The sequence below is a fragment of the Petromyzon marinus genome, unplaced genomic scaffold (assembly GCF_048934315.1).
Source record: "Petromyzon marinus isolate PM22_M1 ecotype Great Lakes invasive population unplaced genomic scaffold, UKy_Petmar_22M1.pri1.0 PM_G_Scaffold_45, whole genome shotgun sequence".
NCBI lineage: Eukaryota > Metazoa > Chordata > Hyperoartia > Petromyzontiformes > Petromyzontidae > Petromyzon > Petromyzon marinus.
In genome coordinates, this window is record NW_027422997.1 from 1,509,543 (window position 1) to 1,581,631 (window position 72,089).

The window sequence follows — 72,089 nt, forward strand, 5'->3', positions numbered from 1 at the left end:
GGTGACGTCACGCTCAAGAGCGCGGTGGACGGGCGAGGGGTGAATACCTTGGTAACATGACGTCACTAGCGAGGTACACCTCCCCCTGGCGTTTCACACCGATGAGGTAATGCAGAGTGGTGACGTCACAGAGTTGGAGTTTAAGTTGATTTAGATTCATTTTCCATTGCTCCCTCCCTTGGGTGTGTGAGCTCAGCAACAACGTGGACATTATTGTGTATACACTGTGTGTGTGTACACTGTGTGTGTACACTGTGTGTGTCACTGTGTGTCACTGTGTGTCGCTGTGTGTCACTGTGTGTGTCACTGTGCCTGGCACAAGCGTCGTGGTGACGTCACCGCCACTTAGTGGCGAATGACGGTTGTTGTTGTGTCACTTTGTGTGTCACTGTGTATACACTGTGTGTGTACATTGTGTGCGTGTACACTGTGTGTGTGCACACTGTGTGTACACTGTGTGTACGCTATGTGTGTATACACTGTGTGTCACTGTGTGTGTGTACACTGTGTGTGTGTACAGTGTGTGTGTACACTGTGTGTGTGTACACTGTGTGTGTGTACACTGTGAATGTACACTGTGTCTACACTGTGTGTGTACACTGTGTGTACACTCTGTGTGTACACTGTTTGTGTCCGCATTGAACCGAACCCCCGGCAAGGCCATCTACTTAATGACGAGAGAAAATTCACATGAAATGTCCTTTTCAATGGAGTCATCCAGATGTAAATTGATACACGCTTTTAATGAAGAAATAAAATCATCTCATTCAAAACACAACACAATTCAAAGATGTTTCATTTTAAAACTTCAAAACGGAGCATGGGGTACTTGCGTGAATGCGTCCTTCGTGTGCAAATCTTGTGACTTTCCTGGCCTGAAGGCCGTCAATGTGTTGGACCCTTATTGGTGCACAGCGTCTCAACAACAGCAGTGGGGTTTGCTTCAACCGATAGGTACGAACATCCAGACGTGAATCAGCGAGGTGCATTTCTAGTCCTAGTTAGACAAAATCTACGTCAACACGTAAGACAAAACTACAATTCGTGTTGTAGAGAATGTACCTCCTCCTATACGTGTAACTTTTAAGTGGTATGCCTTGTAACTGATGAAAGATCCGAGTGTGCTCCCTATTTCAAAGACAATGAGTTGCTCCAGAGGCAGACGCTTCGTGAAACACAAAAGTACCCTTTGACCTGTATCACAAGAACAACGGGTCTCACCTGAGTTCTCTGTACAGGTTACTTCCAAACACACACACACACTTTGTGCTAACATCACTTATTCAATGTGTGACCCTCAGACAAAATGTTACATGCACGAGCACAATCAGACAAGTATTAATTCTAAATCATTGACGGGCATATTAACAAAATTGAATTACTGCAGCGTAATTGACTGCATGACGTTACATCGTATTAACAAGAAGTTATTTTACAAATACGCACCATCTGCTTAACAGTGTATGTACAACGTACTATTGTTGCATCATTCAAAACGAGTAGGCCGTTGCATGCTGGCATCTGGGTCAAAATGTAGCAAATTCTAAACATTACGCTACAAATAATAGAGGGCACTTCGATGGCAACACAAGCAATCGTCATCAGGTGGGACAAGCACAGCAGCAATAAGCAGAAACTACTGGAGTAGGCGCCTACTACTTAAGCAGTTTCTCTTGCTGTGGTTGTCCCACCTGATGACGATTGTTTGGGCTGTGATCTAAACGCCGCGATCTGTTATGTTTCTACCCACGTGGTGACTTTACCGAAATAACTCAACAGTGTGGATTCCTGCAGTCACCAAAGCTTCGAATCAAGATTGCCTACAAACTACACAACTGAGATGATGCATCAATCCACATCCGGCCCCTCTTTCGTCCTCTCTTTGGACCCTCCCCCCGGGCCCTCCCCTCACTTATGCCCCTCCCCCCTCGCTTCCGCCCTTCCCACCCTCCCCCCCTCGCTTCCGGCCCTCCTCTCCCCCGTCACCTCCCTCACCTCCGCCCCCCCCTCGCCCCTCACTTCAGACCCCGCCCCCCCTCACTTCCGGTTCCTCCCTTCTCATTCCCCTCCCTTCCCCCCCTGTTGTGGGCGAGGGGTTCGCACCATGAGCTGGAGAACCAAACAACCCGCAGACTGCCTGCTGCTGGATCTCCTCTCTGTTTCAAAGAACACATTTGAACAAATGTTGACCTCGGGTCTTTGCTCATCTACCGGCTTCACATTCCCTATTGCCCGTACAAAAACCCGGAGGAAGGGCCTTTGCTATTGATGCCCCCAGGGTCTGGAATGCTATTGCCAATAAACTGCAACTTGAATCGCTACCTATGAGATATTCACTCAAAACTGCTCTAGAGGAGTTGTACACCCCTAGCTTGCCACTGCTATTCAGTGGCCTAAAATAAAATAAAATGTTTCGCTCCGGATGACCGCTGCAAAGTATTATCTGTTTTGTGATTTAGCATGCTGATCTTAAAGGTGCATTGAAAAATTTGATACTCCGACCGATGCTCCTGTTGTTTGTGGAGTAACTCATGCAGCCAGCTGTGGCTCTAGGGTTTGGTGTTACATGGTTGTTTATGTAGTTTATTGTTAAAAATTCGGTCACAGTTCCTATGATCACTGTTACATTGCATTTATGGCTTTATTTTGGTGATTTCTAAAAGTTTTTTGGTTTGACCATGTTTTTGTTTATTGTAGTACGGAGTTAGACTGATGGCCTTAATACTCTTTGGTTCTATTCGGTAAAGTCACGTAGGTAAATAATAAAACAACAATTTACCTACGTGACTTTACCGAATAGAACCAAAGAGTATGGATCCTTGCAGTCACGAAAGCTTTAAATCTAGAATTGATGGCCTTAATCTTAGTTTTCTTGTTGTTGTTTGACTTGCATCCCAATGGGATTTTTGCACACAGCGTTGGTGTACGGTGCTATTTCAGGAATATTTTGATGTTTTTTTCCTGGATTTTCTGTTTGCACATGCACAAAGTCACTTTAAGATGTTTTCTTGTTCATGTTTTTTTGTTTGTTTGCATTGCACCCGATTCAAGAGCCGAATGGCTCACAGGGCTATACCATATAAATGAAACTATGAAACTAGGAGAAGGAATGGACTGATGCGGCACAGGAGTATTTGGAGCTGAGTGGACTTGCCGACCAGCGGTGCCAAGCTTGGCCTCTGTGGAGGAGTTTCCTGAAGAACGCTACTGGGCAGTAGAGGCAGTCGCCCTCCCAACAACAGCAGTGGTTGGAGAAGCGACGCTCACAACAACGAGCGTTGCACTGGGCGGATAAAATACAGCGAGTTGGCACAATGGGGAGCACAGGTGGTGAAACAGCCAGTCATCTCGGTCAGTCTGTCCCGTGACCGGCTCGCAGAGAGCCTTCGATACTTCACGTGGCCTCAAAGTGTGCACTTTAAGTGCACCTAACCTGGCACAAGCGCTGTGGTCACGTCACCGCCACTTTATGGCAGTTCTGCATGGGTGCTAAAGAATCAACTAATGTCACCTGCTGGGTCTGTCCCGTGACCTCCTGCACCTAGTCTGGCACAGTGGTGCATCTGCCAGTCATCTCTGTGAGTCAACTAATGTCACCTGCTGGGTCTATCCCGTGACCTCCTGCACCTAGCCTGGCACAGTGGTGCATCTGCCAGTCATCTCGGTCAGTCAACTAATGCCACCTGCTGGGCCTGTCCCGTGACCTCCTGCACCTAGCCTGGCACAGTGGTGCATCTGCCAGTCATCTCGGTGAGTCAACTAATGTGACTTGCTGGCCCTGTCCCATGACCTCCTGCACCTAGCCTGGCACAGTGGTGCATCTGCCAGTCATCTCGATGAGTCAACTAATGTCACCTGCTGGGTCTGTCCCGTGACCTCCTGCACCTAGCCTGGCACAGGTTCCAACGCGTTCTACCCTCCCGTCAATCCCCGCAGCTGCTACCGCTGCTGCTGCACAACAGCGACCTCTCTCAGATCTGCGTCACAGTCTCCCACCATGTGGCCTCGTCTCCTCTTCCCCTAGGTCAGGGGTCGGCAACCTATGGCTCGCGAGCCAGATGTGGCTCTTTTGATGACTGCATCTGGCTCGCAAATAAATCTTAGCTGACATTTCTTTAGTTGTATTCAGTGTTAAAAAAATATTATATGGCTCTCACGGAAATTTATTTTAAAATATGTGGCTTTCATGGCTCTCTCAGCCAAAAAGGTTCCCGACCCCTGCCCTAGGTCGCTGGAGAAACTCTCCATCCCATACAGGAGCTGTGTCCACAGTCCCCCCTCCCCGCCGCCTCCGCTATCACAGAAGGATTTTCTTTGTCCTTCCGCTGGCTAAAAACCTTTCAGAGGCGTCGTTCGGCGCTCAAAAGTATTTTGAAACTTTGACTTTATTTTCACAACTGTGGAACATTACATCTCTTGACCATTTACTGAAACTGGTAATACGATCAGAGGATTAGATATGCAACACCAACCGTGAAATGTTTTTATTAGATAAACTACATTATAAAAAAAAAAACATTAACTTATACAAGTTGTGTTGCAGGCAAGGAAATTGCTGTTATGATGAAGACCATCCGTAAAGAATATAAGTGACGCAATTTTGCTAGAACACCTCGGTCAGACGTTTCAAAATCAATTTACCAACTCAGAAAATCCCTCTAAATATTTTCAGAAAGTTCTTCATAGCATCCTCAGCGTCCTCCGTTTGTTGTACGCTAAAATGTCGAACAACAACGACCAGCATTACAATTAGTGCGTCAATTTTAAAAAACCCTCACAGTAGGCCATATTATTCACCATATAGACTATAGTCACTATACTTATTAACCCAGGAAAACATCGGTCAAAAAATACATCACTCCAATAGGGGGCGCCAATTGCTATGAATACAGTAGAAAGGTTTTTGTTTGGGTTAGATCGCATAAATGTGTCGTTATCCCACCACCACCCAACACAGCCAATTAGTAAGGTTTGTCACGTAAACAAGACGTGCCAATTAGTTCATACTTAAGCCCACCGGTGTGTTGCAGAGTAAATGCACAGATCTGGCCGTCCGCCTGATGATGCTGGTTGTAATCACTGGCGAAACGTCGTGCTCAGATTAAAAATGTTGTGGATTTGCTCTCCGTTACATCAACGTGCTGTACTAGTAAGGTTTTTTTGGAGGGGGGGTTATATCGCGCAAATATAAATGTGTGGTTAAACCCGCCACCACCCGACATAGCTGTGGCTCTAGGGTTTGGTGTTACATGTTATTTATGTAGTTTATTGTTAAAAATTCGGTCACAGTTCCTATGATCACTGTTACATTGCATTTATGGCTTTATTTTGGTGATTTCTAAAAGTTTTTGGGTTTGGTAATGTTTTTGTTTATTGTAGTACGGAGTTAGACTGATGCCCTAATCTAAGTTTTCTTGTTTTTGTTTGACTTGCATCCCACTGGGATTTTTGCACACAGCGTTGGTGTGCAGTGCTATTTCAGGAATATTTTGATGTTTTTTCCTGGATTTTCTGTTTGCACATGCACAAAGTCACTTCAAGATGTTTTCTTGTTCATGTTTTTTGTTTGTTGCGGTTGCACCCGATTCAAGAGCCGAATGGCTCACAGGGCTATACCAAATAATGAAATTATGAAACTATGAAAACTATGACATCTGAACAGAACATGCCAACTCGTTACCTGCACAGCACACCGGGTGTGTTGTGGAGTAAACCCATAACATTTACAAACTGAGTACGACGTTTCGCCAGTAATTACAACCAGCATCATCAGGCGATAGCCAGATTTGTGGAGACAGGAGGACAGAACAAATCTGGCTGTCGCCTGATGATGCTGGTCGCGAACACTGGCGAAACGTCGTACTCAGATTGTTAATGTTGTGGATTTGCTCTGCAACACACCGGCGTGCTGTACTAGTAACGAATTGGCACGTTCTGTTTACGTGACAAACCTTACTAGTTGGCTGTGTCGGGTGGTGGCGGGTTTAACGACACATTTACATTTTTGCGATCTAACCCAAGAAACCCATACCATTGATAAATGCTCAACATTTACAAATTGCATACTGTGATGCTTCGCTGGTAATTACACCCAGCTTCATGACTGGACTTGTGAGGGTTGCTCATGTTTAATATGGGAGGGCGGGTTGTTCTGATCCATTTTCTCTCACGTGCAATTTCCTAAATATTTTTTTTATAGGACACCAACGCGGACGGATTCTTTAAACATGCTTCACGACGATAGAAAGAAGGACAATAACCCGATCTAGAATACGATAAATCCTAACATTTGGAATGTATAAACTATGCCTTGATTCCCTTCCTCACTATTGACACACATTGCACAAGGTCACGAACCGACTGTGGCGGATGGCAATTTCTTGACAACCGAGTACAATCACTGTTTGAAGACTCAATGAACTCCCTGTTACGCACTCGTACGACAGCACCGTCACAAAGTGTTTCACTTCTTACCCCCGTAGGAAATTCAACCTTTCAATATACGGCGTACAATAGTGCAGGACTGTCATTTGCAAATTTGACTCCGGCAAGCAATGGCCAACTCATCTTAAAACAATGCCACGGGCTCTTTTAGCATCCTCTTCGAAGCAGACGGCGTGTCGTACTTAGCAGTTCATTGCCCGGCAGTAATATCCAGGGCAGTCCGCTAGATTCTAACCCCGGGACCTTTACAACAAGCGGGGGAAAAAACCCACTACCGCTGGGGCAGGTACTGTATAAGAACGTTAAATACGATAATACTGCAGTGATGTTTGGGGCCCGTTGTTTAAAGCACCGATTTGTCTCACCTAGTGGAGCTTGGAGAAAAAAACATGCGACTTTTGGAATCACCGTAGGATTTCTCACCGCATGCCACCTGAGATGTAAAAAAAAGAGTAAGCACTTAAACATCGCCCTCCAATCACAATCGTGTCAAAATACAAGATGTCATCGTGGCGGCAGCCGTTGATACCACGAGACTTCTCCAAGCGAGGGAAGAAGAAAGAAGCAAAGAGGGAGTTGTTGTGGTTAGCGCATGCAGAGCGTGGATGAGATTAAACAGTTCGGTAAACCGAGCGCTCAACATGTGTGTAGAGCATCTACATCCTTAGACCTCCTTTGCCAGTACCAAAATATAATAATAGGGTTTTTCCCCTTTTTTCTGGCAACAAAACTGAAACCTTTTTACAAGGATTCATGTCTGCATTAACCACAATACCTGCAGACAAAATGCAAACAAAAAACATACTATGATAATATATGCATTGTCCTTGAAACTGATTGGTCCACACCAAGGGACGGCGGGTCTCGTGATGGGGGGAGGGGCAGTCACGTGCCTACGGGTGGGGGTGGGCGGGTCTCGTGATGGGGGGGAGGGGCAGTCACGTGCCTACTTGTGTGGGGGTGGGGAGTTTGGTGATGTGAGGTGACGAGAAGAAAGTGATTTGAGGTGCGGAGTTGAGGCGAGAGAGAGGAGGTGAGGCGAGAGAGAGGAGGTGAGGCGAGAGAGAGGAGGTGAGGCGAGCGAGAGGAGGTGAGGCAAGGGAGAGGAGGTGAGGCGAGGAAGAGGAGGTGAGGCGAGAAAGAGGAGGTGAGGCGATAGAGAGGAGGTGAAGCGAGAGAGGAGGTGAGGCGAGAGAGAGGAGGTGAGGCAAGGAGAGAGAGGAGGTGAGGCAAGGAGAGAGAGGAGGTGAGGCGAGGAGCGAGGCGTGAGGGGGCTGAAATCCGGCAAGTGGAGGGAGCCACATTGCATTCATGGCTTTTATTTTGGTGATTTCGAAAACGTTTTTTTTGTTTTGGCCATGTTTTTGTTTATTGTAGTACGGAGTTAGACTGATGGCCTTAATCTTAGTTGTCTTGTGGTTGTTGTTGTTGTTATTTGACTTGCATCCCACTGGGATTTTTGCACACAGCGTTGGTGTACGGTGCAATTTCAGGAATATTTTGATGTTTTTTTTCCTGGATTTTTCTGTTTGCACAGTCACAAAGTCACTTTAAGATGTTTTCTTGTTCATGTTTTTTGTTTGTTGCGGTTGCACCCGATTCAAGAGCCGAATGGCTCACAGGACAATACCAACATAAATAAAACTATGAACTATGCTTCGCCGTTCTTACCCTCACGGCGATCACGGCGGCAGCAAGCAGCAGCGGCAAGCAGGGGCGGCACCGCTCCCCCATCGCCATGAGCCTCCTCCACTCAAGCCGCCGGCCGCGTCCGCACCGCCTCGTCCAGGCCCCGGCGTGGCTGGCGCTGCGCGCCACGCTGCGGTGCGATCCCCGCTCGGCCAGGACGCTCCGCGGCTCCGAGCTGATGGAGGCGCTGCGGTTCAAGGCACGGGGGGGCCTCGAGGCACGGGGGGGCCTCGAGGCACGGGGGGGCCCTGAGGCACGAGGGGGCCTCGAGGCACGGGGGGGCCTCGCGGCATGGGGGGGGGGCTCAAGGCACGGGGGGGCCTCAAGGCACGGGGGGGGGCTTACTGACGAGCGCGCCGTGAAGAAAAAACAAAAAAATTGAAAAAAGAATCCTTCTAGAAAAGTAGAGAAGGGGGGGTGGGGGGTTACGTAAAACAAAGCATTAAAAAATCCCCCCAAAAAATCGAGTGCAACTGGGTTAAATGTTAATTAACCAAGTCACCAGGAATGTGTCCGATCTCACGCGATCTCGGAAGCTCAGCACGGTTGAGTCTGGATCGTGCGTCGATCGGTGACCACCATACAAACCGGCTTAGTGCAGGCTGCTGTTATGCTTCATGGTGGGCAGCTCTATCATCTTAATGCTCCTGCTCTCACCATAATCCTCACAACTTACATGGTGGAAAGCCCTCATCCAGTGGTGAATTAATAAAGTGATGTACAAATATAAGACAACGGTCTGATTTGCTCCCCAAAAAGGTAAGATTAAATCCCCATTAGCCTAATAAACTTGAAAAGCAATGTTTAAACAACCAAACTCGTAATTTGTTTTATTGATGGAGAATATTGCTGGGGAGATGCTTTATCGCTAGCCATGCTATCTTAATGTTTTACAGCTGTAATCCTCTTGTTACGTGTGCATTGCATCAATAAATTGAGAAATATTCAGATAATTAGCGCTGTAAATGCCTCGGAGGCCAATTTCATTTACCAAATATAATATCAGGTAAGAATAGGAGGAATAAGAAGTGTGTTTAGTATAGAACATGCATCCATGTTAATGTAAGCCACAGGATGGCAGCAGCATGTATACACTGTTGATTAAAACCTTCCACTTTTATAACGAAAGCTGTTTTATAAGCAGACTTGAAGATAATGTTATAGTAAACGTGTGTATAATATGTTTTTAACATCTCTTTTTGACATTTTTTATTATACAACTAATTCCTAAATGTTACATGTATAATAAAAGGAATTTACTCGCAACACAAGACGATCGCTTGTGTTGCGATGGAAACGTGATATTGTTTTTATTTTCATTATTTTTTCTATCTACGTGGCTTTACCGAAAGACCCAAAGAATATAGAAATTACATTTGGTATGACTTACCCAACCAAGATGGTTCTTGTATCATATGCTAGATGTACTGTAATTGAACATTTGTCTTGGTTTTTGTTTCTGACCGTGCAGATATGCCTGACCGGGTGCCGTCAGGATGCCATGATTAAGATTAATAGAATCTGTCACGAGCATAATTTTAAGTTCTTTGCAGGAGATGTGTTTGGTTATCACAGCTACATGTTTATATTCTTAGCTCTTTCGGTAAAGTCACATTTAAGGGAAACAATAAAATAATAAAAAATATATAAAACAATAAAAAATTATCACGATGTCTGAAATCCTGCGTCCTTTCACTGGAAAAACGACCTCTGCGGTACAAAATTCTACTCACCTGGTATCGACAATCAAGGGTATTTCCCTGTCCCCAGACGACCTGCTTGTCAGTTTTGATGTAGTTTCCTTATTCACCAAGGTTCCTGTACCTGACACCATCGCAATCATTGAAGACTTGGTTCATCAAGGACTAAACACTGAGGTACCCACCCTGGTGAGACACTGTTTAACCAATACATACTTCACTTGGAATGGAACTTTCTACAAACAAACTGAGGGCACCCCAATGGGCTCCCCCCTATCTCCGGTTATAGCTAACATTTTCATGGAGAAATTTGAGACTGACGCCATCCAGACTGTCACTCTGCACCCAACCTTATGGAAGAGGTACGTGGATGACACCTTTGTCATCTGGCCACATGGCCGGCCTGCTCTAGACCAATTCTTCGACCACATCAATTCCATACACCCAGCCATCAGATTTACCATGGAAGTCGAAAAAGATGGCAAGCTACCTTTTTTGATGTCCTAATTAAAAAGAGACCTGATGGTTCAATGAGCCACTCTGTCTACAGGAAAGCTACCCATACGGATGCTTATCTGAAACCGGATTCCCACCACCATCCATCACAGAAGAATTCTCTCATCAAGAGTATCATAGAGCCCAATGCATATCCGACCAGGAACACATAGGCAGTGAACTCAAACACGTACACCAAGCTCTTAAGGCTAATGGTTACTCCGACTATACAATCCGCAAAGCTATCACTCAAACCATGAAGAAGGACCTTCTTGAGGAGCCTTTCAAAACCATCACTTTACCCTACATTGCGGGGATCACAAAAAAGATCTCCAAAATCTTGAATAAACACAAGATCCAGGTCCGTTTCAACACATTACATAAAATCTGTGATCTGGTTCCATCTGTAAAAGATGTGATTCCGGACATACAGTACCCTGGTGTCTACAAACCAAGTTGCCTCTGTGGTAGTAGTTACATTGGAGAAACCAAACGCCATGTCTCGGACCGCATTCGTGAACACAAAGCAGACCTTAAACACGGTTGGACCAACACCTCGGCCGTGGCAGATCATTGTTATAATTCAGTAGGCTCACATGACATTGACTTTTCCAAGACAGGTTCTTTGTAAGCCATCTGGCTACCATGAGAGATTCGTTCATGAGGCTATCCACATATACAAGCACAGAGACAATTTCAACCGAGAAGATAGATTCTGGCTTAGCAATCATTGGAAAGATTTGATAAACCATTTCAGGTCTTAATTGATTGTTCACGCTTACAGTGGCTTTCAGACAGCATACATTAATTTTTCGTCTCCCCCCTCCTCTTTTCAGAACATAGATGGACTAGTCCTTCTAAATAAACTGCCAAATCGCTGCGCGTGGCGCTGACGTTTTTTTAATATAAATAAATGCACCGTTTAAAATAAATTAATGCAAACCGACACACCTGATGACGACCGTTTGTGTTATGGTCGAAACGTGATAATTTTTATTGTTTTATATATATTATTATTTTATTGTTTCCCTTCAATAATAAAATATATATAATATATACTTTATTATTTTTTTGTTTCCCTTCAACGTGACTTTACCGAAAGAGCTAAGAATATGAGTTTATCAATCTCCATGACGACGACGATGATGATGATGATGAGGTTGTCAATCTCCATGACGACGATGATGATGACGAGTTTGTCAATCTCCATGACGACAATGATGATGACGAGTTTGTCAATCTCCATAACGACGATGATGATGACGAGTTTGTCAATCTCCATAACGACGATGATGATGAGTTTGTAAATCTCCATAACGACGATGATGATGACGAGTTTGTAAATCTCCATGACGATGATGATGTTGAGTTTGTAAATCTCCATGACGACGATGATGATGACGAGTTTGTAAATCTCGATGACGACGATGATGATGACGAGTTTGTAAATCTCCATGATGACGATGAGTTTGTAAATCTCCATGATAATGATGACGAGTTTGTTAATCTCCATGACGATGATGATGATGACGAGTTTGTAAATCTCCATGACGACGATGATGATGAGTTTGTAAATCTCCATGACGACGATGATGATGACGAGTTTGTAAATCTCCATGACGATGATGATGATGACGAGTTTGTCAATCTCCATGACGACGATGATGATGAGTTTGTAAATCTCCATGACGATGATGAGTTTGTAAATCTCCATGATGATGATGATGACGATGAGTTTGTCAATCTCCATGACGACGATGATGATGACGAGTTTGTAAATCTCCATAAAGACGACGATGATGATGAATTTGTAAATCTCCATGACGATGATGAGTTTGTAAATCTCCATGATAATGATGCTGAGTTTGTAAATCTCCATGACGATGATGAGTTTGTAAATCTCCATGATGATGATGATGACGATGAGTTTGTCAATCTCCATGACGACGGTGATGATGACGAGTTTGTAAATCTCCATAAAGACGATGATGATGATGAGTTTGTCAATCTCCATGACGATGACGATGAGTTTGTTAATCTCCATGACGACGATAATGATGATGACGAGTTTGTAAATCTCCATGACGACGATGAGTTTGTCAATCTCCATGATAATGATGACGAGTTTGTTAATCTCCATGACGATGATGATGATGACGAGTTTGTTAATCTCCATGACGACGACGATGATGAGTTTGTCAATCTCCATGACGACGATGATGATGATGACGAGTTTGTTAATCTCCATGACGACGGCGATCATGAGTTTGTCAATCTCCATGACGATGATGATGATGATGAGTTTGTTAATCTCCATGACGACGATGATGATGAGTTTGTAAATCTCCATGATGACGATGATGATGAGTTTGTCAATCTCCATGACGACGATGATGATGATGAGTTTGTCAATCTCCATGACGACGATGATGATGACGAGTTTGTTAATCTCCATGACGACGATGATGATGATGATGACGAGTTTGTAAATCTCCATAAAGACGATGATGATGATGAGTTTGTCAATCTCCATGACGATGACGATGAGTTTGTTAATCTCCATGACGACGATAATGATGATGACGAGTTTGTAAATCTCCATGACGACGATAATGATGATGACGAGTTTGTAAATCTCCATGACGACGATGAGTTTGTCAATCTCCATGATAATGATGACGAGTTTGTTAATCTCCATGACGATGATGATGATGAGTTTGTTAATCTCCATGACGACGACGATGATGAGTTTGTCAATCTCCATGACGACAATGATGATGATGACGAGTTTGTTAATCTCCATGACGACGGCGATCATGAGTTTGTCAATCTCCATGACGACGATGATGATGATGACGAGTTTGTTAATCTCCATGACGACGGCGATCATGAGTTTGTCAATCTCCATGACGACGATGATGATGATGAGTTTGTTAATCTCCATGACGACGATGATGATGATGACGAGTTTGTAAATCTCCATGACGACGATGATGATGACGAGTGTTAATCTCCATGACGACGACGATGATGATGACGAGTTTGTAAATCTCCATGACGACGACCTCCAAGCCTCGTGGAGCCTCCAGCAGCCCCCGTTGCCATGGCCACGGGCACAACCACTTGAAGACTTCAACCCGGGGGTGGTGGTCGACATCGGGCGGTGGCTGCGGCTCACGTCGGTGGCAGCGTTCAGTGGCGATCATCTGCGTTGTGTCTGTCATCTGCGTGAGAGAGAGACAGACACGTTCAGATATCTTCCATGGTAGGTTGGCAGTCACCTTTAAGTGCAATAAAAAATAGTTATAATAATTGTAACAACAATGAAAATAGCAATGACAATCATAATATTACTGACAAGGATGATTGTAACGGGGTTACACCCCCACTCCCCCACCACCTCCATTCAACATGGGTTGACCAACGGGTGACCGCCCGATGTTTTGTAAACAAGTTTTACGTTGAGGGGGTTGTTGGTTATTGATCCCCTCGGACGTGGTGAAGGAGTTTAAAGTTCTCTGCTCGACTCGGCAGAATCGGCGTCTTGGGAACGGCGACGTTGAGCTGAGAGCCTTGGGAGGAGCGAGAGAGTCTCTTAGCACGTGGGGGAATATCGTCACCCAAAAAAGTAAGAATCGTTTAAATGTGTCTTTGTGTATGTGCTGGGGATGAAGAGCTTCATAGATTATCGGATTTCCTCCGGTAATAAATGTTCTCATGAAACATCCTTAACCTATAAGTTAAACGTAATTGAAGATTCAGGCTTCGCCTAGTAACAGGTTAGTAGGCCTCAAGCCTTAGGCCTAAAGGTTAAATCTTTAATTTGCTTACCCACCTAAGGTGTTTAATAATTAAATTTTACAGAGATCGTGAGATGGCAAATCTTCAGTCACCCCTTAATCTGTAAGTGCATTTTTAACTAATTAGAGGATTCTCACGCCGAAGGCTTCGCCTAGTAACAGGTTAGTAGGCCTCAAGCCTTAGGCCTAAAGGTTTAATCTTTAATTTACTTACCCACCTAAGGTGTTTAATAATTTAATTATACAGAGATCGTTAGATGGCAAATCTTCAGTCAACCCTTAAACTGTAAGTGCATTTTTTTACTAATTTGAGGATTATTGTATGAAAATGTTGATGTAAATAAAATTTAATTTAATTTTATGCGTAATTATCCAAAGTTATGTTAATGTTTCAAATATGCGCATAAATTATGCTAAGTGGAGATGTGCCGTATTAATTTATGCGAACGCATGCTATTATGCTAATGTATACAGTTATAATTAGGCTTAGCTTCGTTGCCCAGGGTCGTATCATCAATCGGCATCATACAATTAATTGTATGAAGTTATGCAGGTGTGCTGTAAGTATGCCAGATTGAGCTCGGCTTTGTTGTCTAGGTTCGTATTATCGATCGCTATGATACAATTATTCTCGCTTTAACATTTACTGATTATGTATTAGTGTGCTATCTCAGGTCTCCAAATTCAAATCTCACCACAGGATACAGTTCTTATAATTAAGAATTAACTTAGGAAAGAAACACTCAAACACTGCTGTGTTAAGCAATTTTAATTTCTAAACAAAACTTTAACACTCTAATATGCGAATTCTTATGCTTGAAATTGTCAATACAGTACTCCACGAGATGTTCCCCTCATTGATCCATACATTTAACCCTCAATAATCACGTTTGTTAACTGGGTACCAGAACAATTGATTACTTCCTCAGAGTAACACGACCATATACGGCGATAGGGAACAAAACTCCTTAAAAATTCGTGCAACGATATTCATACGAAGGCAATAAAGAAACATGTCCTGAAGGCAAAGTACACGGTAATTAATTCATGAGCAAGATTACGTAATTGCGAAATGTCTTGGAACAAGGGTGTGTGGCAGTACGCCTGCTTCAGCAAATACTCATCAATTGGCTAAGGCTTCATGGATTCATACATTTAACCCTCAATGATCACGTTTGTTTACTAGGTACCGGAACAAACGATTGCTTCATCAGAGTAACACGAGCATATACGGCAAATAGGAATAAAAGTCCTTCTTAGCTCTTTCGGTAAAGTTACGTTGAAGGGCAACAATAAAATAATAAAAAATATATAAAACAATAAAAATTCTCACGACGTTTCGACCATAACACAAACGTCGTGAGAATTTTTATTGTTTTATATATATTTTATTATTTTATTGTTTCCCTTCAACGTGACTTTACCGAAAGAGCTAAGAATATGAATTACTGCAGTCACGAAAGCTTTAAATCAAAAGGAATAAAAGTCCTTAAAAAATTCATGCAACGACATTCACACGAAGGCAATAAAGAAACTTATCCCGAAGGCAAAACAAATATGGCAATGAATCCATGGGCAAGATTACGTAAGTTAACGAAATGTTGAAACCATGGTGTGCAGCAGTAGGCCTGCTTCAGCAAATACTCATTAATTGGCTGAGGTTTCAATACATTCACGGGCCAGATTCTGTGATCAAAGGAAGATTTCAACGCAGTGTTCTCCCTGTGAGTGTGTGAATTCGTAACTTATGTTTTTAAACGTTTAGTTTTCATCAATGAATTCGTTGATAATATTTATGCAAATCAAAAAGAAACATAACTACTAAAAATACTTCTACACGACCGTTTCCCCGTAACCCAATGGCAACCGTGTTCTTCGTTATCAGTTGATACTTGACGCACTTATCATGAGTCTTCTTAGTAATGATTCGTGTATATGTGTTGAGTGAGCATGGTATGGGTTGAGTGGGGATGTGTTGTTGATCAATTATTTGCGTCAAGCAGATGCCAGGTGATGCGTTGCAATGCGTGGCGGCGTGCGTGTCGTACGGATAGCTGGGTTCTCCTTCTCTCACACGGGCGGCCGGAGTTCGGTCCGCAGCCAGTCGGAAGAGTCGGCACGACGCGATGATCCCGTCGTCAGGTAGCACCCACAGCTCATCCGCTGGCAGCTGACACCCTTGCTTGCTGCGCGCCGGCTCCGGCTCTCTGGCGACGAACGATGCTTTCGTTCGTCGATGGATGACGCTGGAATTCTCGTCAGCTTAGCTCGAACTGCAGTGGCTCTTGTGAGTCGACGCCCAGAGCAGAATGATTTTCGAGCGATACTTCTTCGGACGGCGCTGAATTCGCACGGCGTAGCATGTCGCTACTCGGCGAGCCTCACCATCCTGGATGAGTTGCGGAGTCTTCTTCTGCGTCGGCGGTGATCTCCTGCGTCGATGGCTGGCTGTTATCTTCGGTAGCTGGTCATCTTCGGTAGCTGATGATCGCCGTCTTCTGCCGCTGGTAGCTGTGTTGCAATGTATGGCCCGTGTCTCTCTTTTTATGCCAAAATTTTTCTCTACTCGCCTTCTCACAAAGGACCGGAACTTCCTATGATCTCGCTCTGTGTTGTGGGGTGGGGGGGGAGTTGTATGTGTGTCCGTGTGTGTGTCATTTATTAAGCCATCTGTGTCTCTCCCCAAGCCATCTTTTCATCTGTGGAACACAGATGCCCCCCTGCAATACAAGAGTAATTTCCCTCGCTCTGGGCGTTACATTCTTTGCTATGCCGTGCTGCGGGAAGACAAAGACGGTTGGGAGGGTCTTTTCCTATGGGATACAGTGTGTGACCTATTTCGCCTCATATTTTCTGGACAACCCTCGGTTTAATACTGCATAATTATTATTTGGTTAATGTTTCCCAAGATTTGTGATTTAACATTGTAATCACCACATATTTCTTAGGGGTTTTTTTTTATTTCGTCCCCCCGTCTGTATCCGCGGACCCGTGCTGTTATACTAGAGTAATTTTTTGGTGTCCTCAGTTTTAGAGGTATAACTTAGTTTCGGTTAAGCTTCTTGACTGCTGGAATTAATTTCTTTGGTTTTTGTAAAGTCACGTGAATGGCAAGATGTAGTGTAATTTAAGGTGAATAACGTTAGTATCAGTATTATGTACGAGAAGTAATACCCACTATGTAGATTGTAGTCTGTTTTTTTATCGTAGCGAGTGTGTAGATTCCTATAATGTCAACTTATTCTTTAAAGCTTTCGTGACTGCAAGGATTCATCTTCTTTGGTTCTTTCGGTAAAGTCACGTAGAATGAGAATAAAATAATAAATTAATAACATAAAATAACACAATAAAATTCTCACGACGTTTCGGCCACAACACAAGTGGCCTTCATCAGGTGAAGGGACAAGACTGTCTGGAGGACAGCGCTGGAGCGAACACAGCCAAGCTCAGACCGCGACCTTTAAGCTGTGTGAGAAGAAACAGAGCGCCTTGACAAAGGAATTAGCATTTGGTATTACCTTAGAGTCGCGGCTTTAAATCGAAATTTAACCGCCTCTACGGGGAGGGATTCCACATAACCTTAAGATCATTCAACAGACTCCGGGATAAGAAGGCTCAACTAATCGAGTCTCTCACCTTTCTGAAGAGATGCCGCGACTCTAAGGTAATACCAAATGCTAATTCCTTTGTCAAGGCGCTCTGTTTCTTCTCACACAGCTTAAAGGTCGCGGTCTGAGCTTGGCTGTGTTCGCTCCAGCGCTGTCCTCGAGACAGTCTCGTCCCTTCACCTGATGAAGGCCACTTGTGTTGTGGCCGAAACGTCGTGAGAATTTTATTGTGTTATTTTATTTATTTATTATTTTATTCTCATTCTACGTGACTTTACCGAAAGAACCAAAGAAGACTTATTCTTGTTGCTGAGTTTTGTCCTATTTCGTCTGATGTATGTGTGTTTGTTATATTTTATTGTGGTGATGAGATGTCTCATCAAGGCCTGGCTCCTTCCTTCGCGGTCGGGTGTCGCCTTTGTCTATCTCGGTGGGAGTCGTGTTCTCTCCCTTTGTCGTTTTATTGCTACCGCATGTGGCTGGGAGAAAAGGCGGCCGATAGGCTTCCTCTATGGAATCATTTTCTCTCAGTCCCGTGATCAACCCATCTCGCTCCATCTCCTCTGGGTGACCCTTGGCTTAACTCTAATAATCATTATTTGGTTTATGTTTTCCAAGATTCATCTTGAATCTTTAATTTGTTTACCCACCTAAGGTGTTGTTAACAACTTCACTGATTTTGAAATAACAAAAATCTTTTTTTAACACAAAATGTTTTTTGTTATTTTCTTTGAACCTATCTAAGTGACTTTACCGAAAGACCCAAGAATATGCAATGACCTCGTTTAATAATGATAATTATCATGACAGATTAAGAACAATAATGGTAACAATGATAACATTAACAATAATGAACAATAAGGATAACAAGGATAATTTTAACAATTTATGATAATCGTAATGATGATAGCAATGATACGGATACTGATAATACGGATGATCGTGATAAATATATTATAACGAAACAGATAATGACAATGATATGGATACTGATAATACGGATAATCGTGATAAAGATATTATAACGATACAGATAATGACATTGATACGGATACTGATAATACGGACAATCGTGATAAAGATATAACGATATAGATAATGACAATGATACGGATACTGATAATACAGACAATCGTGATAAAAATATTATAACGATACAGATAATGACAATGATACGGATACTGATAATACGGATAATTGTGATAAAGATATTATAACGATACAGATAATGACAATGATACAGATACTGATAATACGGATAATCGTGATAAAGATATAACGATACAGATAATGACAAGGCACCTTAATTACTCTCACGCAGCTTAAAGGTCACGGTCTGAGCGTGGCTGTGTTTCACTCCAGCGCTGTCCTCGAGAAAGTCTGGTCCCTTCACCTGATGAAGGCTGCTTGTGTTGTGGCCGAAACGTCGTGATTTTTGTTGCTTTATTTTTTACCTACATGACTTTACCAAGAGTATGATAATAACTCTTATATTTTATTTTAAACAAACCCCCCCCCCCAGGAAAGAGAATGCCGTGAATGTTGAAGCAATGGATCTCCCAGACGACGTGGAGACTCACCACGTCGGCGGCGGCGCTCACACCCAGCTCCACTTAGCCCAGCGGAGCGTTACCTTGGAAGGGCTTTGTGTGGTGGTGGAGGAGAAAGAGGAGGAGGTGGAGGAGGAAGAGGCGGAGGAAAAGGAGGAGGGACAGCAGGTGGAACGTGACCCGTGGGATGAGTTAGACAAGCTGGAGTGTGCCTCGTGGGATGAGTTCGACAAGCTGGACGATGAGGTGCAGCGTGTCCTGTGTGATGAGTTAGACGAGGTGGGGGAACGTGTCCTGTGGGATGCGTTTGACAAGGTGGGGGAGCCTGTCCCATGTGATGAGTTAGACGAGGTGGGGGAGCGTGTCCCGTGGGATGAGTTAGACGAGGTGGAAGATGAAGTGCAGCGTATCCTGTGGGATGAGTTTGACAAGGTGGGGGAGCGTGTCCCGTGGGATGAGTTTGACACGGTGGAGGAGCGTGTCCTGTGTGATGAGTTAGACAAGGTGGGGGAGTGTGTCCCGTGTGATGAGTTAGACGAGGTGGGGGAGCGTGTCCCATGTGATGAATTAGACGAGGTGGGGGAGCGTGTCCCGTGGGATGAGTTAGACGAGGTGGAAGATGAAGTGCAGCGTATCCTGTGGGATGAGTTTGACAAGGTGGGGGAGCGTGTCTTGTGGGATGAGTTTGACAAGGTGGGGGAGCGTGTCCCGTGTGATGAGTTAGACGAGGTGGGGGAGCGTGTCCCGTGTGATGAGTTAGACGAGGTGGGGGAGCGTGTCCCGTGTGATGAGTTAGACGAGGTGGAGGACGTAGGCTACAAGTGCTCTCCCATGGAGTCGATTGGAGACGAGGCTTTGCCGTGTTCGAACGGAGGGGACCCCTGGGAACGGATCTTTGACGTCGCCTCCGCCGTGACCTCCTCCACCGCCTCCACTTCGACGTCGTCGACACTCGGAGGTCTCCACTCGGAGGCCATCGACGACGCGACCCGAGGGGGCTCCTCCTGGACAGAGTCGGATCTCATTATTTTCAAGCTGATAGAAAACGCCTGGCGTGGCGGCGGCGGGGACGACGACGATAGCCCCGGGGAGGTCGCTGCCGCGTCTCCCTGCGGCCCCGGCGCTCCGGGCGAGCCATTTGAGGACGCTCGGCGGGGCACCTCTTTCCGCGGGGGGGAGGCCCACGCCGAGGAGGAGGCCGGGGTCGGGGCCGGGGTCGGCGGCGCTTGTCGTCTCGCGGCCGCCGCCTCGGGCGCGGGGACGCGAGCGGCGGGCCGACCTCCCCCTCGGCGGAACCTTGGGGGGCCGCGACGGGACGCCGGCCGGGCCTCCACCGCGGAGCTCGCGAGCCGAGGCGGAGCTCCGCCGGTCCACCCTGGCGCGAGCTCGGAGCCGGCGCGGCCTCTCGTCGGCGGCGTCCGTCAAATCGTGCGGAACCCGTGGGGCGCGTTTCTTCCCGTCGGCCCGGCGGGGTGCGCTCTCTCACAATTCGACGACGCGGAGGCCGCCGCCGCCTCCCGCTCGTGGCGCTCGCCCGATGCCGGCCGGCAGCGCCGGCGGCTTTGGGAGGAGTCGTGCCGGGCGGCGCGGGGCCCGCCGCCGCCGGTGCCGGCCGGTCTCCCCCCCGCGCCCCCGAGCCAGCCGGGGACGCACGCCGGAAGGCGGCCTGCGGATGACAGTCCCCGCCGAGGCTCTGGGGAGGTTGCAGCCGAGGCCGCGGAGCCGCCCAAGGAGAGGAAACAGCGAGCCAGGAGCGTCTTCACTCGGCGTATGTGTACACGGTGACGGTAGCGGCCGCAGCGACGGCATCGGTTGTTTTGGCGGTTTCCGTTTGACTCGCGGTGCAAGATGGAGGAGAAGTGAAGCCAATCACCAAGGCAGGGAACTCCTCTACTTACAAACATCACTTCAGATAATCCCCTACTTATGAACGTTACTGCGAGGACTCCCCTACTTACAATCATTACCGCAGATACTCTCTTATGAGCATCGCCAGAGGGATTCTTCTATTTACTATCACTGCTGCAGGGATTCCCTTACATTACCGCAAGACGCCCCTGTTTACAAGCATTACTATAGAGATGCCCCTACTTACGAACATTACTTCAGAGATTCCCATACTTAAGAGCGCTACGACATGGATTCCCCTACCTACGGACATCACAGCATGTACTCTATGTACGAACATTACTACAGGGACTTCCTTACTTATGAACATTCGACTTACGAACTTTCAGAGATGCGAACAAACCTGGTCCGTATGTCCACTTGCAGCTGCTCGTACCGAGAGTCGTAAGTTCAACCGGCGCGCAACAGATGGTGGTGGTGGCATCTACAGCGAGGGAAAAAAAGTATTTGATCCCCTGCTGATTTTGTACGTTTGCCCACTGACAAAGAAATGATCAGTCTATAATTTTAATGCTAGGTTTATTTGAACAGTGAGAGACAGAATAACAACAACAAAATGCAGAAAAACGCATGTCAAAAATGTTAGAAATTGATTTGCATTTTAATGAGGGAAATAAGTATTTGACCCCCTCTCAAGCAGAAAGATTTCTGGCTCCCAGGTGTCTTTTATACAGGTAACGAGCTGAGATTTGGAGCACACCTGTCCACAGAAGCAATCAATCAATCAGATTCCAAACTCTCCACCATGGCCAAGACCAAAGAGCTCTCCAAGGATGTCAGGGACACGATTGCAGACCTACACAAGGCTGGAATGGGCTACAAGACCATTGCCAAGCAGCTTGGTGAGAAGGTGACAACAGTTGGTGTGATTATTCGCAAATTGAAGAAACACAAAAGATCTGTCAATCTCCCTCGGCCTGGGGCTCCATGCAAGATCTCACCTCGTGGAGTTGCAATGATGATGAGAACGGTGAGGAATCATCCAGAATGGGCTACAAGACCTGTGGACAGGTGTGCTCAAACTTTGCAGTCACACCTAAACACATACCAGTTAATGATATAATTGCCCAAGTAGACGTTGCTCTCAGGGGCCTGGGTCACATCGCTGCAGACGTAGCAAGATCTGAAATCGCTGCAACCCTCAAAAACGCTAAGATGCCAGCTAGCAACCTCAGCAAAGATGAGCGTTTTGAATTATATAAATTAAAAAAGAGGAATGATATTGTAGTTCTCTCAGCTGACAAAGGCAATGCTACTGTCATCATGGATAAAATAGAATACAACAACAAAATTAAAGAATTACTCGACGATGGTAGTTATACAAAAATAAAAAGAGATCCCACCAACAGCCTCGTCACACAAACCAACAAAATAATTTCTGATTCAACCGCATTAATTGATCAATCTAAACAGTTTTCGTTGAAACCTTCTGCTGCCAGGCCACCAAGATTATACGGCTTACCAAAAATACATAAAGTTGATACACCTCTTCGTCCCATAGTCTCTACTATCAGCTCCCCCACCTACAAACTAGCTCGTTTTTTGTCTGAAATCCTGCATCCTTTCACTGGAAAGACCACCTCTGCGGTACAAAATTCTACTCACCTGGTATCAACAATCAAGGGTATTTCCCTGTCCCCAGACGACCTGCTTGTCAGTTTTGATGTAGTTTCCTTATTCACCAAGGTTCCTGTACCTGACACCATTGCAATCATTGAAGACTTGGTTCATCAAGGACTAAACACTGAGGTACCCCCCCTGGTGAGACACTGTTTAACCAATACATACTTCACTTGGAATGGAACTTTCTACAAACAAACTGAGGGCACCCCAATGGGCTCCCCCCTTTCTCCAGTTATAGCTAACATTTTCATGGAGAAATTTGAGACTGACGCCATCCAGACTGCCACTCTGCGCCCAACCTTATGGAAGAGGTACGTGGATGACACTTTTGTCATCTGGCCACATGGCCGGCCTGCTCTAGACCAATTCTTCGACCACATCAATTCCATACACCCAGCCATCAGATTTACCATGGAAGTCGAAATAGATGGCAAGATACCTTTTTTGGATGTCCTAATTAAAAAGAGACCTGATGGTTCAATGAGCCACTCTGTCTACAGGAAAGCTACCCATACGGATGCTTATCTGAAACCGGATTCCCACCACCATCCATCACAGAAGAATTCTCTCATCAAGACTCTGTATCATAGAGCCCAATGCATATCCGACCAGGAACACATAAGCAGTGAACTCAAGCACGTACACCAAGCTCTTAGGGCTAATGGTTACTCCGACTATACAATCCGCAAAGCTATCACTCAAACCATGAAGAAGAACCCTCTTGAGGAGCCTTTCAAAACCATCACTTTACCCTACATTGTTGGGATCACAAAAAAGATCTCCAAAATCTTGAATAAACACAAGATCCAGGTCCGTTTCAACACATTACATAAAATCCGTGATCTGGTTCCGTCTGTAAAAGATGTGATTCCGGACATACAATACCCTGGTGTCTACAAACTAAGTTGCCTCTGTGGTAGTAGTTACATTGGAGAAACCAAACGCCATATCTCGGACCGCATTCGTGAACATAAAGCAGACCTTAAACACGGTAGGACCAACACCTCGGCCGTAGCAGATCATTGTTCTAATTCAGTAGGCTCACATGCCATTGACTTTTCCAAGACGGAGGTTCTTTGTAAGCCATCTGGCTTCCATGAGAGATTCGTTCATGAGGCTATCCACATATACAAACACAGAGACAATTTCAACCGAGAAGATGGATTCTATCTTAGCAATCATTGGAAAGATTTGATAAATCATTTCAGTTCTTGATTGATTGTTCACGCTTACAGTGGCTTTCAGACAGCATACATAAAAACAAATTTCGTCTCCCCCCTCCTCTTTTCAAAAAATAGATGGACTAGTCCTGGCAAACAGCCAATCGTTGCGCGTGACGCAAACGTTATTTTTATATAAATAAATAAATATGCCGTTTTCAAAATAAATTTATGCAAACCGACACACCTGATGATGACCGTTTGAGTTATGGTCGAAACGTCGTGAGAATTTTTATTGTTTTATATATATTTTGTTATTTTGTTGTTTCTCTTCAACGTGACTTTACCGAAAAAACTAAGAATATGAATTACTGCAGTCACGAAAGCTTTAAATCAAAATTTAGACGCTCACCTCTTTAATCCGGACCCATATCATCAATCGGGACCCATATCAACAGTGACCCACAACATGAATATTGACACCTCGTCAGTAGGGACCCACATCGTCAACAGTGACCCACAACATGAATATGTTCACGTTTTTCTTTTGTTGCGGTTGCACCCGAGTCAAGAGCCGCACGGCTCACAGGGCTCTGCACCTGACACATGAAACTTAAACTGAAGACGACGTCTCACCAGCATGCATCTATCCTCCACGCGTGGCCTCTGTCACGCGACTTCCACGATTTCGCCTGAGAGTCTCCCGCCGCGTGCCCCCATAGGTCTTCTCCATCGGTCGCTCGACCCGCGTAGACCATTCATCCGCATGGTCCACGTGGTCAAAGAAGAAGTTGGTACCAGCCGAGGCAGCACAACGCCAGTAACACAGACTCACGTTAATGGTCGATAAGAGTGAAGTACAGTACGTCATAACCCACTCATTTCAAATGTTTGCCACATTATTCGTTGCTATTGGTCACATAAAGAACTTGGAATTGCTAATGCTGTGCCACCTCAGGTTCTAAGGCAAAGTGAAATGTCTGCTCTGGGCCGGTCAAGGACACCATTTCTGGGATGAAACTATCACATTCACGACACGTGATAAAGCATTTAAGCAGTATGCCTGCTGTAATCATAGCAGGTACCATCACAGTATGCCCTGATGTAATTATAGCAGGTACCACTAGTCGGTATGCCTGCTGTAATCATAGCAGGTACCACCACAGCCAGTATGCACTGCTGTTATAGCATAAAAAATATAACGATACTATCATAGAATGTTAACTAAACGAGCATAAATTTGTAACTAATTTAGGATAAACATTAAACTTAATGAGTATGGATAAATAAACTACATTAGCATACAGATTAAAACTAATTAGCATACCAAAATTAGCATAGGACAACCGTTGACCAATCGCTGCGCACCATCGCCGGAGACGCTCCCAGGTTTGCCTCTCGACCAATCGGATCGCTGGCCTTCCCCCCCCTCCCCACTTTGGCACGCGGCGACCAATCAGATCGCGGGAGGACGCTACCATTTTTAATGCCCTGCAAGCTGAACGCCGCGCGCCCATGTGCGTGTGAGTGTTTAGTTTTGTTTTAATTATTTTAATCATTAAAGTTCGCGAGTGTCAAGGTAAGCTACGTTGACTTTCTTTTTTAAAACATTTTCTCAAGAGAACCGTTGTTGCTGCTGCTGCGACTGTTGTTGTGAAAGGCCCGGTACACCCTGAGGCCTTGCCTAGACTAGGACAGCCTTGATGTCACGTGGGTCCACACTCTTTGCTTTCGGTAAAGTCACGGAGGTAGAAAAAAAATGTATTTATTATTTAATTTAATTACATTTTATTTTATATCTACGTTAAATTTCATTTAAAATTTTAATTAATTTAATTAAAATTTATTTTATACCTGCGTAATTTTTTTTTATAAATGAATGAGTTTTATAATTTAATTAAAATTTATTTTATACCTACGTAAAATTTTATTTAAATTGTAATCAATTAAATTGTATTTATTTTATTTCATACCTACGTTAAATTAAATTGAAATTTTTAATAAATTATCATATTTTTTTTACATTTATTTTATTTAATACCTACGTTTAATTTAATTTTTAAAATATATTACATTACTTTATTTAAATTAATTTTATTTTATACCTACGTTAAATTAAATTTTTAATAAATTTAATTTATTTTATTTAAAAAATTTAAATTAATTAAATTTATTTTATTTAAATTGCATTCATTTTATACCTACGTTAAATTAAATGAAATGCTTTAATAAATAAAATTAATTTTATTTAAATTAAATTTATTTTATTTCATACCTACACATGTACAGTCATTTTAACTGCTCTGACTGCTACAAGCTAAGTGTGGCCTGGAATCGTATTATTAAGTAATACATTTTACAATTACAATTCCTTATAGAGGAACCCCATACTAATGAACTGACTACGTATCTATATAATTAAAAGACCGCACGCAGATATCGCAAAAAGGACCCCGTTGTCAATGATATAATTCGATGTACGTACAGCAGTTGCATGCAGTTAATGATGTACGTACAGCCGTTGCTGTACGTACATCATTAAAATTACACCGATTGTAATACGTCACCAAAGACGACACAATTTTAATTTGACCCCCGGGTCTGATCGCGTTAACTGTGCAGGTGGCGGGTCTAGAGGTTACTTGCACGTATGTGCAGCTTGTTGAATATTGACGTGCGATGACTTGTGGAGAGGAAGAATGATGATGATGATGGCTATGCAAGTCTTGAAGTCTGACGCTGTTCTGAGTCGTGTAGCCTACCGCGTGCCACTTTGGGGATTGCGTAATGTCATTTTAGTTTCCTCTGTGGAACTTTTTATTTTGTTGATTCTAGCGATGTAACTGACGTAGGGCGGGCTTGGGAGCGGCGTTGACGATGTATTTTGGCGTTACACCAACCAGCACCTTTGCATTCAGAAGTTGGAGGTGCTTTGATTGTTACAGCGAGAGGTGGAATCGTCACCGCCATCGTCATGGGTTTAAGTGGGCACGGAGCCCGTCAAGGGAATGGGTAGGTAGAGGAATGGGGTTGGAGAGTATACACAACTTGCATTTCTAGTCATTTCAACAATTTATGGGCATGCGCATCATTAACAGTATCCTGATCGATGAGCAAAACAAAATCGCAATTTAATCGTGAATCTATTGTCATAAATGAGTCTGAAATATGAATAGTCATGCTCAAAACCGCATTCATATTGTTATTAAAAATCATTGTACCCCCATTCATGATGACAATTCCAATATGGTCATTATAATGCTCAGAATTACACTTATATTCTCAGAATCATGAACATTTATTAAAACAGCAGTGTGCTCAAAATGCTCATTTAACAATTTCAACATGCACACAATCAATTCCAAGATTCTAATCAAAGTAAGTCCTATGTATCGTGGTGTTTTCATGCTTATACATTATTGCGTGCCCCCCCAAGAAAATATAAAGTCTATTTTTATGTTTGCACGGTGTACAGTCTGGAAATTTCCCACATGGCAAATTTCAAGCTTGGTGCGTGTCGGGAAGTACGCTAAACAATTTGAACAGACGCACACATTCACAACTTTGCCTTTGGTATATATGGAGATTAGTAATCAATTGTTAATTTAACTACTTTCATGTTGACAGATTGGAAATAGGAATAGCACTGGCTCACCACGGGGCTTATCGCGTGGTATCTGGGCACTTTATATGAAACGTAAACCCCACAGTTTGTGAGTACAATTCCTCGCAAGTTACAGACACAGACAATGACGTTTCTAGGTAAGAGTAAGAAATGAATCTACGTGTCGAGGAGAGACGAGAGAGCCAAGAGGTCACCTCGGGAGACGGGGCGGCGCGGCAACCTTAGTCACGTGACTGAAGGAGTGTGGGCGTGCCGTGCGTACGTGTGTGTACTGTGTGTGTGTACCGTGTGTGTGTACTGTGTGTGTGTACTGTGTGTGTGTACCGTGTGTGTACTGTGTGTGTGTACCGTGGGTGTGTACCGTGCGTGTGTGTGCACCGTGTGTGTGTGTACTGCGTGCGTGTGTGTGTGTACTGTGCGTGTGTACCGTGCGTGTGTACTGTGCGTGTTTGTGTACTGTGTGTGTACTGTGTGTATACTGTGTGTGTATACTGTGTGCGTATACTGTGCGTGTGTGTGTACCGTGTGTGTGTGTGTACTGTGCGTGTGTACTGTGCGTGTGTACTGTGCGTGTGTGTCTTTCGTGTGTGTGCACCGTGTATGTGTACTGTGTGTGTGTGTGTGCACCGTGTGTGTGTACTGTGCGTGTGTCTGTGTACTGTATGTGTGTACTGTGTGTGTGTACTGTGTGTGTGTACCGTGTGTGTGTACTGTGTGTGTGTGTAACGTGCGTGTGTGTGTACCGTGCGTGTGTGTGTGTACTGTGTGTGTGTGTACTGTGTGTGTGTACTGTGTGTGTGTGTAACGTGTGTGTGTACTGTGTGTGTGTAACGTGTGTGTGTGTAACGTGTGTGGTGGTAGTCTAGCGGTTAGTGCACTGTACTACGAACATAACGACCCGAGTTTGATTCCCGCTCACAGCCAACACCCAGTGACGATTATTTGAACCGGTTCTGGGCCTCCCCTAGGTCGACTCAGCCTCAAATGTGTGTGTGTGTACGTACACCACACAAACACACAGTCTGTACGTACACACACACAGTGTGTACGTACACACAATAATGTCCACGTTGTTGTTGCTGAGTTCACGCACCCAAGGGAGGGGGCAATGGAAAATAAATAAAACCAAGGTATTCACACTCCCCCAACCCCGTCCACGGCGCTCTTGAGCGTGACGTCACCTCCGCTTGGGTCACTGCCGATATCAATCCAGTGCCAATCCTTATTTGGGCAAAGCTACGCCCAGTGACTGGCGGTTCATTAACATAATGTATCCGTTGAAGCCGTCGAGAGTTTATTGCGACGGGTTCAGGGCCCAGGTGCATTAACATAATTTATTCATATTCTTAGTTTTTTCGGTAAAGTCACGTTGAAGAGAAACAACAAAATAACAACGTGACTTACCGAAAAAACTAAGAATATGAATTACTGCAGTCACGAAAGCTTTAAATCAAAATATAATGTATTCAGTTACAGAGCCGCTCTTTGTGGGAGGGGCGTGTCTTACCCCGGAAGTGACGTCATGTTACCTGCTTACCCGCGTGACGTCGCGAGGTCACAGGAGGCTGCCAATCCGCGCTTGCACTGAAATCCGAGGTGAGAAATTCTCATCGTTGTGGTGGTGGTTGTGGTGGTGGTTGTTGTTGTTTACCAAGGTAGAGCCTCGCTCTCTCTCGTAGGGATGTCAGTTGAGTAGCAGCGAGCATGGGAATCGATGTCCAGGTTGGAACTTTACAACGCGGGGCCTAGCCACGCGTGGCCTTGCCTCCTGCCCTCGCCTGATTGCATTTACTTTAATTATCTCTCTTAAGTTTAATTTGTCTTCACCCGGCTCGCCACTTTGTAACTTTGTTTTATTGTAAATATTCACGCAGTTTTTATTTTTCATTTTTTGTTACCAGGCCAAGCCCGCTTGAGCTGCTATACCGCTCTTGTTATCAGAAGCGACCTGTCCACAACAACACAAGGTGAGGCTTTGTCAACGTGTGTGAATGTTTTGACTTAAAACTTTCGTGACTGCAAGAATTAATATTCATGGTTTATTCGGTAAAGTCACGTAGATAGAAAATAAAATAAAATAACAGATAATAAAATTGAATTTTTTTTTTAAATAAAGCAAAAAACCCACGACGTTTTGATCTCAACACAAGTGGTCTTTATCTTATTGAATTTAATCTGTTATTTTTATTTTCTATCTACGTGACTTTACTGAAAGAACCAACGATACGTGCATCAATGTCTATCGGTCAAAGATGCTAAGCGCGTGCCGCTGTTGACTCTGAATGTGTGGAGGGGAACACCTTCACCACGGGAAGAGAGAGAGACAGAGACACGGATAGCCTCGGCTATGTTGATTGATCCTCGATTCATTACTTGGTGGAGTGAGGAAGAATTAATGCTGAGCAGATGAAGGTGGCCAGGCATGGTTCTGGTCACACCACCACCTGATTACTCATGGCAGTGTGTGACAGTGTCAAGTTTGTGTTTGCAGTAAAGTCTATTAACTCTGTTGAACACGGAGGTTATATCAAAACAATAGTTTATTGTTGTTTTCCTCTGGAACTTTTACTAAGAATGGAAACAGGAGGTGAACACAGCACACACATGCAGCTGAATTGGGAACTGTTCATCCCAGCATTCAAGGACATCTGAGCCTGGATTCACACCTCTAAGTTGTGATTGAACATTAATTCATGCATTTCTGCAAAACACAAATAGTATTGTTTTCAACACCCTTTGCTATGTCAGCTGAATTTAGCTTTCATAAATATTTATTTTGTAGTCAGACAGCCAAATTTGTGTGCTGAGAGTTTTGGGTTAACATTCATCTTGGAATATATGAAGGCTTCCAGGCATATTAATGACATTTTCCCTCTGTGCCATAGCAGCCCGTGGAGAGAAACCCTTCAGGTGCACTCTCTACGTGAAGGCGTTTGCACGTTCATCAAATCTGATGAATTTGGGAAACTTTTTCACTACATCATGAATATATTAATAAGTATAGACGTGTAAGTCACGTGTGCATTCCTCTGTACCTGACGTGTAGATGGTGTGGATATTCTTTTTTTCTGTCTGCAGCTGACGCTTCCTCTGCAGAATTGGTCTGATGGAGCAAAGGCACTCAGCGCAGCTCGGTACGACAAGTCAACAATGCGACCAGCGTGCAAACAGCACAGATCGTACTGGAGATTTGACACGGCACCAGAGAAGTCACACAGGAGAGAAACCCTTCAAATGTACTGTGTGTAACAAGGCATTTTCATGGTCATCTGCTCTTAAAAAACACCAGAGAACACACACTGGAGAGAAACCCTTCAGGTGCACGATGTGCGGGATGGCGTTTACACAGTCATGTAATCTTGTAACACACCAGAGAACACACACGGGAGAGAAACCCTTCAGGTGCACGATGTGCCGGATGGCGTTTACACAGTCATATAATCTTGTAACACACCAGAGAACACACACGGGAGAGAAACCCTTCAAGTGCAGTGTGTGCGTGAAGGCATTTGCACAGTCATCTGCTCTTGTAAAACACCAGAGAACACACACAGGAGAGAAACCCTTCAAGTGTACTCTGTGCGGCAAGGCGTTTTCAGATTCATGGCATCTTGTAATACACCAGAGAACACACACGGGAGAGAAACCCTTCAAGTGCACTGTGTGCGGGATGGCGTTTGCACAGTCACCACATCTTAAAGTACACCAGAGAACACACACGGGAGAGAAACCCTTCAAGTGCAGTGTGTGTGGGAAGGCATTTGCACAGTCATCTGATCTTGTAAAACACCAGAGAACACACACAGGAGAGAAACCCTTCAAGTGTGCTCTGTGCGGGAAGCTGTTTGCAGATTCATCAAATCTTCGAAGACACCAGAGTACAGCTTGTGAAAGTCAAAGTGCTGCAATGAGCCCATCCCTCATGAAACAAGAACCGGACGAAAATCCCAGCTTGGACACTTTTAAAGGTATCGAGGTGAAATATGAAGAGGTGATGGTGAAATGTGAAGAAGTGATGAGCGAAGAAGTGAAGGTAAAATGTGAAGATGAATATTCAACTCCAAAATGGGACCTTCACATCGTGAAGCAGGAGGAGAATTCTGACTGAGGCAGAGCGAGGCAACTCCCAGCAGTTTGTGGAAGTGGAGGTGTGGGTGGACTTGCTCCTAGACAATACAAAGTCAAGTGGAGACCCGGTAGATGTGTAAGCCAGAGACGATGTCGCTACAATAGATGCACCTTTGTCACAGGCCTTTAATGACCAGAATGTCAAGTTGAACATCAGTTTCTAGGTTCATCCTGCAGGGTAAGAGCGGCCAGTCTTTGTGGGCCCGTGGGTTGGGTAGATCTCTAACCAGGAGCAAGAGCCAATAAGCTCCCAAGCATTCACTATGTTATCATAATAATTGCTTTTACATGGTGCTTGCTTAACCGCCTCAGCAACTCGGAGTTTTGTGTTGTACCTCGTCTGAAACACTCGAAGAGCATCCCCAAGTAGCAGCTGCCCCTGTGTGGAACAAGGTGGTGGCCCTGCACCGGCCTGCATGTGGACAAGAGCCTGTCAGTAGGGGGTGATGCTTGATGTGTCATCTCAGTTGTGTAGTTTGTAGGTAATGCTTAGAATTTGCTACATTTTCACTCAGACGCCAGCATGCAATGGCCTACTCGTTTTGAATGACACAATAGTATGTTTTACATACACTGAAGCAGACTGCAACTTTTTTTTTAAAAGCTTCTTGTTAATACGATGTAACGTGATGCAGTATATTTCACTGCAGTAATCCAATTTTGTTAATATGCCTGTCATTAATTTAGAATGTATTCTTGTCTAGTTTTGTGCATACTTGTAACATTTGATTTGTAAGGGTCAAACATTGAATAAGTGATGTTAGGACAAAGTGTGTTTGAAAGTAACCTGTACAGAGAACTCAGGTGAGACCCGTTGTTCTTGTGATACAGGTCAAATGGTGTTTTTGTGTTCCACGAGGCATCTGGAGCAACTCATTGTCTTTTTAAATAGGTAGCACACTCGGATCATTCATCAGTTACAAGGCATACCACTTAAAAGTTACACGTTTAAGAGGAGGTACATTCTCTACAACACGAATTGTAGTTTTGTCTTACGTGTTGAGGCCACGTGATGTGTCGAAGGCTCTCTGCCAGCTCACAGGACAGACCCAAGTTGCCATGTGCTCAATAAGATGACTGACAGAGGCACCACTGCACCGACTTGGTGTGGCCGACGCTCCGCTCGTTGTCGTGAGCGTCGCTCATCCGCCCTCCGTTGTTACTGGAGGGCGACTGACTCCAACTGCCCAGCAGCGTGCTTCACGAGCCTCCTCCACAGAGGCCGATCTTGACACCGCTGGTACCGGTCATCGGCAAGTCCACTCAGCTCCACATCCTTCTGTACAGCATCAGTCCATACATCTTTAAGAGGGTTATTGAATTGCCATGCTACAGACAGATGGGCAGATATGAACGAACAGAGCTAATGCATTAACATCTCAACCTTGGTTGGAAAGCGTTAAAAAGGAATGTTATTTGACCTGAACTGCATATTGTTTGATTTGAGTTAAGGACAATAAAAAACTAATACAGAGATCGTGCACTGACATAAGTCTGGGTTAGCACGTGAGAGGACCTCCTGTAATACTATGATCTTACCAGATACGGAAACAAATTGGCATTAATGCAGATTTCAGGCTATGCGGATGGCTTTGAACCCAATGCACCCTTCAATGGTAATGCACATAATAGAGACGTGCTTTGTTCACTTTTCTAAACCCATGCTTTTAAAATAATCTCAAGCAATTTTCTCTGCCAGTCATGTTGCCTGATCTTATTGCACACACACTCACACAAAGATCCCCCGTACAGCCTTCAACAGACTGCTGGGGCAAGTGCTGATGGTGAGCTATGAACGCCGGCACGCACGGCCCTCGAGGGGGAGGGTGGCCAACACCGCACCGGGCCGCCTTTGTCTCCCCTGATATTTACACACCACACTAGGAAGTCATTCAAGACTACATCGATGTAGAGATCTGCCACTGTTGTGTGTCATGAGCAGGAATCCAATTTGGGTCACCGGGTTACGGAGTGCAGTGCGATAGCGACTAAATTACCGCTCCCCACTCGTACACAACGACAAGAACAAAGATCCCCGGTAGAGCATTAACAGACTCTAGGGGCAAGTGCTGTTAGCGAGCACCTATGAAGGATGGCACGGCACACAAGGGGGGTGGGTAGCCAGCAGTGCGCCTGGCCGCCTTTGTATCCCGAGTGGCGATGCTCACATTACACTGGGTACTCATTTTTAGGCTGAGTCGACCTAGGGAAGGCCCAGGACCGGTTCAGATAATCGTCACTGGCGGTGTTGGCCGTGAGCGGGAAACGAACCCGGGTCTCCGGGTTTGTAGCGCAGCGTAGCGCTAACCGCTACCCTACCGCTCGTACAAAGATACGTTTAAACACGCGCACGCAAATACACATTCTGTTTGACTAACACTTCTTTCAAACCTTACGTAGCCAAACATTTCCGTTGAGACACATAGACACAGAGACGCATAGACACAGAGTCAGAGACACAGAGACATAGATACACAGACACACAAAGACACATGGCCACACAAACACAGACACACAAAGACATGGATACAGAGAGATTAACAACAGGAAGACACACACATAGACACGCAGAGACACATCGACACGTAGACAGAAACACGCAGAGACAGACACGCAGAGACAGACACACGCAGAGATACAGACACACGCAGAGACACAGACACACGCAGAGACACAGACACACGCAGAGACAGACACACGCAGAGACACAGACATACAGACACATACACAGAGACAGACACGCAGACAGAGGCGTGTGTGTGTGTCTGCCAGGATGAGTAAAAAAAAGGTGTCTCGATAAAAAGATGACCGATAAAAGTGTTTTGAAGTTATATCCGTTGACTTGTGAACCGAATAAATCCTGTGTTCTTCACACACTGAGTCTCGTCATCGTTTTTTCTTTTCTTACCTATAAAAGTCATTTTTTTCTGCGTGTCTGTCTGTCTGTCTCTGTGTGGACGCACACTTGCTCGCGAACCGTGGAGTTTACTTTTAAAAAAAGTAGCCGGGTACCACGCCGTAAGCCCCGTGGTGAGCCAGCGCCATTCTGTTTTCCCATCCGTAAACTTAAAAAGTTGTTAAATTAACAATTTAGTGCTATTTCGCATTATTTAAGTATTTCCTTGCGCTGCTAAAGCTGCCCGGGGGTTGCCCCTAGCAACGCTCGTGCGTCATCGGTGGAGGGTGGGGGGGGGATTTCTCATTCGCGTTCAAAATGGTTTTACTTAACTTGATTCCTCTGTTTGTCGTGGTCAAATGTTGTGATAAAGATTTCGTCCACTTCCCGCCGTCCAATCCCACATTTTGCACACGGTACTCAGATGCGATGACAATGCATGCCTGTATCAAAATCGGCATCAATTAATCAATTAATTGGCTCCCTTAAAGCAATTAACATTTTTTAAGGATGCCTTATTATTCATATATATATTTGTGTGTAGGTCAAAAACGCTGCGGTCCCTAAACTGTGGAATCGCCTCGCCTGCTCCGTGTGAACGAGTTACGGGCACCCTCACTCCACACAAACAAAAGTTGTACATTGAAGATTGATTTATAAAATAACCAATTAATTCAAGTAAGCGTTGATGTGTGAGCAGGCGCCACATCATTGACGTACTTCTCGACAGTGAGTTGAACGAAGTTGTGACAAAGTTATTAAACTTCATTCCTCTGTTTGATGTCGTGGTCAAATCTTGTACTCAAGATGTCGTCCACTTCCCGTTGTCCAATCGAGTTCTTTACTTTTTAGTGGACTTTAAAATAAAAACCTTTTTAAAAGGAGTTTTTCACTATTCAAAAGCCACCACAACCATTTCAATGCTACGACGTTTGGGCAATTATAATTGAATTAATACACATTCTTGTCATAACCATTCTTGTATTACTATCCGAGTGTCTACCCTTAATTAACTCCTGTCTGGTTCTCATGAATTAACCAAAGCAGCATTACATTTTTGTGAACAAGGCTGAGAGTTCAGAGCATATACATTGTAATCTCAAATCATCAGTGACGTCGATAACTGAAACATGAGTATTCTTGGTTTTTTTCGGTAAAGTCACCACGTAGAAGGGAAACAAATAATAAAAATAATAAAATTCTCACGACGTTTCGACTGCAACACAAGAAGCAATTATCATCAGGTGTGAAAACCACAGGAATATTTTTTTTCAAATTGTCTTGCTGTGGTTTTCACACCTGATGATGATTGCTTTTTGTGTTGCTGTCGAAACGTCGTGAGAATTGTATTGTTTCATATTTTTATTATTTTATTGTTTCCCTTCTACGTGGTGACTTTACCGAAAGAACCAAGAAGATGAATCCCTGCAGTCATGAAAGCTTTAAATCGAAAAATGGAACAGATGTGTTATATTATCTTGGCTTTGTGAAACACAGATAAAAAGAGGCCTTCAACATTGATTGTGCCTTTGTACCGACAGTTGCTGAGTGGTCCAGTGCCATCACCATCAGAATCCATGGTCAATCCACTGCTGGATGAGGTTCTCAAAAAGCTCTCACCATCTCCCGAGATCCCGAAAAGTATTAATCCACCCACTACCTGCAGATGATACTCATCAGCTGATATCATCCCGTCGTCTCGATGGGCATCCTATTGGCCGCATTCCATTCCTTGGCTGTCATTCCATCACTATCCTCAACCAACCATCGGCCAACATTCCATAACAGAATTAAACCAAGGGAGAGTATTTGAAAGGATGCGATTAATTCACCCACCCATGGGATACGGGTCCATAATAGCAAATCATTACAGTCGCAGGTGCACGGCGAATTGTAAAGTTGAGACACTACAGCACGCCGTCGATTTGCGGTGCGACGATGCAATTAACTGAGCTCGATTTTTCGATTTAAAGCTTTCGTGACTGCAAGGATTCATCTTCTTTGGTTCTTTCGGTAAAGTCACCACCACGTAGAATGAGAATAAAATAATAAAATAACACAATAAAATTCTCACGACGTTTCGGCCACAACGCAAGCGGCCGTCTTCAGGTGATTGCTCCATTGAAGCTCTATCGTCCCGACAGTTTCTGTTCCTTTCACCTAAAGACGGCCGCTTGCGTTATGGCCGAAACGTCGTGAGAATTTGATTGTGTTATTTTATTATTTTATTCTCATTCTACGTGGTGGTGACTTTACCGAAAGAACCAAAGGAGATGAGCTCGATTTCTTTGGGGCGGATAAAGGCAACGGGCGCAGGCACACTAGATCCCGGGGACGTGAGTAACTCCACGCGCATTCAGGGCGTCCACATTGCCCTGTCAAGAGGCTGCAGGAGAGCGGGCGAAACAAAGAGCCCTGTGCTCGCCACGCGGACGGTCGCCCAGACAAACAACAAACTCTTCCAGGCTTCACCTTCTTTGGTTCTTTCGGTAAAGTCACTACGTAGAATGAGAATAAATTAATAAATTAATAAAATAACACAATTAAATTCTCACGACGTTTCGGCCACAACACAAGTGGCTTTCTTCAGGTGAAAGGAACAGACCTGTCGGGACGACAGGGCATCAATGAACATTGTGTTATTTTATTATTTTATTCTCATTCTACGTGGTGACTTTACCGAAAGAACCAAAGAAGATGAATCCTTGCAGTCACGAAAGCTTTAATTCGAAACTCTTCCAGGCTTCACGCAGGCCGGACGAGCGGCATGCAGGAAAAAAACCATCACAACCATTATTAGTGCGGACGTCCAGAATAAAAAAAACTCGTTCAAAAACCCCAAAACACGGCAACCCTCCTGGCTTTGGCGTTCCTCGGAAGACACCTGTTTCATCGACAACCGCATCAGAACACCACCATGCCGATGCGCACCCGAATTGATCCATCAGCGACTGACACGGGGACTGCGTCGCGATCGTCACGTGGACGGTTCAATCGTCGCGGGCAGCCATCGCCTCGGCGCGTCGTCTCCGCGGCGTCGATACAAAAAAAACGACTTGGTGAGAGGTCAACGGCGTTTGTCCTTGTTGAAACACTCGTCCCTGCCGCGCGAGTGTGGAATTTCCACTTAGGTGTGAGAGGGCGCACCGACTACCTGCCAGTGGTTTCACATTCAGTCCGCCAGGGGGCGAAAACGAATTGGGCATCAGACAAAGCGGTGCCTACAATAGTAGGTTCGGTTCATATTCTTAGCTCTTTCGGTAAAGTCACCACGTTGAAGTGAAACAATAAAATAATAAAATATATAAAAAACAATAAAAATTCTCACGACGTTTCGACCATAACACAAACGGTCGTCATTAGTTCAGTTTTATTCAGTTTCAGTTTATTTTGGTATAGCCCTGTGAATTCTAGATTTAAAGCTTTCGTGACTGCAAGGATCCATACTCTTTGGTTCTAGTCAGTAAAGTCACGTAGGTAAAAAAATAAGACAACAAAAATCACGACGTTTCGGCCACACCTGATGAAGGCCGCTTGTGTTGTGGCCGAAACGTCGTGATTTTTGTTGTTTTATTTTTTACCTACGTGGTGACTTTACCGAATAGAACTAAAGAGTGTAGCCCTGTGAGCCATCCGGCTCTTGAATCGGAGTGCAACCACAACAAACAAAAAAACAAAAACACGAACAATAAAAACATCTTAAAGTGACTACTTTGTGTTGACTGTGCAAAACAGAAAATCCATGGAAAAAAAAAACCAGCAAAAATATTCCTAAAAAAAAATCACCGTACACCACCAACGCTGTGTGCAAAAACTCCCAGTGGGATGCAAGTCAAACAACAACAACAACAATGACCACAACAACTTAGATTAAGGCCATCAGTACTACAACAAAACACACATGTCCAACGAGGTTGTTGTTGTGTGTGTATGCAGGGGTCCATTACCACTCGGGAGACAAAGGTGGCCGGGCGTGGTGCTGGCCACCCACCCCCTCGTGTGATGTGCCGGCCTTCATCGGCGCCACTCGATAACGGCACTTCCCCCTAAAGTCTGTTAATTCTGTACAAGGGATACTTGTGTGTATCTATTATGGGGGGAGTGGTGGGTGCAGTAGCGAGACAACTGCACGATGAACCCCAGCGACCCCAGTTCCATTCCCGGCCACGTCTAACACGAGTGAGGGATTCTGTTCGTCCCGGTCCTGGGTCTTCCCTAGGTCTACTCGGCTTGGGGAGACAAAGGCGGCAACCGGGAACGGAGTTGGCCACGCCACCCTTCCGTGTGCCGCGCGGGCCTTGAGAATCGCCGCCCACCCAGCAGCACGTCCCACCGGCCAATCAAGTCTGGGCCTGCAGGCAGGGGGAGACGCGGTGGCTGTGGTAAGGGCTGACCCCAGTGTCTTGTGCGCATGGCCAGGATTTGCATATACCACGATCCAGAGGCGGAGCCAGGGGCTGACAGGGGGGGTGACATTCTGCGTGTAAGTGCACAACACTCGGTCTGGCGAACTCCGTGCAACTGCATTGTCAGAGCGTGTCGCTAACCGATGGCGTCCGGTTCAACAGCCCGACTCTCTCTAAATCATTCTTGAAATTAACATTTGTTGAATGTCACCCCGGGCTGAAAATCCTGGTTCCGCCCCTGCCACAATCGCCACCCGCCGAGCTTAAAGGTCAAGAAGGAATTGGCTGGAGGCCCTGTCAGGACGGGCAGATTGTGTAGTACGACGGGAGGGTGGGGTGGCTGTGGGGGATGACAGGGTGCAAGTGGTTGCGTCACCACCCCCGTTGGGTCGTCAAAGACATAATCACGTGACATTCTCTCCTGGTTTGTTTTAGTTTTAGTCTAATTTATTTTGGTATAGCCCTGTGAGCCATTCGGCTCTTAAATCGGGTGCAACCGCAACAAACAAAAACACGAACAAGAAAACATCTTAAAGTGATTATGTGTGACTGTGCAAACAGAAAATCCAGGAAAAAAACATCAAAATATTCCTGAAATAGCACCGTACACCAAAGCTGTGTGCAAAAATCCCAGTGGGATGCAAGTCAAATAACAACAACAACCACAAGACAACTAAGATTAAGGCCATCAGTCTAACAAGGCCCGCGTGTCATTGGAACACACGGGCCGTCACGGATATGCGATTGTGTTGCCGTCACGTGACACGTCCCGCACAGTCACGTCGCAGCCCCGTGTCGAGCCATTAACAAGAAAGCAACACGTCACACGATTGTGTCACTGCCACACTGCCGGTGCAGTAGCACCAAATAACGAGCAATTACATTTCGTAGAATCCATTGTTGTAACGTGATCCCTGGACGAATTGCGCATTATAAATCTCAATTATTTTTTATTACAATTTCCCCATTGTAATAAGATGTTTTTTTTGTTCTTATTTTTGTTTTTGTGTTTGTTGTGGTTGCACCCGATTCAAGAGCCGGATGGCTCACAGGGCTATACCAAAATAAACTAAATTTAACCCACGTCTACGCTCCTGGCCTTCAACACAGCGACACGAACCCTACAAGTCTTGTGGGGGGGGGGGGGGACCTCCCTTGCAGTTTGCAGTGGCACGGCTGAGACGCTTGACTGAGAGGTACTCACTTGATGACTCCCACTAGCAAAGAAACCTCGTGTGCAATGTCTCTGAAGCATCGGGAATTAACGTAGCATTAGCCTGGCCAACAAAAGACGCAGATCCCCACCGTGGTAACCTTTAACAGGCTGTTGGGGCAAGTGCGTGTGTGTGTGTGTGTACACACTGTGTGTGTACACGTACACACAGAGTGTGTACACACAAACACTGTACACACAATAATATCCACGTTGTTGTTGCTGAGTTCACGCACCCAAGGGAGGGGCAATGGAAAATGAATCTAAATCAACTTAGACTCCATCCCCGCTCTGTGACGTCCCCACTCAGCATGACCTCATCGGCATGAAGTGCCAGCGGGAGGAGTACCTCGCTAGTGACGTCATGTCGCCAAGGTATTCACACTCCCCCAACCCCGTCCACGGCGCTCTTGAGCGTGACGTCATCTCCGCTTGGGTCACTGCCGATATCAATCCAGTGGCAATCCTTATTTGGGCAAAGCTACGCCCAGTGACTGCGGTTCATTAACATAATGTATCCGTTGAAGCCGTCGGGTTCAGCAGCCATGCCCCATCCCTCGACATGTGGGCCAGTTAACATTAACATAATTTATTCAGTTACAGAGCCGCTCCTCATGAGGGGCGTGTCTCTTACCCCAGAAGTGACGTCATGTTACCTGCTTACCCGCGTGACGTTGCGAGGTAACAGGAGGCTGCCGATCCACGCTTGCAATGAAATCTGAGGTGAGAAATTCTCATGGTGGTGGTTGTGGTGGTGGTGGTTGTTGTTGTTTACCAAGGTAGAGCCTCTCTCTCTCGTAGGGATGTCAGTTGAGTAGCAGCGAGCATGGGAATCGATGTCCAGGTTCGAACTTTACAACGCGTGGCCTAGCCACGCGGGGCCTTGCCTACTGTCCTCACCTGATTGCGTTCACTTTAATTATCTCGCTTAAGTTTAATTTGTCTTCACCCGGCTCGCCACTTTGTAACTTTGTTTTATTGTAAATATTCACGCAGTTTTTATTTTCTTTTGTTAGCAGGCCAAGCCCGCTTGAGCTGCTATACCGCTCTTGTTATCAGTAGCGACCTGCCCACAACAACACAAGGTGAGGCTTTGTCAACGTGTGTGAATGTTTTGACTTAAAACTTTGGTGACTGCAGGAATTAATATTCTTGGTTCTTTCAGAGAAGTCACGTAGATAGAAAATAAAATTAAAATAACATAATTTTTCGTTTTTACAATGAAGCAAAAAACCCCGCAACGTTTCTATGGCAACATTAATGTTGAAGATGCGAGGGCTTACAGGAATATTTATGACATTTGCCCTCTCATTGCGTACCATGACAGTGCTGTTTGCACAGTCACACACAGAGTCACTGTAAGATGATTTTCTTGGTCGTGTTTTTGTTTTGTTGCTTGTTGTGGTTGCACCCGATTCAAGAGCCGAATGGCTCACGGGACTATAACCAAAATAAATCAAACTGAAAATCAAAAAACTGAAACCGCGTGATGAATTTTGGGGAAAGTTTTTCACTGCATCTCCAAATATATATAAAAGGCAAAGTTGTGATTGTGTGTGTCTGTTCAAAATGTTTAGCGTACTTCCCGACATGCAACAAACTGGAAATTTGCCATGTGGGTACTTTCCAGACTGTACACCGTGCAAACATTATACAAATACACTTTTGTGTTTTTGTTGGGGGGGAGGGGAGCTCAATAATGTATAGATTTTTTGCACGGCAAGTGAGCTGTGACGTCAAATCTGTCACGTGACCCTCGCATGTGGAAGCGAACACATTGTAGTGTAGCAGTTAGCGTTGTCTGTGTGTGTCTCGTGGTTTCGTGGTAATTTATTGAAGGTGGAGGGGTTACCAGCCCCTCGCACCCGTCCAGAGCCCCCGTTTAGCCCCTGTGGTGGACACATATGCCATGAGGGGAGGAGCCAATCAAAATTGGATCTCCCCCCACAGCACTGTCCATGACAGAGTTGCCCGTCCGGCACCACGAGGAGGTAGGGGGTTCATATCCTTAGTTCTTTCGGTAAAGTCACGTTGAAGGGAAACAACAAAACAATACAATATATATAAAACAATAAAAATTCTCACGACGTTTTGACCATAACACAAACGGTCGTCTTCATGTGTGTCGGTTTGCATAAATTTATTTATTTATAAACGGGACATTTATTTATAAATAAAAACGTTAGCGCCATGAGCAGCGATTTGCCAGTTTATTTAGACGGACTAGTCCATCTATGTTCTGAAAAGAGGAGGGGGGAGACGAAATTTTTTTTTTATTGTATGTTGTCTGAAAGCCACTGTAAGCGTGAACAATCAATTAAGACCTGAAATGGTTTATCAAATCTTTCCAATGATTGCTAAGCCAGAATCCATCTTCTCGGTTGAAATTGTCTCTGTGCTTGTATATGTGGATAGCCTCATGAACGAATCTCTCATAGTAGCCAGATGGCTTACAAAGAACCTCTGTCTTGGAAAAGTCAATGTCATGTGAGCCTGCTGAATTATAACAGTGATCTGCCACGGCCGAGGTGTTGGTCCTACCGTGTTTAAGGTCTGCTTTGTGTTCACGAATGCGGTCCGAGACATGGCGTTTGGTTTCTCCATTGTAACTACTACCACAGAGGCAACTTAGTTTGTAGACACCAGGGTATTGTATGTCCGGAATCACATCTTTTACAGACGGAACCAGATCACGGATTTTATGTAATGTGTTGAAATGGACCTGGATCTTGTGTTTATTCAAGATTTTGGAGATCTTTTTTGTGATCCCCGCAATTTAGGGTAAAGTGATGGTTTTGAAAGGCTCCTCAAGAGGGTCCTTCTTGATGGTTTGAGTGATAGCTTTGCGGATTGTATAGTCGGAGTAACCATTAGCCTTAAGAGTTTGGTGTACGTGCTTGAGTTCACTGCCTATGTGTTCCTGGTCAGATATGCATTGGGCTCTATGATACAGAGTCTTGATGAGAGAATTCTTCTGTGATGGATGGTGGTGGGAATCCGGTTTCAGATAAGCATCCGTATGGGTAGCTTTCCTGTAGACAGAGTGGCTCATTGAACCATCAGGTCTCTTTTTAATTAGGACATCCAAAAAAGGTAGCTTGCCGTCTATTTCGACTTCCATGGTAAATCTGATGGCTGGGGGTTGTTTTGCCGGTCAGTCGACCCGTGGCACCTGGGTCTGCCCCGTGACCTCCTGCCAGCGGGCGTTCGACACTTCACGTGGCCTCAGGGTGCACATAGCCTGGCACAAGCGTCGTGGTGACATCACCGCCACTTAGTGGCGAATGGCGGTTGTTGTTGTGTGTGTGTGTCTGTGTGTGTGTGTCTGTGTGTCTGTGTGTGTGTCTGTGTGTGTCTGTGTGTGTGTGTCTGTGTTTGTGTGTGTGTGTGTCTGTGTGTCTATGTGTCTGTGTGTGTGTGTCTGTGTGTGTGTGTCTGTGTGTGTGTATCTGTGTCTGTGTGTGTGTGTCTGTGTGTGTGTGTGTCTGTGTGTGTGTGTCTGTGTGTGTGTCTGTGTGTATCTGTGTGTGTTTGTGTCTGTGTGTGTGTGTCTGTGTGTGTGTGTCTGTGTGTGTGTCTGTGTGTGTGTCTGTGTGTGTGTCTGTCTGTGTGTGGAAGCGTAATGCATTGTAGTGTATCGTTTAGCGCTACGCCGCGCTACGAACCCGGCGACCCGAGTTTTGATTCCCGTTCACGGCCACCACCGGTGATGATTAATTCAACCGCTTCTGGGCCTCCCCTAGGTCGACTCAGCCTTAAACGAGTAACTGTTGTGGTGTGAACATCGCCACTGGGGAGACAAAGGCGGCCGGATGTGGTGGATCCAAGTCCCGGGCGAAGCCGGGTAGTACAGCTAGTCGTGAATACATGAATGAATATAGACGTGTAAGTCATGTGTGACTGTATATATTAATTCCTCCATGGCTCGATACTGACGTGTAGATGGTGTGGATATTCTTATTTTCTGTCTGCAGCTGACGCTGGTGTGATGGAGCAAAGGCCCTCAGCACAGCAAGCCGGGACGACAAGTCAACAATGCGACCAGCATGCATACAGCACGGATCGGACTGGAAATTTGACACAGCACCAGAGAACTCGCACAGGAGAGAAACCCTTCAAGTGCACTGTGTGTGACAAGGCATTTGCATGGCCATCAGTTCTTCAGACCCACCAGAGAACTCACACAGGAGAGAAACCCTTCAAGTGCAGTGTGTGTGTGAAGGCATTTTCAGGGTCATCTGCTCTTAAAACACACCAGAGAACACACACAGGAGAGAAACCCTTCAAGTGCAGTGTGTGTGGGAAGACATTTTCAGATTCATTTGCTCTTAAAACACACCAGAGAACACACACAGGAGAGAAACCCTTCATGTGCAGTGTGTGTGGGAAGGCATTTACAGATTCATCTAATATTAAAAAACACCAGAGAACACACACGGGAGATAAACCCTTCAAGTGCAGTGTGTGTGTGAAGGCATTTTCACGGTCATCTGCTCTTAAAACACACCAGAGAACACACACGGGAGATAAATCCTTCTTGTGCAGTGTGTGTGGGAAGACATTTTCTGATTCTGCTCTTAAAAAACACCAGAGAACACACACGGGAGAGAAACCCTTCAGGTGCAGTGTGTGTGGGAAGACATTTTCAGATTCATCTACTCTTAAAACACACCAGAGAACACACACGGGAGAGAAACCCTTCATGTGCAGTGTGTGTGGGAAGGCATTTCCAGATTCATCTAATATTAAAAAACACCAGAGAACACACACGGGAGAGAAACCCTTCAAGTGCACTCTGTGCGGGAAGGCGTTTGCACAGTCATCACATCTTAAAGTACACCAGAGAACACACACGGGAGAGAAACCCTTCAAGTGCAGTGTGTGCGTGAAGGTGTTTGCACATTCATCTGCTCTTGTAAAACACCAGAGAACACACACGGGAGAGAAACCCTTCAGGTGCACGATGTGCGGGATGGCGTTTACACAGTCATGTAATCTTGTAACACACCAGAGAACACACACGGGAGAGAAGCCCTTCAAGTGCAGTGTTTGTGGGAAGGCATTTTCACGGTCATCTGCTCTTAAAAAACACCAAAGAACACACACGGGAGAGAAACCTTTCAGGTGCACTCTGTGCGGGAAGGCGTTTGCACGTTCATCAAATCTTGAAGTACACCAGAGAACACACACGAGAGAGAAACCCTTCAGGTGCAGTGTGTGTGGGAAGACATTTTCAGATTCATCAAATCTTCAAGTACACCAGAGAACACAGAAGCATCAGAAGATCCATAAGGAGTGGAGTCTGAAATCGGCTTGTGAAAGTCAAAGTGCCGCAATGAGCCCATCCCTCATGAAACACGAAACGGAAGAAAATCCCAGCTTGGACACTTTTAAAGGTATCAAGGTGAAATATGAAGAGGTGATGGTGAAATATGAAGAAGTGATGAGCGAAGAAGTGAAGGTAAAATGTGAAGATGAAGATTCATCTCCAGAATGGGACCTTTACATTGATGAAGGCAACGTGAAGCAGGAGGAGAATTCTGACTGAGGCAGAGCGAGGCAACTCCCAGCAGTTTGTAGAAGTGGAGGTGTGGGTGGACTTGCTCCTAGACAATACAAAGTCAAGCGGAGACCCGGTAGATGTGTAAGCCAGAGACGATGTCGCTACAATAGATGCACCTTTGTCACAGGCCTTTAATGACAGGAATGTTAAGTTGAACACTTTGTGGCCCGTGGGTTGGGTAGATCTCTAACCAGGAGCAAGAGCCAATAAGCTCCCAAGCATTCACTATCTTATCATAATAATTGCTTTTACATGGTGCTTGCTTAATCGCCTCAGCAACTCGGAGTTTTGTATCTCATCTCAAACGCTCGAAAAGCATCCCCAAGTAGCAGCTGTCCCCGTGTGGCACAAGATGGTGGCCCTGCACCGGCCTGCATGTGGACAAGAGCCTGTCAGTAGGGGGCGATGATTTATGCGTCATCTCAGTTGTGTAGTTTGTAGGTAATCTTGATTCGAAGCTGTCGTGACTGCAGGAATCCACACTCTTGAGTTATTTCGGTAAAGTCACCACGTGGGTAGAAACATAACAGATCACGGCGTTTAGATCACAACACGAACAATCGTCATCAGGTGGGACAACCACAGCAACAGAAACTGCTGAAGTAGTAGGCGCCTACTTCAGCAGTTTCTCATTGCTGCTGTGCTTGTCCCACCTGATGACGATTGCTTGTGTTGCCATCGAAACGCCGTGATCTATTATTTGTAGCGTAATGTTTAGAATTTGCTACATTTTGACCCAAACGCCAGCATGCAACGGTCTACTCGTTGTGAATGACGCAACAATAGTACGTTGTACATACATTGTTAAGCAGACGGTGCGTATTTGTAAAATTACTTCTTGTTAATGCGATGTAACGTGATGCAGTCAATTTCGCTGCAGTAATTCAATGTTGTTAATATGCCCGTCAATGATTTAGAATGAATACTTGTTTGATTGTGCATTTAACATTTTGTCTGAGGGTCACACATTGAATAAGTGATGTTAGGACAAAGTGCGTGTGTGTTTTGGAAGTAACCTGTACCCATAACTCGGGTGAGATCCGTTGTTCTTGTGATACAGGTCAAAGGGTACTTTTGTGTTTCACGAAGCGTCTGCCTCTGAAGCAACTCATCGTCTTTGCAATAGGGAGCACGCTCGGATCATTCATCAGTTACAAGGCATACCACTTGAAAGTTACACGTATAGGAGGAGGTACATTCTCTACAACACGAATTGTAGTTTTATCTTACGTGTTGACGTAGATTTTGTCTAGCTAGGACTAGAAATGCTCCTTGCTGATTGACGTCTGGATGTTCGTACCTATCGGTTGAAGCAAACCCCACTGCTGTTGTTGTGACGCTGTGCACCAATAATGGTCCAACACATTGACGGCCTTCAGGCCAGGAAAGTCACAACATTTGCACACGAAGGACGCATTCACGCAAGTACCCCATGCTCCGTTTTGAAGCTTTAAAATGAAACCTCTTTGAATTGTGTTGTGTTTTGAATTAGACAATTTTATTTCCTCATTAAAAGCTTGTATCAATTTACATCTGGAAGACTTCATTGAAAAGGACATTTCGTGTGAATTTTCTCTCGTCATTAAATGGATGGCCTTGCCGGGGGTTCGGTTCAATGCGGACACACAGTGTAGACACACACAGTGTACACACAGTGTAGACACAGTGTACACACAGTGTAGACACACAGTGTAGACACACAGTGTACACACACACAATGTACACACACAGTGTACACACACAGTGTAGACACACAGTGTACACACACAGTGTACACACACTGTACACACAGTGTATATACACTGTACACACACAGTGTACACGCAGGGTCCACACACAGTGTACACACAGTGACACAGTGACACACACACAATGACATAGTGACACAACAACCGCCATTCTCCACTAAGTGGCGGTGACGTCACGACGCTTGTGCCAGGCACAGTGACACAGTGACACACACAGCGACACACAGTGACACACAGTGACACACACAGTGTATACACACAGTGTACACACACACAGTGTATACACAATAATGTCCACGTTGTTGCTGAGCTCACACACCCAAGGGAGGGAGCAATGGAAAATGAATCTAAATCAACTTAAACTCCAACTCTGTGACGTCACCACTCTGCATTACCTCATCGGCGTGAAACGCCAGGGTGAGGTGTACCTCGCTAGTGACGTCAGTTCACCAAGGTATTCACCCGACCCCCGTCCACCGTCCTCTTGACGTGACGTCACCCCCGCCTGGGTCACTGCCGATATCGTTCCAGTGGCAATCCTTATTTGGGCAAAGCTACGCCCAGTGACTGGTGGCTCATTAACATAATGTATCCGTTAAAGCCGTCGCGAGTTTATTGCGACGGGATCAGCGTCCACGCCCCCAACGCTCGAAATATGGGCCCGCCTCATTAACATAATTTATTCAGTTACAGAGCCGCTCGTGGGAGGGAAGTGACGTCATACTACTTCCTGCTGTCGCGAGGTAACAGGAAGCTGCCGTGTACGCGCTTGCACTGAAATCCGAGGTGAGAAATTCTCATCGTTGTGGTGGTGGTTGTGGTGGTGGTTGTTGTGGTTTACCAAGGTAGAGCCTCTCTCTCTCGTAGGGATGTCAGTTGAGTAGCAGCGAGCATGGGAATCGATGTCCAGGTTGGAACTTTACAACGCGGGGCCTAGCCACGCGGGGCCTTGCCTCCTGCCCTCACCTGATTGCATTCACTTTAATTATCTCGCTTAAGTTTAATTTGTCTTCACCCGGCTCGCCACTTTGTAACTTTGTTTTATTGTAAATATTCACGCAGTTTTTATTTTCTTTTTTCACCAGGCCAAACCCGCTTGAGCTGCTATACCGCTCTTGTCATCAGAAGCGACCTGCCCACAACAACACAAGGTGAGGCTTTGTCAACGTGTGTGAATGTTTTGACTTAAAACTTTGGTGACTGCAGGAATTAATATTCTTGGTTCTTTCGGTAAAGTCACGTAGATAGAAAATAAAATAACAGATAATAAAATAAAAAATGTTTTTTTAAATAAAGCAAAAAACCCACGACGTTTCGATCGCAACACAAGTGGTCTTTATCTTATTGGATTTAATCTGTTATTTTTATTTTCTATCTACGTGACTTTACTGAAAGAACCAACAATACGTGTGTCAATGTATCTATCGGTCAAAGACGCTAAGCGCGTGCCGCTGTTGACTCTGAATGTGTGGAGGGGAACACCTTCACCACGGGGAGAGAGAGACAGAGACATGGATAGCCTCGGCTATGTTGATGATCCTCGATTCATTACTTGGTGGAGTGAGGAAGAATTAATGCTGAGCAGATGAAGGTGGCCAGGCATGGTTCTGGTCACACCGCCACCTGTTTACTCATGGCAGTGTGTGACAGTGTCAAGTTTGTGTTTGAAGTAAAGTCTGTTTACTCTGTTAAACACGGAGGTTATATCAAAACAATAGTTGATTTTTGTTTTCCTCTGGAACTCTTACTAAGAATGGAAACAGGAGGTGAACACAGCACACACATGCAGCTGAAGTCAGATCTGTTCATCCCAGCGTTCAAGGACATCTGAGCCTGGATTCACACCTCTAAGTTGCGATTGAACATTAATTTATGCATTTCTGCATAACACAAATAGTATTGTTTTCAACACCCTTTGCTATGTCAGCTGAATTTAGCTTTCATAAATATTCCTTTTGTAGTCAGACAGCCGAAATTGTGTGCTTAGAGTTTTGGGTTAACATTCATCTTGGAAGATATGAAGGCTTCCAGGCATATTAATGACATTTTCCCTCTCATTGTGTGCCATAGCAGCCCGTGGAGAGAAACCCTTCAGGTGCACTCTGTACGTGAAGGCGTTTGCAGATTCATCAAATCTGATGAATTTGGGAAACTTTTTCACCACATCATGAATATATTAATAAGTATAGACGTGTAAGTCACGTGTGCATTCCTCTGTGCCTGACGTGTAGATGGTGTGGATATTCTTTTTTTCTGTCTGCAGCTGACGCTTCCTCTGCAGATTTGGTCTGATGGAGCAAAGGCACTCAGCGCAGCTCGGTACGACAAGTCAACAATGCGACCAGCGTGCATACAGCACGGATCGGACTGGAAATTTGACACGGCACCAGAGAAGTCACACAGGAGAGAAACCCTTCAAATGTACTGTGTGTAACAAGGCATTTGCATGGCCATCAGTTTTTCAGAACCACCAGAGAACACACACAGGAGAGAAACCCTTCAAGTGCACTGTGTGTGGGAAGACATTTTCAGATTCATCTACTCTTAAAACACACCAGAGAACACACACAGGAGAGAAACCCTTCAAGTGCATTGTGTGTGGAAAGGCATTTTCAGATTCATCTACTCTTAAATCACACCAGAGAACACACACAGGAGAGAAACCCTTCAAGTGCAGTGTGTGTGGAAAGGCATTTTCAGATTCATCTACTCTTAAATCACACCAGAGAACACACACAGGAGAGAAACCATTCAAGTGCAGTGTGTGTGGAAAGGCATTTTCAGATTCATCTCATCTTAAAAGACACCAGAGAACACACACAGGAGAGAAACCCATCAAATGCACTGTGTGTGGGAAGACATTTTCAGATTCATTTGCTCTTAAAACACACCAGAGAACACACACGGGAGAGAAACCCTTCAAGTGCAGCGTGTGTGGGAAGGCATTTTCAGATTCATCTAATCTTAAAAAACACCAGAGAACACACACAGGAGAGAAACCCTTCAAGTGCAGTGTGTGTGGGAAGGCATTTCCAGATTCATATATGAAAAAACACCAGAGAACACACACGGGAGAGAAACCCTTCAAGTGCAGTGTTTGTGGGAAGACATTTTCAGATTCATCTACTCTTAAGTCACACCAGAGAACACACACGGGAGAGAAACCCTTCAGGTGCAGTGTTTGTGGGAAGACATTTTCAGATTCATCTACTCTTAAAACACACCAGAGAACACACACAGGAGAGAAACCCTTCAAGTGCAGTGTGTGTGGAAAGGCATTTTCAGATTCATCTTCTCTTAAAAAACACCAGAGAACACACACGGGAGAGAAACCCTTCAAGTGCAGTGTTTGTTCGAAGACATTTTCAGAGTCATTTGCTCATAAAACACACCAGAGAACACACACAGGAGAGAAACCCTTCAAGTGCACTGTGTGTGGAAAGGCATTTTCAGATTCATCTACTCTTAAAAAACACCAGAGAACACACACGGGAGAGAAACCCTTCAAGTGCAGTGTGTGTGGGAAGGCATTTTCAGATTCATCTGCTCTTAAAACACACCAGAGAACACACACGGGAGAGAAACCCTTCAAGTGCACTGTGTGTGGGAAGACATTTTCAGATTCATCTACTCTTAAAACACACCAGAGAACACACACGGGAGAGAAACCCTTCAAGTGCATTGTGTGTGGAAAGGCATTTTCAGATTCATCTACTCTTAAATCACACCAGAGAACACACACAGGAGAGAAACCCTTCAAGTGCAGTGTGTGTGGAAAGGCATTTTCAGATTCATCTACTCTTAAATCACACCAGAGAACACACACAGGAGAGAAACCATTCAAGTGCAGTGTGTGTGGAAAGGCATTTTCAGATTCATCTCATCTTAAAAGACACCAGAGAACACACACAGGAGAGAAACCCATCAAATGCACTGTGTGTGGGAAGACATTTTCAGATTCATTTGCTCTTAAAACACACCAGAGAACACACACGGGAGAGAAACCCTTCAAGTGCAGCGTGTGTGGGAAGGCATTTTCAGATTCATCTAATCTTAAAAAACACCAGAGAACACACACAGGAGAGAAACCCTTCAAGTGCAGTGTGTGTGGGAAGGCATTTCCAGATTCATATATGAAAAAACACCAGAGAACACACACGGGAGAGAAACCCTTCAAGTGCAGTGTTTGTGGGAAGACATTTTCAGATTCATCTACTCTTAAGTCACACCAGAGAACACACACGGGAGAGAAACCCTTCAGGTGCAGTGTTTGTGGGAAGACATTTTCAGATTCATCTACTCTTAAAACACACCAGAGAACACACACAGGAGAGAAACCCTTCAAGTGCAGTGTGTGTGGAAAGGCATTTTCAGATTCATCTTCTCTTAAAAAACACCAGAGAACACACACGGGAGAGAAACCCTTCAAGTGCAGTGTTTGTTCGAAGACATTTTCAGAGTCATTTGCTCATAAAACACACCAGAGAACACACACAGGAGAGAAACCCTTCAAGTGCACTGTGTGTGGAAAGGCATTTTCAGATTCATCTACTCTTAAAAAACACCAGAGAACACACACGGGAGAGAAACCCTTCAAGTGCGGTGTGTGTGGGAAGACATTTTCAGATTCATCTGCTCTTAAAACACACCAGAGTACACACACGGGAGAAAAACCCTTCAAGTGCAGTGTGTGTGGGAAGGCATTTGCACATTCATCAAATCTTCAAGTACACCAGAGAACACAGAAGCATCAGAAGATCCACATGGAGTGCAGTCTGAAATCAGCTTGTGAAAGTCAACGTGCCGCAATTAGCCCACCCCTCATGAAACACGAACCGGAAGAAAATCCCAGTTTGGACACTTTTAAAGGTATCGAGGTGAAATGTGAAGAGGTGATGGTGAAATGTGAAGAGGTGATGGTGAAATGTGAAGAGGTGATGGTGAAGAGGGAAGAAGTGATGGTGAAGAGCGAAGAAGTGAAGGTAAAATGTGAAGATGATTCAACTCCAAAATCGGACCTTCACATCGATGGAGGCAACGTAAAGCAGGAGGAGAATTCTGACTGTGAGGCAGAGCGAGGCAACTCCCAGCAGTTTGTGGAAGTGGAGGTGTGGGTGGACTTCCTCCGAGACAATACAAAGTCAAGTGGAGACCCGGTAGATGTGTAAGCTTGAGATGATGTCGCTCCAATAGATGCACCTTTGTCACAGGCCTTTAATGACAAGAACGTGAAGTTGGACACTCAGTTGCTAGGTGCAACCTGCAGAGTAAGAGCGGCCAGTCTTTGTGGACCTGTGGGTTGGGTAGAACTTTAACCAGGAGCGAGAGACAATACGCCCCCCAGCATTCACTATGTTATAATTTCATTTACACGGTGCTTGCTTTATCGCCTCGGCAACTCGGAATTTTGTGTCGTACCTCGTCTGAAACACTCGAAGAGCATCCCCAAGTAGCAGCTGCCCCTGTGTGGCACAGGGTGGTGGCCCTGCACCGGCCTGCATGTGGACAAGAGCCTGTCAGTAGGGGGCGATGATTGATGCGTCATCTCAGTTGTGTAGTTTGTAGGCAATCTTGATTCGAAGCTTTCGTGACTGCAGGAATCCACACTCTTGAGTTCTTTCGGTAAAGTCACCACGTGGGTAGAAACATAACAGATCACGGCATTTAGATCACAACACAAGCAATCGTCATCAGGTGAGACAACCACAGCAAGAGAAACTGCTGAAGTAGTAGGCGCCTACTCCAGCAGTTTCTTGTTGCTGCTGTGCTTGTCCCACCTGATGACGATTGCTTGTGTTGCCATCGAAACGCCGTGATTTATTATTTGTAGCGTAATGTTTAGAATTTGCTACATTTTGACCCAGACGCCAGCATGCAACGGTCTATTCGTTTTGAATGACGCAACAATAGTACGTTGTACATACACTGTTAAGCAGACGGTGCGTATTTGTAAAATAACTTCTTGTTAATACGATGTAACGTGATGCAGTCAATTTCGCTGCAGTAATTCAATTTTGTTAATATGCCCGTCAATGATTTAGAATGAATACTTGTCTGATTGTGCTTGTACATGTATCATTTTATCTGAGGGTCAAACATTTAATAAGTGATGTTAGGACAAAGTGTGTGTGTTTTGGAAGTAACCTGTACAGAGAACTCAGGTGAGACCCGTTGTTCTTGTGATACAGGTCAAAGGGTACTTTTGTGTTTCACGAAGCGTCTGCCTCTGGAGCAACTCATTCTCTTTGAAATAGGGAGCACGCTCAGATCATTCATCAGTTACAAGGCATACTACTTGAAAGTTACACGTATAGGAGGAGGTACATTCTCTACAACACGAATTATCTGGATGTTCGTACCTATCGGTTGAAGCAAACCCCACTGCTGTTATTGAGACACTGTGCACCAATAAGGGTCCAACACATTGACGGCCTTCAGGCCAGGAAAGTCACAACATTTCCGGCACACGAAGGACGCATTCACGCAAGTACCCCATGCTCCGTTTTGAAGTTTTAAAATGAAACATCTTTGAATCGTGTTGTGTTTTGAATTAAATTATTTTATTTCTTCATTAAAAGCTTGTATCAATTTACATCTGGAAGACTTCATTGAAAAGGACATTTCATGTGAATTTTCTCTCGTCATTAAGTAGATGTCCTTGCCGGGGGTTCGGTTCAATGCGGACACAAACAGTGTACACACACAGTATACACACACACAGTGTACATACACACAGTGTTCACACACTACACACACACAGTGTATACACAGTGTACACACACACACACAATGTACACACACAATGTACACACAGTGTACACACAGTGTACACACACAGTGTACACACACAGTGTACACACACAATGTACACATACAGTGTACACAGTGTACACACACACAGTGTACACACACTGTACATACACAGTGTTCACACACTGTACACACAGTGTATACACAGTGTACACACACAATGTACACACACAGTGTACACATACACAGTGTAGACACACAGTGTACACACTATATTCTTAGTTTTTTTCGGTAAAGTCACATTGAAGAGAAACAACAAAATATATATAAAACAAAAATTCTCACGACGTTTCGACCATAACTCAAACGGTCATCATCAGGTGTGTCGGTTTGCATAAATTTATTTTTAAACGGCACATTTATTTATTTATAAAATAAAAAAAACGTTGGCGTCACGCGCAGCGATTGGCAGTTTGCCCAGGACTAGTCCATCTATTTTTTGAAAAGAGGAGGGGGGAGACGAAATTTTTTATAATGTATGCTGTCTGAAAGCCACTGTAAGCGTGAACAATCAATCAAGAACTGAAATGATTTATCAAATCTTTCCAATGATTGCTAAGATAGAATCCATCTTCTCGGTTGAAATTGTCTCTGTGCTTGTATATGTGGATAGCCTCATGAACGAATCTCTCATGGAAGCCAGATGGCTTACAAATAACCTCCGTCTTGGAAAAGTCAATGGCATGTGAGCCTACTGAATTAGAACAATGATCTGCTACGGCCGAGGTGTTGGTCCTACCGTGTTTAAGGTCTGCTTTATGTTCACGAATGCGGTCCGAGACATGGCGTTTGGTTTCTCCAATGTAACTACTACCACAGAGGCAACTTAGTTTGTAGACACCAGGGTATTGTATGTCCGGAATCACATCTTTTACAGACGGAACCAGATCACGGATTTTATGTAATGTGTTGAAACGGACCTGGATCTTGTGTTTATTCAAGATTTTGGAGATCTTTTTTGTGATCCCAGCAATGTAGGGTAAAGTGATGGTTTTGAAAGGCTCCTCAAGAGGGTTCTTCTTCATGGTTTGAGTGATAGCTTTGCGGATTGTATAGTCGGAGTAACCATTAGCCCTAAGAGCTTGGTGTACGTGCTTGAGTTCACTGCTTATGTGTTCCTGGTCGGATATGCATTGGGCTCTATGAAACAGAGTCTTGATGAGAGAATTCTTCTGTGATGGATGGTGGTGGGAATCCGGTTTCAGATAAGCTTCCGTATGGGTAGCTTTCCTGTAGACAGAGTGGCTCATTGAACCATCAGGTCTCTTTTTAATTAGGACATCCAAAAAAGGTATCTTGCCATCTATTTCGACTTCCATGGTAAATCTGATGGCTGGGTGTATGGAATTGATGTGGTCGAAGAATTGGTCTAGAGCAGGCCGGCCATGTGGCCAGATGACAAAAGTGTCATCCACGTACCTCTTCCATAAGGTTGGGCGCAGAGTGGCAGTTTGGATGGCGTCAGTCTCAAATTTCTCCATGAAAATGTTAGCTATAACTGGAGAAAGGGGGGAGCCCATTGGGGTGCCCTCAGTTTGTTTGTAGAAAGTTCCATTCCAAGTGAAGTATGTATTGGTTAAACAGAGTCTCACCAGGGGGGGTACCTCAGTGTTTAGTCCTTGATGAACCAAGTCTTCAATGATTGCAATGGTGTCAGGTAAAGGAACCTTGGTGAATAAGGAAACTACATCAAAACTGACAAGCAGGTCGTCTGGGGACAGGGAAATACCCTTGATTGTTGATACCAGGTGAGTAGAATTTTGTACCGCAGAGGTGGTCTTTCCAGTGAAAGGACGCAGGATTTCAGACAAAAAACGAGCTAGTTTGTAGGTGGGGGAGCTGATAGTAGAGACTATGGGACGAAGAGGTGTATCAACTTTATGTATTTTTGGTAAGCCGTATAATCTTGGTGGCCTGGCAGCAGAAGGTTTCAACGAAAACTGTTTAGATTGATCAATTAATGCGGTTGAATCAGAAATTATTTTGTTGGTTTGTGTGACGAGGCTGTTGGTGGGATCTCTTTTTATTTTTGTATAACTACCATCGTCGAGTAATTCTTTAATTTTGTTGTTGTATTCTATTTTATCCATGATGACAGTAGCATTGCCTTTGTCAGCTGAGAGAACTACAATATCATTCCTCTTTTTTAATTTATATAATTCAAAACGCTCATCTTTGCTGAGGTTGCTAGCTGGCATCTTAGCGTTTTTGAGGGTTGCAGCGATTTCAGATCTTGCTACGTCTGCAGCGATGTGACCCAGGCCCCTGAGAGCAACGTCTACTTGGGCAATTATATCATTAACTGGTATGTGTTTAGGTGTGACTGCAAAGTTTAGACCTTTAGCTAAAACGGATTTCAGACCATCGGAAATAGAACTGTTACTGCGATTAATTACGACTTTATTAACGTCTAACTTGTTGGTGTGTGGGTCCGGTCTTTTGTTGAAGAGGAGGTTAAATTTGGAAATCAGGTTTTCCTTACATTTGGTCGACATAGTAGCAGCTGAAGAGGCAGTCATATTGTCTACATGTTCCCAATCCGATGTGGACATTATTGCCGTCAATGATAAGTGTGATTTGTAGAGTGTCTTGTCTAACTGATCTAGTTCTGTGCGTATAAGTCTGATTTTTTCTGAGATAAGAGCTAAGCTAGTTTTGAAAAGAATTCGTTTCGCATTAGAAGAAGTTACAGCAGCAGAGGTCAGTGTAAATGCGATTGGTATTACCCCAGAGTCGCGGCATCTCTTCAGGAAGGTGAGAGACTCGATCAGCTGAGCTTTCTTATCCCGGAGTTTGTTGAAGGATCTTAAAGTTATGTGAAAACCCTCCCCGTAGAGGCGATTAAATTTTGATTTAAAGCTTTCGTGACTGCAGTAATTCATATTCTTAGTTTTTTCGGTAAAGTCACGTTGAAGAGAAACAACAAAATATCAAAATATATATAAAACAATAAAAAATTCTTGTCTAACTGATCTAGTTCTGTGCGTATAAGTCTGATTTTTTCTGAGATAAGAGCTAAGCTAGTTTTGAAAAGAATTCGTTTCGCATTTGACTTTACCGAAAAAAACTAAGAATATGAATTACTGCAGTCACGAAAGCTTTAAATCAAAAGTGTACACACTATTTACACACACAATGTACACACAGTGTACACACACAGTGACGAGTGTCGCTGTCTTCCTGCTGTCTCACAGCTGCCGTGACAAGTGTCGCTGTCTTCCTGCTGTCTCCGCAGCTGCGGTGACGAGTGTCGCTGTCTTCCTGCTGTCTCACAGCTGCCGTGACGAGTGTCGCTGTCTTCCTGCTGTCTCACAGCTGCCGTGACGAGTGTCGCTGTCTTCCTGCTGTCTCCGCAGCTGCCGTGACGAGTGTCGCTGTCTTCCTGCTGTCTCACAGCTGCCGTGACGAGTGTCGCTGTCTTCCTGCTGTCTCCGCAGCTGCCGTGACGAGTGTCGCTGTCTTCCTGCTGTCTCCACAGCTACCGTGACGAGTGTGGCTGTCTTCCTGCTGTCTCCGCAGCTGCCGTGACGAGTGTCGCTGTCTTCCTGCTGTCTCCACAGCTGCCGTGACGAGTGTCGCTGTCTTCCTGCTGTCTCACAGCTGCCGTGACGAGTGTCGCTGTCTTCCTGCTGTCTCCACAGCTACCGTGACGAGTGTCGCTGTCTTCCTGCTGTCTCCACAGCTGCCGTGACGAGTGTCGCTGTCTTCCTGCTGTCTCACAGCTGCCGTGACGAGTGTCGCTGTCTTCCTGCTGTCTCCGCAGCTGCCGTGACGAGTGTCGCTGTCTTCCTGCTGTCTCCACAGCTGCCGTGACGAGTGTCGCTGTCTTCCTGCTGTCTCACAGCTGCCGTGACGAGTGTCGCTGTCTTCCTGCTGTCTCCGCAGCTGCCGTGACGAGTGTCGCTGTCTTCCTGCTGTCTCCACAGCTGCCGTGACGAGTGTCGCTGTCTTCCTGCTGTCTCCGCAGCTGCCGTGACGAGTGTCGCTGTCTTCCTGCTGTCTCCACAGCTGCCGTGACGAGTGTCGCTGTCTTCCTGCTGTCTCACAGCTGCCGTGACGAGTGTCGCTGTCTTCCTGCTGTCTCCGCAGCTGCCGTGACGAGTGTCGCTGTCTTCCTGCTGTCTCCGCAGCTGCCGTGACGAGTGTCGCTGTCTTCCTGCTGTCTCACAGCTGCCGTGACGAGTGTCGCTGTCTTCCTGCTGTCTCACAGCTGCGGTGACGAGTGTCGCTGTCTTCCTGCTGTCTCCGCAGCTGCCGTGACGAGTGTCGCTGTCTTCCTGCTGTCTCACAGCTGCCGTGACGAGTGTCGCTGTCTTCCTGCTGTCTCCACAGCTGCGGTGACGAGTGTCGCTGTCTTCCTGCTGTCTCACAGCTGCCGTGACGAGTGTCGCTGTCTTCCTGCTGTCTCCACAGCTGCCGTGATGAGTGCCGGTGACTCCAGGTTGTCTCTGGCCGCTGCTGGAGCTCACAGGAACATTCTGGTGAGTCGCTTTTAGGGGGGGCTCACCGGTGCTCTGTGTACTACTATACACTGTACACTATACTATACACTGTACACTACTATACACTTTACATTACTATACACTGTACACTACTATACACAACTATACACTACATTACTATACACTACATTACTATACACTACACTACTATACACTGTACACTACTATACACTGTACACTACTATACACTACATTACTATACACTACATTACTATACACTACACTACTATACACTACACTATACACTGTACGCTATACTATACACAACTATACACTGTACACTATACTATACAATACACAACTATACACTACACTACTATACACTATACTATACACAACTATAAACTACATTACTATACACTACCTTACTATGCACTACATTACTATAAACTACACTACTATACACTACACTATACCCTACACTACTATAAACTACAGTACTATACGCTACTATACACTATGCACTACTATACACTACAATGTAATATACACTACTATACACTACAATGGGTGCTGGGCCTCCCCTAGGTTGACTCAAAAGAGTAGCTGGTGTAGCGGTGTGTCGTAGTAAACAAAGCCACTGGGGAGACAAAGGCGGCCGGGCGTGGTGCTGGCCACCCACCCCCTCATGTGCCCCTATAGCCTGCCGAGGCTACACGGGGGACCTTTGTGTCTGTGTGAGTGATGACATGTGGCTCCGTGATGCCTCTGTCCGCTGGGATGCAGCTGAAGCCGGTGCCTGCGATGCTTCGTCTGCTGCAGTCGGTCGGTGTCGAGGGCGACACATTCACGTGGGAGCAGGTGGGTCCCATCACGACCACCAACACCATCATCATCTGCGTGGCTAGGAGATGTTGACTACCTCGCCTGGTGTACAGGATGTCGTGGGTTCCATCATGACCCTGACACCTGCTGTATAATTTGCATTTGCACGATTATCACAGATGGCTACGTGCGGTGCGAAAGAAGTTCAACATAGTACAGACGTTACACTCACCCACCCACTCACCCAACCACTCGTCCACCCACTCATTCACTGACCGACTCACTCAGCCACCCACTCACCCAACCACTCACCCACTACATTTACCCACACACTAACACTCACCCAACCACTCACTCATCCACTCACTTACCAAACCACTCACTCTACTCACCCTCTAACCCATCCACTCACTGACTAGTCCATCTCTTCCGCCCATGCCACTAAATCACTGATCCACCCACCCACTCACTGATCCTCTCACTCACTGATCCACACACCCACTCACTCACCCACTCACTCACCTACCCACCCACTCACCGACTCAATAACTCAACCACCCACTCACTAACTCATCCACTCACTCACCCACTCACTCACCCACCCACCTACTCACCCACTCACCCACTCAGTCACCCACTCGTGTGTGTGCATGCATGCGTGTGTGTGTGCATGCGTGTGTGTGTGTGTGCGTCCCACGTAGGCGCACCACTACGTGGGACAATACATCAAGTGGAGAACTTTACGATGTAGAGAGGCCGTACCTGGTGAGGTGTGGCGGGGACCCCCTGGGGGAGGTGTTTGGTGTGGAGGGATTCTCACTCAGAGATCCCAGGTGAGGGAGATAGAAAGAGGGTGGAGAGTGGGTGGGTGAGTGAGTGTGGGTGAGCGGATGAGTTATTTAGTGAGTGAGTGAGTGGGAGGGCGAGTGGGGGAGTGAATTATTGAGTAGGTGGGTGAGCTATTTACTGAGTGGGCGAGTGATTGAGTGGGTGAATATTCTTTGGTTCTTTCACTAAAGTCACGTAGATAGAAAAATTATAATAAAAAAGTGAAATAAAAATAAACAAGCACAAGAGAGAGAGGGGTGGAGAGAGAGAGGGGCGGGAGATAGAGCCTGCATCCAAACCCAGCCTGGATCTCCCTGTCTCTCTCTTCCAGACACTCGGTGGCAGCGCTGTTCGTGAAGTCATTCTCCATAGTGACGGCCGACAGCAGGCGAGGTGAAGTTCCCCTCCCTCCTCCTCAAGCCCTCCCCGGGTTCATAGCGCGACGTAGCGCTAACTACTACTACACTACCGCTACCCATATACAGTCACACACTCACACACACTCACACATTCACTCACTCACATACTCACTCTCTTCTTTTTCTTCCCCTTCAGCCGGTGTCAACGTCACCACCACCTCCACCACTTCCTCTCCATCTTGCGCTCCAGCCGGTGGCGGTGGTGTTGGTGGTGGTGTTGGTGTGGGTGGTGGTGTTGGTGTGGGTGGTGGTGTGGGTGGTGGTGGCGGTGGTGGTGATGGTGGTGGTGTGGGTGGTGGTGGCGGTGGTGGTGGTGGTGTTGGTGTGGTTGGTGGTGTTGGTGTGGGTGGTGGTGTTGGTGTGGGTGGTGGTGGCAGTGGTGGTGGCGGTGGTGTTGGTGTGGGTGGTGGTGTTGGTGTGGGTGATGGTGGTGGTGTGGGTGGTGCTGGTGGTGTGGGTGGTGGTGTTGGTGTGGTTGGTGGTGTTGGTGTGGGTGGTGGTGCTGGTGGTGTGAGTGGTGCTGGTGGTGTTGTCGTGGGTGAGTGCGTGGTGTGCCGGAGTGAGCCGCGTAGCTGCACGTTAGTTCACGGCGACAGCGGCCATCTTGCCACGTGCCGCCGCTGCGCCTTGGAGCTGCAGGGGCGTGGCATGGCCTGCCCACTCTGCCGCAGGGAGATCCACTCTGTGGTGCACACGTTCCTGTCCTGACACGACACACACACACAGACACACACAGACACACACACAGACACAACAACAACAACCGCCATTCGCCACTAAGTGGCGGTGACGTCACCACGACGCTTGTGCCAGACCATGTGCACCCTGAGGCCACGTGAAGTGTCGAACGCCCGCTGGCAGGAGGTCACGGGGCAGACCCAGGTGCCACGGGTCGACTGACTGAGATGACTGGCTGATGCACCACCTGTGCCCCCTACTGTGCCAACCTGCTGTGCTTTAGCCACCCGGCGCTCCGCTCGTTCTGAGCGTCGCTCCTCCGCCCTCCATTGTTGTTGGAGGGTGACTACCTCCAACTGCCCAGTAGCATCCTTCACGAGCCTCCTTCACAGAGGCCGATCTTGACACTGCTGGTACCAGTCATCGGCAAGTCCACTCAGCTCCACGTCCTCCTGTACCACATCACTCCATCTCTTCTCTAGCCCGTGCCGCACCCGCTTAGCCCCCTCAATCCGGCCGAACAAAAGCTGTTTCGGCATGCGGTGGCCGGGCATGCGGGCTACATGACCCAGCCATCGCAGCCTTGCCCGCCGGAGGAGCTCACCGATGGGACCTTGCCCAGATCTTTCAAGGATTTGTGAGCTCCTCACACAATCCAGTCTGGTTAAACCCAGGATGGATCGTAGGCAGGCCAGCCTAAATGTTTCTAACCGGCGAAGATGTTCCATTAGGGGGATCCACGTTTCGCAAGCGTAGAGAAGGGAGGGAATGACTGTGGCCGAGAAGACCTGAAGCTTAGTGCGGAGCAACAGACCAGGTAGCTTCCACACAGCGTTACGCAACCGATGAAAAGATATTGCCGCTCGACTGATTCGGAGTGAGACCTCTGCTGTTAAACTGGAGCCAGTCATAAGCACACTGCCCAGGTATGGGAAACTCTCCACTCTCTCCACAACTGCCCCATCACCGATTGGGAGTTGTGGGGGTGGAGTGTCCGATGGTACAAAATACACAGACACAACAACAACAACCGCCATTCGCCACTAAGTGGCGAATCGCGTCACCACGACACTTGTGCCAGGCTATGTGCACCTTAAGGCCACGTGAAGTGTCGAACGACCGCTGGCAGGAGGTCACGGGGCAGACCCAGGTGCCACGGGTCGACTGACTGAGATGAGATACACACACAGAGACACACAGAGAGACAGATACACAGACAGATACACAAAGACACACAGACACATACACAGAGAGACACAGAGAGAGACAGAGAGAGAGACAGATACACAGAGAGCATTTGTTAATTTATGTCTACTTAAGGGAAATTTTATGTTCATGTTTTTACCTCAGAATGTAAAAAAAAATGTTCCTCGTAATGTTAAAAATATTTTTTTGTCTACCTCAGAATGTTTATAAAAAAAAAATAACCTCAGAATGTAATTTTTTTTCCTCAATGTAAAAAAGATTTGTTTTTACCTCAGAATATAAAAAAAGTTTACCTCAATGTAGAAATGATATATTTTTTACCTCACTCGCACTCTTGAATGCGTTTATTGCCGTTTAATATATTAAACTTTTGCACATTTAACGTCATCGTTTCCTGTCATCACTTTACGAGTTCACCGTGTGTGTGTGTGGGGAGCGGTGGTGTGGCAAAGCAAACCCCTCCAGTGAAGGCCCCCCGTGTGGCCCTCTAACAGACTGTAGGGGCAAGTGTCTCTTAGCAGCTCGCAGCAGCTGCGACCACCGTCACGACAAAATTATCTTACATCCACGTCCACCCTCTGTGTATATTCACACGCACGTGGGAGACACGCTAACCCATCCCTAGCGATCCGAGCGGTGCGTCTTAAGAGTGCGAGGATTATTCTCCTGGCCGCTCTAACGCTGTTGCCACGTGACGAGCGACCTGACGGAGCTGCTTTCACTTGGTGCAGGGCAGGCCGCTCGCGTGGACCAAGATTGGCACAGCAGCTCAGTGGGGGGCCCCCTTACACCCTGGTGGCAATACACTTAGTTTAGTTTTACTTAGGTCTCTGTTAGTGTGGGTCTCTGTGGGTGTGGGTCTCTGTTAGTGTGGGTCTCTGTGAGTGTGGGTCTGTGTGGGTCTCTATGAGTATGGGTCTCTGTGAGTCTGTGTGGGTCTCTGTGAGTGTGGGTCTGTGTGGGTCTCTGTGAGTATGGGTCTCTGTGGGTCTATGTGGCTCTCTGCGAGTATGGGTCTCTGTGGGTCTGTGTGGGTCTCTGTGAGTGTGGGTCTCTGTGGGTGTGGGTGTCTTGAGTATGGGTCTCTGTGGGTCTATGTGGGTCTCTGTGAGTATGGGTATATGTGGGTCTGTGTGGGTCTCTTTGAGTGTGGGTCTCTGTGGGTGTGGGTCTCTTGAGTATGGGTCTCTGTGGGTCTCTATGAGTATGGGTATATGTGGGTCTGTGTGGGTCTCTGTGAATATAGGTATCTGTGGGTCTATGTGGGTCTCTGTGAGTATGGATCTCTGTGAGTCTGTGTGGGTCTCTGTGAGTGTGGGTCTCTATGAGTATGGGTCTATGTGGGTCTGTGTGGGTCTCTGTTAGTGTGGGTCTCTGTGGGTCTGTGTGGGTCTCTGTGAGTGTGGGTCTATGTGGGTCTGTGTGGGTCTCTGTGAGTGTGGGTCTGTGTGGGTCTGTGTGGGTCTCTGTGAGTGTGGGTCTATGTGGGTCTGTGTGGGTTTCTGTTAGTGTGGGTCTCTGTGAGTGTGGGTCTCTGTGAGTCTGTGTGGGTCTCTGTGAGTGTGGGTCTGTGTGGGTCTCTGTGAGCGTGGGTCTGTGTGGGTCTCTGTGAGTGTGGGTCTCTATGGGTCTGTGTGGGTCTCTGTGAGTGTGGGTCTCTGTGGGTCTGTGTGGGTCTCTGTGAGTGTGGGTCTCTGTGGGTCTGTGTGGGTCTCTGTGAGTGTGGGTCTCTGTGGGTCTGTGTGGGTCTCTGTGAGTGTGGGTCTCTGTGGGTGTGGGTCTCTTGAGTATGGGTCTCTGTGGGTCTATGTGGGTCTGTGTGGGTCTCTGTGAATGTGGGTCTGTGTGGATCTCTGTGGGTCTCTGTGAGTATGGGTCTCTGTGGGTGTGGGTGAGTGTGGGTCTCTGTTAGTGTGGATCTCTGTGGGTCTCTGTGAGTGTGGGTCTCTGTTAGTATGGGTGTGGGTCTCTGTGAGTGTGGGTCTCTGTTAGTGTGGGTCTCTGTGGGTCTCTGTGAGTATGGGTCTGTGTGAGTATGGTTCTGTGTGAGTGTGGGTCTCTGTGGGTCTGTGTGGGTCTCTGTGGGTCTCTGTGGGTCTGTGTGGGTCTCTGTGAGTGTGGGTCTCTATTAGTGTGGGTCTGTGTGGGTCTGTGTGAGTATGGGTCTCTGTGAGTGTGGGTCTGTGTGGGTCTCTGTGAGTGTGGGTCTCTGTGTGTGTGGGTCTGTGTGAGTCTCTTTGAGTGTGGGTCTCTGTGAGTGTGGGTCTGTGTGAGTCTCTGTGAGTGTGGGTCTCTGTGAGTGTGGGTGTCTGTGTGAGTCTCTGTGAGTGTGGGTCTGTGTGGGTCTCTATGAGTATGGGTCTCTATGAGTCTCTGTGGGTCTCTGTGGGTGTCTGTGTGGGTCTCTATGAGTATGGGTCTCTGTGGGTCTCTCCCTCCCCCCCCCTTTATCCCCTGGCCGTCGCCTCCCCCTCGGGTGCGGCCACGCCCACACCTCATCCAATCAGCAGTCCCTGGCTCACGGATGACGCGTCACCTCCGGCTTCCGGCGCTCAGCAGCACTTCCGGGGCGTGGAGAGTCCTGGGAGTCGGCGGCTGCGTCACGTGACGACTCCCACGTGGCTGCGTGCTGCCCGCTCCGTCCGTAGTTACCGTGAAAGACTTGAGACTTGCTGTATTTAGACTATATCGTGACATATTGAGGCGTTAAAACAATCACGGTTTGTTAACTGAACGATTTCCCTTCCCGCCGTGTAATAATGGACAGTGTTTGGTAAGACTTTGTTTTGTTTTTCATCATAACGGGACACATTTTTTACATTATTCCACATGCATAGCGGGGGGTAGGGTGTGAGCTTGAGACGTTTGGAAGCCGGTTTAGCATGAGCACTTTTAAGATTTCGTCAATAATGTAATCGGTGTTGCTCAAGCAAACACATTATGAAGTTTGCACACGTGTCAATAACGATTGAATTTTTTACGCGTGGGAAAATGTGTAATTTTTTTGCAAAAATTGTAAATGTAGTTTCTTTTCCAAGTGTTGTGAAAATTCTGCCTTTATTCTTAATGCTCTGTTTAACACGTAGGCTTTCGCGACCAATATTATTCATAATAAAGGTTTTTGGGTTAGATCGCGTTTATTAAATAATACACATACACATTATAATACACATTACATTTAAAGAATTACTAATCTACAACTCATCTACTAATCAAAACCAATGACTGATTACTAATCGATTATATAATTACAATACCCCCCCCTCTGCCTCTAATCACTGCACCTGATATGAGTTAAGTGATGACGTCACCCTGCTGCTCTATATAAAAACCGGGAGCAAGCGAGGGCTTTACCATTCTGGCGAATTGCTTGATGATGCTGGATGTATTTACCAGCGAAACGTCGTACTCAAACTGTAAATGTGGATTAACTCTTCAACACACCGGTGGGCTGAAGTAGTGAATTATTTGTCTTTTGTCAACGTGACACTTTTTTTGCTGATTGGCCGTGTCGGGTGGTGGAGGGTTACGACACATTTATAAATAAACGCGATCTAACCCAAAAACCTTTATTATGAATTCTTAATGCTCTGTTGAGCACGAAGTGCCCGTGGGTATAACCTGTGGTAATCTCCATATATATGAAAGGCAAAGTTGTGATTGTGTGTGTTGTCTGTACTTCTCCACATGCAACAAACTGGAAATTTGCCATGTGGGTACTTTCCAGACTGTACACCATGCAAACATTATGAAAATACACTTTTGTATATTTTTTTAGGGGGGGGGGCTCAATAATGCATTTAATTTTTGCACGGCAAGTGAGCTGTGACGTCAAATCTGTCACGTGAACACTTGTGTGTACCCAGCACGTGCCTGCCCAAGTAATAAACTCCACTTGTGTGTACCCAGCACGTGCCTGCCCGAGTAATAAACTCCACACGTGAACACTTGTGTGTACCCAGCACGTTCCTGTCCGAGTAATAAACTCCACTCGTTAACACTTGTGTGCACCCAGCACGTGCCTGTCCAAGTAATAAACTCCACTCGTGAACACTTGTGTGTGTACCCAGCACGTGCCTGTCCGAGTAATAAACTCCACTCGTTAACACTTGTGTGTACCCAGCACGTGCCTGTCCGAGTAATAAACTCCACTCGTGAACACTTGTGTGCACCCAGGACGTGCCTGTCCGAGTAATAAACTCCACTCGTGAACACTTGTGTGTACCCAGCACGTGCCTGTCCGAGTAATAAACTCCACTTGTGTGTACCCAGCACGTGCCTGTCCAAGTAATACACTCCACTCGTGAACACTTGTGTGTACCCAGCACGTGCCTGTCCGAGTAATAAACTCCACTTGTGTCTACCCAGCACGTGCCTGTCCAAGTAATAAACTCCACACGTGAACACTTGTGTGTACCCAGCACGTGCCTGCCCAAGTAATAAACTCCTGAGCACGAGGCGCGAGCGACTAACCAAGACATGGACAGAAGCGAGTGGTGGCAAGGCGAGTTGGCAGACGACGTCTACCGCGTCCTTCGAGAGAAGGTATCCGCCTCTCTCATTAATAGGCCTCCTACACGCAGACGCAAATCCCACGAACTGATTTACACGGCACGTACGTTTGAGTGCTCGACTCGCAGTGGGAAAGTTGCAAGTTCAATCCTGGCCAGCGGGTCGACCCGGCCCCCTATCTCTCCGGGGACTATAACACGAGCGATACGGTACCTTGTGGAAGAATAAAAGTGGCTGTGCTTTGGAGGTACGGATCTCCACACCTTATGGTTTTTTTTCATCATAGGCTGAGGACTACCGAATGAGTTCTTCGCCATCTTTCACTCGCTTGAACAGGGAGACAATTTGGCCGTGGCTTTTGTCACTCTTGGTTTGCGTGACGGCGAAAATTAAAGGCTGTGGCCCACCGTAACCAGGCGCGTCGCCTCCTTAGACCCCCCAGAATAATCTATTATCGTTTCAAAACACTTGACCTCTTGACCCAACTCCGCAGCGTCCCAACTGCTCTCCCAACCCCGTGTCCTCTGTTTTTTCCCCCTCGCAGGAGCTGTCGCTGCCTCGGTTTTGCGCACGCTCGCCCCAGCTGCACCTCCGTCGCCACTTCGTCGACCTCCTGGCAACGCTGAGCGAGCGCCTGCAGCTGAGTGTGGCCACGCACCACCTGGCCATCCCGATGTTAGACGTGTTCATCGACCGCCACGACATCACCATCCGCTGCCTCTACACCTGCTCAATCTGCTACCTCATTATAGCAGGTCGGTCAATCGCTCACGTGACCCACCCACCCACCCGATCACCCGATCACTCGCTTATCTCTCGCTCGCACGCTTGGTCGCTTGCTCACCGTCGGCATGCGTGTCCCTGACACCCTGCGCAGCCAAGTTCGAGGAGATGGATGAGCAGGTGCCGCGACTGGACTGGGTGAACCGGCTGGAGGTGATGACCAAGCAAGGGCTGAGTCTGTCCAAGGAGGAATTGCAGCAGACGGAGGTAGCTGCATGCCCCTGTTAATTCGGCATGCAATGTTTCACCCCAGAACCGTTCCGTGCATTGTCATGATTCAAGGTCACGATTTGATTCAAGAAACCAATTGTTTTGTCTTGTTACTTTACGATCTTACTCTGTGGGTCTGTCGGTAAAGTCACGTAGATGGAAAAATAATTTTTTTAAATCACGACGTTTCGATGGCAACACAAGCAGTCGTCCTCAGGTGATTGCTTGTGTTGCGATCGAAACGTCAAAGACCCAAAGAGTATGAACACATCATCTCTGTTTCATGCCAACTAATTATTCCGTAGACAATTTGAATGTACAGCCCGAATTTGAATATAGAAGCGTGTCTTCTTACTAGATAACAGGAAGGCAAAAGCTGCGGGATAACATTACCACAGCAGACCTGACAAATGCACGTGGAGTGGTGCTCATTTATTTGCACGGCGCTGGAACAAGTGCAGGAAATTCTCCCTTCCTATGGTGGGGCTCAGTCTCTCCGTAAAACAATCACCCCGTGACGATTTGCTTGCGTTGCGATGGAAACGTCGTGATATTTTTTATTAATTTTTCAAATCTACGTGGCTTTACCGAAAGACCCAAAAGAATATGACGGTCATTGCATTTACCCATGCAGACGAAGGGCCGAGTTGACTCCTTGACCAGACATTTGAACTGTTTTGCGAGCCATGCACCGAATAAACCCTCCAGGCAACACACAGCAGCGTGGCGGACTGAATGCTTCACGGAGTGGTGGCAGCTGTGCTGTGCCAGCCCACTCTCCCATCTGCCTCCCCCCTGCACAGTTCCTGCTGCTGCGTACACTCGACTGGAACCTGTGCACGCCCACAGCGGCGCACTTCGTGGACTACTTCCTGTGGCTGTCGCGGCGTGAGGACGCCCCGGCTGGAGGCTCGTCCTACCGGCACGCGTACACGACCAAGTACACGGCCCACTTCCTTCAGCTCGCCCTGCAAGGTGCTCGCAGAGCTGTAGAGGAGCGCTTCGTAGGCACCGGCCTTGCAGCGCTAAGGTGACCAGCGACAGAAGGGGCAGTGCCTGAAACGTCACCGAATATATATATTTTTTGTCCAATGTCGGAATGTTGATATTCTTAGCTCTTTCGGTAAAGTCACGTTGAAGGGAAACAATTAAATATATATAAAACAATAAAAATTCTCACGACGTTTTGACCATAACACAAACGGTCGTCATCAGGTGTGTCAGTTTGCATTAATTTCTTTATTTTTAAATGGGGTATTTATTTATATATAAAAAAACGTCAGCACCACGGGCAGCGATTTGTCAGTTTATTTAGAAGGACGAGTCCATCTATGTTCTGAAAAGAGGAGGGGGGAGACGAAAAATTAATGTATGTTGTCTGAAAGCCACCGTAAGCGTGAACAATCAATTAAGACCTGGTCACGCTTACGGTGGCTTTCAGACAGCATACATTAATTTTTCGTCTCCCCCCTCCTCTTTTCAGAACATATGTAGTGATGGTAGCATCACTACTGTGTACACACGCACAAGCGTGACGTCACTATGTGGGGGAGCATCATGACCACGCGGGTCTACACACACGCATGACGTCATCCCGGCTGGATGCGGGAATGACGTCAGGGCCGGTGCTGGGCTCGGGAGGCCACGAGGGTGGTGTGAGGCCGTGGCACTCTGTGACCCCGGCTGGACACGTGACTGGACCCCAGTGGGGGCCGGGGGCCTAGGGGGCACCTCGGAGGGCACGTGGACAGCAGGGGGGCTTCGAGAGGGTTCTCGAAGGGAGGCGTGGCCGGGGCGGGGCCCGGGCACGCCGAGGCCCATATAAGCAGCCTCCTCACGAGGTTCGAGGCTGCCCGTATCAAGAACGAAGATGCATCGTGAAGACGCCAAGAAGAGTCAAGCCTCCAGTCAGCGGACCTGGCAGTAGCCCACCTGGCTGGGTCACGCTAGAGTATTTGAGAAGTATGTGTTAGCTAGAGTAGATCGGTGGTCACCACCTTATGTACAGTGTTATATTACTTACCGTTCTAATAAATTAGCGTTGCCTCCCAAGGAGTCGTGTGTGCACCTAATTCGAACCCACTACACATAGATGGACTAGTCCTTCTAAACAAACTGCCAAATCGCTGCCCGTGGCGCTGATGTCTAAAAGTAAATAAATAAAAGCGGCACACCGTTCAAAAATAAATAAATAAATAGGAAACGCCACTTCTTTCAAATGTTTCTTGCCGTTGGTTTTCACACCTGATGATGACCGTTTGTGTTATAGTTGAAACGTCGTGAGAATTTTTTTATTGTTTTATATATTTTATTATTTTATTGTTTCCCTTCAACGTGAGTTTACCGAAAGAGCTAAGAATATGAATTACTGCAGTCACGAAAGCTTTAAATCAAAATTCTAGTCGGAATGTTTGTTCAAATGTTCAGGGTGCCGTTGGCCCAACGTTCCTCGTTCACTGGGTGCTTGTGCGTTTAAGCGTCTGTGTGTGTGCCTGCCTGTCATTCCTGTGTGCAGGGTAGAGGTGGTGTAGCAGTTAGCGCTACGCTGCAGCTACGACCCTGGACACCCTGGTTCAATGCCCGCTCACGGCTATCACCGGTGACAATTATCTGAACCGGTCCTGGGCCTACCCTAGGTCGACTCGGCCTCAAATGAGTAACTCAATGCGGTGTGTAAACATCGCCAGCACTGGGGAGACAAAGGCGGCCGGGCATGGTGCTGGCCACCCACCCCCTCGTGTGCCACAGTGCCGGCCTTCATAGCTGCTGCTACTCGCCAGCAGCACTTGCCCCAACAGTCTGTTAAGGCTAAACGGAGGGTTTTTGTCTTTGTTTGTGTGTATGCAGACCACGTATTCCTGAGTTTCCGGCCATCCGTGGTGGCGGCTGCAAGCATAGCATTGGCCCGTATAGAAGTGAAGCTACCCTCTGCGTGGACTCTGTACATGCAACACTTCACTGGCCTCGCCTGGGAGATGATCCTGCCGTGCGTGGAGCAGCTGATTTGGTGATTTGCACGACAAAACAACACAAAGCTCTCCTAAGTGACCGTTTAAGAGACCTATTAAGACTGAGTTGTGGCTCACGAGGCAGCAACGCGCTCTTTTCTCTCCACAATTTATGTTTACAAACCAATACCGGTTACCCGTTAAAGCCGAATTTACCCAAGTTAAATTGAATATAGGTTATGCGTCGCGGCCCAAACCATCACTGCTGCCCAAACCATCACTGCTTTAAGATTAACTGTTAGTCAAAGTGAAAGTTGTCTCCCAGGTCAAATGAGCGATGTCGGTGGGACCGAGGTAGTCGTGTCGATTCAACATTCACACGGTGGAGGCCAGTGTCTCCAGAGGACAAATACTGTTGTCAAGTTGGCATGACGAGAGACTAAAAACAACGAGTATGCCATTTTCTTTGGTTCTTTCGGTAAAGTCACCACCACGTAGAGTGAGAATAAAATAATAAAATAAAATAATAAAATTCTCACGACGTTTCGGCCACAACGCAAGCGGCCGTCTTCAGGTGACTGGTACAGACCTGTTTGCGTTGTGGCCGAAACGTCGTGAGAATTTTATTGTGTTATTTTATTCTCATTCTACGTGGTGGTGACTTTACCGAAAGAACGAAAGAAGATTAATCCTTGCAGTCATGAAAGCTTCAAATCGAAAAGAGTATGCCATTGTGCAACAGATGGCAAATATTTTAAGCAATATCCATGACGACTAAATGAAGCTGATATGTGGATTCCTGTGCGTGCGAATTTTCACGTCCTAGTCCATCACGGATGCCCTGAGACTCGGTGAGGCGCTCCAGCATTACC

The 72,089-nt window shown here is 46.1% G+C and overlaps 3 protein-coding genes and 2 long non-coding RNA genes across 5 annotated transcripts; 4 read left to right on the top strand and 1 right to left on the bottom strand.

Moving 5' to 3' along the window:
- Positions 1-4,367: 4,367 nt before the first annotated feature.
- On the bottom strand, positions 4,368-8,369 carry LOC142917293 (uncharacterized). Its single transcript, XR_012936961.1, has 3 exons — positions 8,116-8,369; positions 6,810-6,877; positions 4,368-4,715 (listed from the first exon to the last, which is right to left on the bottom strand). It is a non-coding gene; the product is annotated as an uncharacterized LOC142917293 (long non-coding RNA).
- A 32,896-nt stretch (positions 8,370-41,265) lies between these two features.
- On the top strand, positions 41,266-45,877 carry LOC142917294 (uncharacterized). The gene is made up of 2 exons (XM_076061927.1): positions 41,266-41,330; positions 44,220-45,877. Exon 2 carries the CDS (start codon positions 44,234-44,236, stop codon positions 45,791-45,793), a length of 1,560 nt encoding a protein of 519 aa, XP_075918042.1. The 5' UTR covers positions 41,266-41,330; positions 44,220-44,233; the 3' UTR covers positions 45,794-45,877.
- Positions 45,878-49,846: 3,969 nt separating this feature from the next.
- LOC142917307 (uncharacterized) lies at positions 49,847-53,659 on the top strand. The gene is made up of 2 exons (XM_076061937.1): positions 49,847-52,242; positions 53,646-53,659. Exons 1-2 carry the CDS (start codon positions 49,848-49,850, stop codon positions 53,657-53,659), a joined length of 2,409 nt encoding a protein of 802 aa, XP_075918052.1. The 5' UTR covers position 49,847.
- Positions 53,660-60,377: 6,718 nt separating this feature from the next.
- On the top strand, positions 60,378-61,071 carry LOC142917295 (uncharacterized). Its single transcript, XR_012936962.1, has 3 exons — positions 60,378-60,466; positions 60,793-60,854; positions 61,017-61,071. It is a non-coding gene; the product is annotated as an uncharacterized LOC142917295 (long non-coding RNA).
- A 4,269-nt stretch (positions 61,072-65,340) lies between these two features.
- Positions 65,341-71,280, top strand: LOC142917308 (cyclin-J-like). Its single transcript, XM_076061938.1, has 6 exons — positions 65,341-65,537; positions 67,186-67,309; positions 67,821-68,031; positions 68,154-68,266; positions 69,073-69,244; positions 71,117-71,280. The coding sequence occupies exons 2-6, from the start codon at positions 67,244-67,246 to the stop codon at positions 71,278-71,280; spliced, it is 726 nt and encodes a 241-aa protein (XP_075918053.1). The 5' UTR covers positions 65,341-65,537; positions 67,186-67,243.
- The last annotated feature ends 809 nt before the right edge of the window (positions 71,281-72,089 follow it).

Bases quoted from the DNA above. Each gene is read 5' to 3' on its own strand.
- LOC142917294 (XM_076061927.1), top strand. From the start codon at position 44,234: ATGGAGCAAAGGCCCTCAGCACAGCAAGCCGGGACGACAAGTCAACAA.
- LOC142917307 (XM_076061937.1), top strand. From the start codon at position 49,848: ATGGAGCAAAGGCACTCAGCGCAGCTCGGTACGACAAGTCAACAATGC.
- LOC142917308 (XM_076061938.1), top strand. From the start codon at position 67,244: ATGGACAGAAGCGAGTGGTGGCAAGGCGAGTTGGCAGACGACGTCTAC. The intron at 67,310-67,820 runs GTATCCGCCTCT...TCCCCCTCGCAG, and splicing joins ACCGCGTCCTTCGAGAGAAG to GAGCTGTCGCTGCCTCGGTT. The intron at 68,267-69,072 runs GTAGCTGCATGC...CCCCCTGCACAG, and splicing joins AGGAATTGCAGCAGACGGAG to TTCCTGCTGCTGCGTACACT.